Below are 72089 nucleotides of genomic sequence, written 5' to 3' on the forward strand. Positions count from 1 at the left end.
TGGTGAGTGAAATAAGATTATCCAGCGTAGGCGATTCATCATATGACACCAATTCATCTTTCAAAGTCTCAGACAAAGCATTAATGAACACTCCTTGTAATGCCTCGTCATTCCAACCACTCACTGCCGCTAAAGTCCGAAACTCCACTGCCATCTCCGCCACACTGCGAGACCCCTGCCGAAGAGAAAACAACTGTTTAGCAGCCTCCTTGCCCCGTACGGGGTGGTCGAAAACCTTCCTCATCTCAGTGGTGAAGGCAACATAAGAGTTGCAAACGTCCGACTGACTCTCCCAGACCGCTGATCCCCAAGAACGAGCGGAACCGCTAGTAGAGTTGATAAGGTAGGCAATACGGGATCTTTCTGAGGCGTAGGTGAGTGGCTGTTGTTCAAACACTAACGAGCATTGAGTCAAAAAATCACCACAGGTTCCCATGTTCCCGTCATAGCGCTCTGGAGCAGGAACAAAAGGCTCTCTGATCTGGGCTGGAGGAGCAGGAAAAACAGGCGGAGCGGGAGAAGGAGCAGTTTGTATGCCATGAACGAGGGGTGCAGTATTAACTTGGGTAGTAAGGGCAGACACTTGATTGGTGAGTAATTGAACCTGATTAAGCAGCATCTGACTGTTCTCAGAAATAGTCTTAAACAAAGTATCATGTTGGCCAAGTAAAATGCCCTGATTGGCTATGGCAGTCCGAATTTGAGTGAACTCTGGGGTGGTATCTGAGCTACTGTCTGCTGGTGTCATAGGGTGCTGAAGGTGGGTGTGGTGTAGGAATCAGGCGCAGGACGCAGAGGCTCAGTCCAAAGGCTTTAGTGCAAAATCCACACAAAACAAAAGCACAATAAGCCTGAAGGCGAATACAAGGCGCACACAGGCGACAAAATAAACGGCGCACAAAACATGTGCAACGTAACCACTCCAAAACACTGGAGGGAAATAGTAGCTCCAACACGTAACAGAAGCGCAATCACACACAAACACCGACACACACAACGAGAACTAAATAGAACACTAACGAGGACTAACTAGACACAGGTGTACAACATTAAGACCAAACCAAACGAACATGAAACATAGATCGGTGGCAGCTAGTACTCCGGGGACGACGACCGCCGAAGCCTGCCCGAACCAGGAGGAGGAGCAGCCTCGGCCGAAACCGTGACAGTACCCCCCCCTTGACGCGCGGCTCCAGCCGTGCGCCGACCCCGGCCTCGGGGACGACCAGGAGGACGCGGAGTAGGGCGCGCGGGATGGTCCCGGTGGAACTCCGACAGGAGAGATGGGTCTAGGATGTCCCTCCGCGGCACCCAGCACCGCTCCTCCGGGCCGTACCCCTCCCACTCCACGAGATACTGGAGACCCCCCATCCGGCGTCTGGAGTCCAAGATGGACCGAACGGTGTACGCCGGAGCCCCCTCGATGTCCAATGGGGGCGGAGGAGTCTCTCCTATCTCATTGTCCTGGAGTGGACCAGCTACCACCGGCCTGAGAAGAGACACATGGAACGAGGGGTTAATATTCTTATATTCAACAGGTAGATGTAACTTATAACACACCTCGTTCAATCTTCTCAGGACTTTAAAGGGCCCCACAAACCGCCGACCCAGCTTCCGGCAGGGCAGGCGGAGGGGTAGGTTTCTGGTAGAGAGCCAGACTCGATCTCCGGGTGCGTACACCGGCCCCTCACTGCGGTGGAGATCGGCGCTCGCCTTGTGACGACGGACGGCCCGCTGCAGGTGGACGTGGGCAGCGTTCCACGTCTCTTCTGAGCGCCTCATCCAATCATCCACCGCAGGGGCCTCGATCTGGCTCTGCTGCCACGGTGCCAGAACCGGCTGGTAACCTAATACACATTGGAAAGGGGTTAGGTTGGTAGAGGAGTGGCGGAGAGAATTCTGGGCCATCTCGGCCCAGGGAATGTAACGTGCCCACTCCTCAGGCCGGTCCTGGCAATACGACCTCAGAAACCTAGCCACATCCTGGTTGACACGTTCGACCTGCCCGTTACTCTCCGGGTGGTACCCCGAGGTAAGGCTAACCGAGACCCCCAAACGCTCCATAAACGCTCTCCACACCCGGGAGGTAAACTGGGGGCCTCGATCAGACACTCTATCCTCGGGGACCCCGTAATGCCGGAAGACGTGGGTAAATAGGGCCTCAGCAGTCTGTAGGGCAGTAGGAAGACCCGACATAGGGAGAAGACGACAGGCCTTAGAGAACCGGTCCACAACGACCAGGATGGTGGTATTCCCCTGAGAGAGGGGAAGGTCTGTTACAAAATCCACCGAGAGGTGGGACCATGGTCGTTGTGGAACGGGTAGGGGCTGTAACTTACCCCTGGGCAGATGTCGGGGCGCCTTACACTGGGCGCACACCGAGCAGGAGGAGACATAAACCCTCACATCCCTAGCCAAAGTAGGCCACCAGTATTTAGTGCTAAGGCAATGCACTGTCCGGCCAATACCCGGATGTCCAGAGGAGGGTGACGTGTGAGCCCAGTAAATGAGTCGATCCCGAATCTCGAGCGGAACGTACTTCCGACCCTCAGGACACTGTGGAGGGCTGGGGTCGGTACGCAACGCTCGCTCGATTTCGGCATCGACCTCCCACACCACCGGTGCCACAAGGAAAGACTCCGGTAGTATGGGAGTGGGCTCAACGGACCTCTCCTCCGTGTCATACCGCCGGGACAGCGCATCTGCCTTACCATTCTGGGACCCAGGGATGTACGTGATTTTAAATACGAACCTGGTGAGAAACATACTCCATCGAGCCTGGCGAGGGTTCAGTCTCCTCGCTGCCCGGATGTACTCCAGGTTCCGATGGTCAGTCAAAATGAGGAAAGGGTGTTGAGCCCCCTCAAGCCAATGCCTCCACACCTTAAGGGCTTGCACTACAGCTAACAGCTCCCTGTCCCCAACGTCATAGTTACGCTCCTCCGGGCTGAGCTTCTTAGAGTAAAAAGCACAGGGGCGGAATTTAGGTGGCATGCCGGACCGTTGAGAGAGAACGGCCCCTATACCAGCCTCAGACGCGTCTACCTCAACCTGAAAGGGTAATGCGGGATCCGGATGCGCCAGCACCGGAGCCGACGTAAACAGGTCCTTCAGTCTCCTAAAGGCCCTGTCCGCATCGGCTGACCACTGCAGTCGCACCGGACCCCCCTTCAGAAGGGACGTGATGGGAGCTGCCACCTGTCCAAAACCCCGGATAAACCTCCGGTAGTAATTCGCAAAGCCCAGAAACTGCTGCACCTCTTTTACAGTAGTTGGGGTTTGCCAATTACGCACAGCGGACACACGATCCACCTCCATTCTCACCCCTGACGCGGACAACCGATAACCCAAAAAGGAGACCGACTCCTGGAAAAACAGACATTTCTCTGCCTTGACATATAGGTCGTGTTCCAACAGCCTCCTCAATACACGACGCACCAGGGTTATATGCTCGGCTCGGGTAGACGAGTACACCAGAATGTCGTCAATGTACACGACCACCCCTTGTCCCTGCATATCCCGGAAAATGTCATCTACGAAGGATTGGAAGACTGATGGAGCATTCATCAACCCATATGGCATGACGAGATATTCGAAATGACCTGACGTGGTACTAAACGCTGTCTTCCATTCGTCACCCTCCCTAATGCGCACCAAGTTATACGCGCTCCTGAGATCCAGTTTTGTGAAAAACCGCGCTCCATGCAATGACTCCGTCATGGTCGCAATCAGAGGGAGTGGATAACTGTATTTCACAGTAATCTGATTGAGACCACGGTAATCAATGCACGGGCGCAACCCTCCATCTTTCTTTTTCACAAAAAAGAAGCTCGAGGAGGCGGGAGAAATGGAGGGCCGAATGTATCCCTGTCTCAAAGATTCGGCTATGTAAGTCTCCATAGCTTTTCTCTCCTCTTGAGACAAAGGATACACATGGCTCCGTGGGAGCGCTGCTCCTGCCTGGAGATCAATCGCACAATCCCCCTTTCTATGAGGAGGCAACTGCGTCGCCCTAGTTTTGCTAAACACGAGAGCTAAATCCCCATATTCAGGCGGAATGTGCAGTGCGGGCACTTGGTTTGGACTCTCCACCGAAGTCGCCCCCACGGAAACACCCAGACATCGCCCCTCGCACTGAGCAGACCACCCATCGAGAGCCCTCTGTTGCCACGAAATAGCAGGGTTGTGGGTGCTTAACCAGGGAATCCCCAGCACCACTGGGTACGCAGGAGAGTCGATCAGATACAGCTGTATAGTCTCCTCATGACCCCCCTGCGCACACATCCTAAGTGGCGCTGTGATCTCCCTGATCAACCCCGACCCCAACGGGCGGCTATCTAAGGCATGAACGGGAAAAGGCTTGTCAACAGGTAGGAGAGGGATCCCTAACTCAAAACAAAACTGTCATGAGCCTCTCACTCCACCGGGTTACCACCTTAATTTTCTTCCACTCTGCTCACCACTCTCTCTACTCAGCCTAACTAGCTCCACCTGTCCCTGCTCTGCTCTGCTCTAATTACTCTGCCAGCTGCGCTGCATTACCCACTACCTCTCCCAGTATTTAAGGCCCTGTCTTTCAGCTCTCCGGTGTCAGATCGTCTGCAAAGCTCACACCCGGAACCTGTTTGCTCGCGCTTCTGGCTCACCCTGGTTTTGTGACCCCGGACCTGCCTGATTTTTGGATACTCTTCTGCCCCAGGAGATCCAGACCTGCTTCTGCCATAACGACTCCTGACTACTCTGCAATCCCGGTAACTCTGACCAGCCTTCTGCCTTGCTACTACGTATTTTGGATTTCCCTTGAACTGTACTGCTGCCTTGTTTCATTCCGCCCTGTTGTGTCTGTGTCTCCCCCCCCCAGGACTTCTGGACCACCCACCACCGGCTTCATAGGACGCATCGCTGCCACTGGGGGGGGCACAGACCCAGCACATTGGACGGGATCCCTGTTACCCCTGGAGCCTTCATTCACTCCCTACTTCCCTTTTCCCTTAAGTTTTAATAAACTTTCTGGTGTGACGCAATTGTGGTCCTCTGGTCGTCTGTCTGAACCGTGACAGTACGATCTGACCATTATGGACTCAGCGCACACTTTCCCCGACATGGAAACCGATGAGCATGAGCAGCAGTTCCAGCAGCAGCAACAACAACTCGCCATGATCATTCAACTCCTCACCAACCTTACCCCAGCCAGTCTGCCCACCAGCCCTGCCCCCGAGTTACCTGCCCCGGTCATTGCAGCCGCTGCTCCGGAACCCAAGATTGGAAACCCCGAGCGGTTCAACGGCGATTCAACCCAGGTCCGGCCATTCCTGACTAGCTGCCGACTTCAGTTCTCCTTGCAGCCAAGGACCTTCGCCACGGAGGGGGCTAAAGTTGGGTATGCCATCACTCACCTGACGGGCCGAGCTCGACTCTGGGGAACAGCAGAGTTCGAACGTCAAACCCCCGCATGTGCAACCTTCGACCTGTTTGCTGAGGAGATGCTGAAGGTGTTTGACCTGGATTCACCAACCGCAGAGGCGTCTCGTGAACTGTTCAGTATTCGACAAGGCAGACGTACAGTCGCAGACCATTCCATCGACTTCCGAACCCTGGCTAGACGAAGTTCTTGGAACACACCATCGTTGGTGGACGCGTTCTTCCATAGTTTGGCTGACTATATCAAGGACGAGTTGGTCTCCCATGAACTGCCTTCCACTCTTGATGAAGCCATCGCACTGACTGTCAGGATCGACAGAAGGATACAGACCCGTCGTCGTGAGAGGGGGCGCCAAGGTCCACCTACTACCGGCATTCGGAGAGATCCGACTGGGCTCCTGTCATCTACTGCCACTCACCCAGGTCAGCTTGATCAGTCTGAGCCTATGGAGATTGGGCGAGCCTCTCTCACTCCTGCAGAGCGCCAGCGCCGCTTCACCTCAAACCTCTGCCTCTATTGTGGAGGTGATGGACATCGTGTGGTAACCTGCCCTTTAAAGGGCCGGAGCTCACCGGGCATAGAGGGAGTCCGGTTGAGTTCAATGACCATCCAGTCCTCCGACCGCAAACCCCTGCTGCAAGTTCACCTCCGCCTCTCTGACTCAACTCACACCCTGGCTGCTCTGGTGGATTCTGGCGCCGAAGCCAACATAATGGACATCAAGCTGGCACGCCAACTGGGACTGGAGAACCTCCGTTTGACACCTCCTATTCCTGCCCGGGCACTGGACGGACACTTACTCGGATCGGTCACTCATGTCACGGCCCCGGTCTCGATGGGTCTGTCCGGAAACCATCAAGAAACTATCCAGTTTCACCTGCTCCCCTCTCCAGGCCAACCCCTCATCCTGGGTTACCCATGGCTCCGCCGGCACAACCCTCAGCTCGACTGGGTGACCGGGGTGATCAGGGAGTGGGGAGAGGACTGCCACCGAACCTGCCTGCTTGCTGCCGCACTACCCCCTCGGTCAGTACCTACTAACTCCGCTCCTGACCTCTCCAATGTCCCAGAATGCTACCATGGTCTCAGAGAGGTGTTTAACAAAGCAAGAGCCACATCTCTGCCCCCTCACCGACCGTACGACTGTGCCATCGACCTCCTCCCTGGAACAGCCCCTCCAAAGGGTCGTCTTTATTCGTTGTCTGCTCCTGAAAGAAAGTCCATGGAGGACTACATCAATGGCTCTCTGTCCGCAGGATTAATCCGTTCATCTTCATCTCCTGCTGGTGCTGGCTTCTTCTTTGTGGGGAAGAAGGACGGATCCCTTCGCCCCTGCATCGACTACAGGGGACTCAACGACATCACAGTGAAAAACCGTTACCCTCTGCCTCTGCTCACCTCTGCTTTTGAGTTGCTCCAGGGAGCCACTGTTTTTACCAAGTTGGATCTCAGAAACGCTTACCACCTAGTGCGGATCCGGGAGGGAGATGAATGGAAAACCGCATTCAATACACCAACAGGCCACTACGAGTATCTGGTTATGCCTTTTGGCCTCACCAATGCTCCTGCTGTGTTCCAGGCTCTAGTGAATGATGTACTGCGGGACATGTTAAACAAGTTTGTCTTCGTTTACCTGGATGACATCTTAATCTACTCCAGAAACCTGTCTGAACACACCCGCCATGTCCAGCAAGTCCTTCATCGTCTTCTGGAGAATTCCCTCTACGCCAAGGCAGAGAAATGTGAGTTTCACGTCAAGACAGTGGCCTTCCTGGGGTACATAGTGGCAGAGGGAAGTATCCAAATGGATCCTGCCAAAGTATCAGCAGTCACTTCATGGCCAGTTCCGGAGAACAGAAAGAAGCTGCAACAGTTTCTGGGGTTTGCTAACTTCTATAGAAAGTTTATCCGGAACTACAGTACCGTTGCTGCCCCTCTCACTGCTCTAACCAGCACCAAGCAACCCTTCACCTGGACCCCAGCAGCCGACAAAGCCTTCAGTACCCTCAAGGTGAGGTTCACCTCCGCTCCCATCCTCCAGATGCCTGATGTGGACCGGCAATTCATTGTGGAGGTGGACGCCTCAGATGTGGGAGTTGGTGCTGTGATTTCTCAGTGGGCTGCGGAGGATAGGAAGCTCCATCCCTGTGCCTTTTTCTCACGTCGGTTGTCCCCCTCTGAGTGCAATTACGACATAGGGAACCGTGAGCTGCTGGCTGTGAAGCTTGCCTTGGAGGAGTGGCGTCACTGGCTGGAGGGGTCCACCATTCCATTTCTCGTTTGGACCGATCATAAGAACTTGGAGTACATCCGCACGGCCAAACGGTTGAACTCCAGGCAGTCCCGCTGGGCCCTGTTCTTCACCAGGTTTAATTTCACTCTGTCATACCGGCCTGGATCACGCAACACCAAGCCAGACGCCCTCTCCCGTCAATTCCAGAAGGATGACACCCCCTCCAAGGACCCTGTGTCGATTCTGCCAAGTCCCTGCATCGTTGCAGCTCTGACCTGGGCTGTTGAGGAACAGGTGCTGGAGGCTCTCCGTAACCAGCCAGGTCCCAGCACTTGCCCAGCTGACCGCCTTTTTGTCCCCGAAGACCTGAGGTCCCAGGTCGTTCAGTGGGGACATGACTCCCGCCTAGCTTGTCACCCTGGCTCCACCCGCACTTACAACCTGCTCGCCCAGAGGTTCTGGTGGCCCTCTCTGAGAAAGGATGTACGGGAATTCGTCCAAGCCTGCCCCATCTGCAACCAACACAAGTCGTCCTGCCAGCCCCCAGCCGGATTGCTGCAGCCCCTGCCTGTGCCCAGACGTCCCTGGTCTCACATCGCCCTTGACTTTGTCACGGGGCTGCCCCCTTCAAGTGGCATGACCGTCATTCTCACCATAGTTGACCGTTTCAGCAAGATGGCACACTTCATTCCCCTCCCCAAGCTCCCAACCGCCAAGGAGACCGCCCAGGTGGTCCTGGAACACGTCTTCCGGATCCACGGACTGCCAAAGGATGTAGTTTCTGACCGTGGTCCACAATTCTCCTCCGCTTTTTGGAAGGAGTTCTGTCACCTGCTGGGAGCCACAGTCAGTCTGACTTCCGGATTCCATCCCCAATCCAATGGGCAGTCAGAACGGGCTAATCAGGAGCTCGAGAAGGCACTGCGATGCATGACTTCACGCAACCCCCACTCCTGGTCGCAGCAATTGACATGGGTGGAGTACGCACACAATTCTCTGACCTGCTCTGCCATCGGTATGTCCCCTTTCCAATGTGTTTATGGATACCAGCCTCCTCTATTTGCCAGCCAGGAAGAGGAGGTTACTTGCCCATCTGCACTTGCTTTTGCCCGTCGATGTCGCCGCACCTGGTCACAAGCCCGAGCCACACTCCTCAGATCCGTTGCCAGCTACACTACCGGGGCCAACCGTCGGAGAATTCCTGCTCCCACCTACCATGTTGGTCAAAGGGTGTGGTTGTCATCGAAGAACCTGCCACTCAGGGTGGAGTCGCAGAAGCTGGCACCTCGGTTCATTGGCCCATTCCCTATCATAAGAGTGATTAGCCCAACTGCTGTCCGGCTCCAACTGCCTAATTCCCTGAGGGTGCACCCCACTTTCCATGTGTCTAAGATTAAGCCCATCCATGAGAGTCCGCTGGTCCCTGCTGCGCCTTGTCCTCCTCCTCCACGGCTCGTCGATGGTGGTCTGGTTTACACCGTCCGCCGCCTGCTTCGGTCCAGACGGAGGGGTAGGGGTCTCCAGTACCTCATTGACTGGGAGGGCTATGGACCTGAGGAAAGGACCTGGGTGCCAGCTAGTCGGATTGTGGATAGGACTCTCATCACCGCTTTCCACCAACGGCATCCTGATCAACCTGCAATCCGTAGGGGCCGCCCCAGAGGGGTCCCTAACCGTCCTGCCCGCTCGGCTTCCTGTCCTGTGCCTGATCCTGTCTCGGGACCTGTCCCATCTCCCGACCACGGCCCTCCGGCTTCCTCCGAGGATGAGGACGTTCACTCGGACCGTTCGGAGGAGTTCTAGCCCTCCTCCGGCTCCCCTCCTCCCGCCCGGCGTGGTGTTGCTCTTGGGACTTCTGGGGCCGTCCCTTGGGGGGGGGGTTCTGTCATGAGCCTCTCACTCCACCGGGTTACCACCTTAATTTTCTTCCACTCTGCTCACCACTCTCTCTACTCAGCCTAACTAGCTCCACCTGTCCCTGCTCTGCTCTGCTCTAATTACTCTGCCAGCTGCGCTGCATTACCCACTACCTCTCCCAGTATTTAAGGCCCTGTCTTTCAGCTCTCCGGTGTCAGATCGTCTGCAAAGCTCACACCCGGAACCTGTTTGCTCGCGCTTCTGGCTCACCCTGGTTTTGTGACCCCGGACCTGCCTGATTTTTGGATACTCTTCTGCCCCAGGAGATCCAGACCTGCTTCTGCCATAACGACTCCTGACTACTCTGCAATCCCGGTAACTCTGACCAGCCTTCTGCCTTGCTACTACGTATTTTGGATTTCCCTTGAACTGTACTGCTGCCTTGTTTCATTCCGCCCTGTTGTGTCTGTGTCTCCCCCCCCCAGGACTTCTGGACCACCCACCACCGGCTTCATAGGACGCATCGCTGCCACTGGGGGGGGCACAGACCCAGCACATTGGACGGGATCCCTGTTACCCCTGGAGCCTTCATTCACTCCCTACTTCCCTTTTCCCTTAAGTTTTAATAAACTTTCTGGTGTGACGCAATTGTGGTCCTCTGGTCGTCTGTCTGAACCGTGACAAAAACTTCCGATCAACAAAATTCCCAGCTGCGCCTGAATCTACGAGCGCCTTATGCTGGGACTGAGGTGCAACCTGTGGAAAACAAACAGGTATACAAAAGTGCACAACAGAAAGCTCTGGGTAAGTGGGACGTCTACTCACCTGGGAGGCCCCCCCAGTGCGTGGCCTGTTGTCTTCTCCCCCGGAGAACCCTCCCCAGCACCTGGCCGCAGTGTGCCCTCCACGACCGCACTTGGTGCAGGAGACAGGCCCCCTCGGGCTCCTCCTACTCCGTTCTCTAGCGCCGGCACCCCCGAGCTCCATAGGGCTCGGCTCGGAGGCGCCGGAGGGCGGAATGGACGGACTCCCCTCGGGACGTCCACGGGTGGCCAGCAGGGTGTCCAGACGGATGGACATATCGACCAACTGGTCGAAGGTAAGATGGGTATCCCTGCAGGCCAACTCACGTTGAACGTCCTCTCGTAGGCTACATCGAAAATGGTCGATGAGAGCCCGCTCATTCCACCCTGCATCCGCCGCTAGAGTCCGGTACTCTAGAGCGAACGCCTGCGCGCTCCTCCTCCCCTGTCTCAAATGGACTAGACGCTCCCCCGCCGCTTTGCCCTCAGGTGGATGGTCGAACACGGCCTTGAAGCGGCGGGAGAACTCTGCGTAGGTAATGGTGTTGGCGTCCATTCTCCTCCACTCGGCGTTAGCCCACTCCAACGCCTTGCCCGTGAGACAGGAGATGAGGGCGGAAACGCTCTCGTGTCCCGAGGGCACCGGGTGTACAGTGGCCAGGTAGAGCTCCACCTGCAGGAGGAACCCCTGACACCCGGCAGCTGTTCCGTCATACGCCCTCGGGAGCGAGAGCCGAATCCCCCTGGGTTCCGAACCTAGGACTGGTGGACCGACCGATGGGATGGGCAGGGTAGGTGGAGGTGTGGGTACCCGGCTGGCCTCCCATCGGTGCAAGGTGTAGATTACCTCCTGTAGAGCGGTCTCCAGTTGTCTAATCTGGCCATCTTGCCCACGGATATGCTCCTCGAGCGACACAGGCGTCTCTGCCGATCCTGCTGATTCCATTGTGGTGTGTGATTCTGTCATAGGGTGCTGAAGGTGGGTGTGGTGTAGGAATCAGGCGCAGGACGCAGAGGCTCAGTCCAAAGGCTTTAGTGCAAAATCCACACAAAACAAAAGCACAATAAGCCTGAAGGCGAATACAAGGCGCACACAGGCGACAAAATAAACGGCGCACAAAACATGTGCAACGTAACCACTCCAAAACACTGGAGGGAAATAGTAGCTCCAACACGTAACAGAAGCGCAATCACACACAAACACCGACACACACAACGAGAACTAAATAGAACACTAACGAGGACTAACTAGACACAGGTGTACAACATTAAGACCAAACCAAACGAACATGAAACATAGATCGGTGGCAGCTAGTACTCCGGGGACGACGACCGCCGAAGCCTGCCCGAACCAGGAGGAGGAGCAGCCTCGGCCGAAACCGTGACAGCTGGGTTCATGTTTGGTCAGATCATACTGTCACGATTTAAACTGAATATGAACCCAAATGCAGACAACTCCATCGAGCCAGAGAAGGTTTAACAGGTTTATTTCAAAGTTAAATTGTCCAGGTTTCCAAAAATAGGGGAAGAGCAAATCCAGGTCTACAGGGAGGGTAACAGATCCAGGGTTCTGAGCAGGAGTGGTACCGTAACGTCCTAGTGTCCGTGGTGAGTCCAAATGTGAGGTCCAATAGTGGAAAGCAGGATGGTGGTGGCAGGAGTGAAGCGGAGGCAGGAGTCAGGTTCCAATAATCTGTGGCACAGGAGAAATATAAATAGAACAGGCCAAAAACACAAGAGCGAAAACAAGCAGGTTGAGTCAGCAGCGAGACTAACATGGTCGTCTTGACTATGATCTGACGATGAGTGGCAAGTTTGACCGGGTCTTTAAGGCTGAGGTGATTATGGTGAATGAGCTGCAGCTGGAACCCTGACTCCCGCACACCAGACTTCACTCCTGCAATTAAGAACAGACAGAGGGGAGGGGGAGAGCAGAGAGAGAGAGCTACCTAGCAGCAGTAGGCCTAACATCCCTCAGCCAGGGCATTGAAAATGGGTCGTGGATGGGTATTCCAGCATGACAATGACCCAAAACACACGGCCAAGGCAACAAAGGAGTGGCTCAAGAAGAAGCACATTAAGGTCCTGGAGTGGCCTAGCCAGTCTCCAGACCTTAATCCCATAGAAAATCTGTGGAGGGAGCTGAAGGTTGCCAAACGTCAGCCTCGAAACCTTAATGACTTGGAGAAGATTTGCAAAGAGGAGTGGGACAAAATCCCTCCTGAAATGTATGCAAACCTGGTGGCCAACTACAAGAAACGTCTGACCTCTCTGATTGCCAACAAGGGTTTTGCCACCAAGTACTAAATCATGTTTTGCAGAGGGGTCAAATACTTATTTCCCTCATTAAAATGCTAATCAATTTATTGAAAAAAATGTATGCGTTTTTCTGGATTTTGTTGTTGTTATTCTGTCTCTCACTGTTCAAATAAACCTACCATTAAAATTATAGACTGATCATGTCTTTGTCAGTGGGCAAACGTACAAAATCAGCAGGGGATCAAATACTTTTTTCCCTCACTGTATGTATTTCTAATTGTCAAATAAATGAATTCATTCATTGTTCAATTTCAATACAGTTGTACTAATATGATTTAAAGTCACATTCTGCAAAAAAATATGAGTCTCTGGAAATCTTGCAGATTGTGGCTTTGTTGTATAATTTGTGTACATGCAGGTCTCCCTTGCAAAAGAGGCCTTGGTCTCAATGGGACCTTGTTAAAATAAAGGTAAAATACATATTCCCATAACTCTGTTCCTGAGAATGTACACTATATATACAACACTCACTACCGAGTTCCAAACTGCCTCTGGAAGCAACGTCAGCACAACAACTGTTCGTCCGTGGCCAAGCAGCCGCACACAAGCCTAAGATCACCATGTGCAATGCCAAGCGTTGGCTGGAGTTGTGTAAAGCTCGCCACCATTGGACTCTGGAGCAGTGGAAATGTGTTCTCTGGAGTGATGAATCACACTTCACCATCTGGCAGTCCGACGGACAAATCTGGGTTTGGCTGGTGCCAGGAGAACGCTAGCTGCCCCAATGTATAGTGGCAACTGTAAAGTTTGGTGGAGAAGGAATAATGGTCTGGGGCTATTTTTCATGGTTCGTGCTAGGCCCCTTAGTTCCAGTGAAGGGAAATCTTAACGCTACAGCATACAATTACATTCTAGACGATTCTGGTGAGGTCCCTACAGAAATGGTTTGTCTAGATTGGTGTGGAAGAACTTGACTGGCCTGCACAGAGCCCTGACCTCAACCCCATCGAACACCTTTGGGATGAATTGGCACACCGACTGCGAGCCAGGCCTGATCGCCCAACATCAGTGCCCGACTTCACTAATGCTCTTGGGGCTGAATGGAAGCAAGTCCCCGCAGCACTGTTCCAACATCTAGTGGAAAGCCTTCCCAGAAGAGTGGAGGCTGTTATAGCAGCAAAGGGGAGACCAACTCCATATTAATGCCCATGATTTTGGAATGAGATGTTCGACGAGCCGGTGTCCACATACTTTTGGTCATGTAGTGTATGTATTGCGGTCTCTCTTTCTGTAAATCCCCAGCTTTCTTCCTCTGTTTTAATGTTCCTCATAAACATCCTCTATCTAATCTATTTTTATAAACACAATACTCAGCAGGTTGGAATTCTCCCCAGGGGGTGTCGAACATCAGTTCCAGCAAACAGGGAGGAGTGGAACCCACTGTTTCAGGACATCACCCCGCCTTTCCATACTTCGCCCCCATGTTCTCCCCCATTCATATCCTCTTACAGACCCTCTATTGATTCTTTCTTACATTCCCTCCCTCCTTCTCTCTCTCCTTCATCTTGTCTGGCCCTTTACGGCGGTGGCACACAAAGATACGCATCTCTCTCCTTTGAATGAAAAATATGTGGTGAATACTGTTACCGTCTGTGTTGTGGGTTCTACTGAATTCATGTGGGTAGCTGATGTGTATGACACAGGGTCAGTTCTCTGGCCAGTTTGCCGTAGCCTGTGTACGCCGATGACGTCCTCGTTTGGCATCAATTTGGACATACTGTATGAAGGCGTTTGAACTCTTGAATTGATCATCCCCAGATCAGAGGTGGGGTATGGGTTTGATGGGGTGTGGGACAGCCCCTTTTCAGGATGGGGCGTTAGTTTCTGAGCAATATAGAGGACAAACTGTTTGCGTGTCCACCTTCTAAACAAGTGCTCTGCAGAGTCAGAGGAAACAGAAAGTGTGTGTGTGTTTACCAGAATGGAGTGGACGAGAATGAGAACCCAGAAGAAAAATGGTGGGGTGAGGCTGCTGACTATTAGTGCATCCTATTGATCTATACAGTATGTCCATCCATGCGCAGGCCCAGCCTAGTCTCAGGGGACTTAACAAGAGGAAAACACAGACAGAGACTGAGCTCTGCTAAAGAAGCATCTTCAACTATTCTGATGAACTGTTCTCCATCTTGTGCTTTCTCTGCCTACTCAGGAAAAAGGTTGTTTATAGCTATTTATCTATTTGATTCATCAGAGTTTTCCAGAGAGCTGCAAAGGTTTCAGGTTGAGTAGCCCACGAGAAGCCAGCGGTTATGAGACAAGCATTTGACTGCTTAAGTGGTTACACATTCTGTGGAATGAAACGGACATCGTGTGTTGCCCATCTTTACAAGAGGTCGTGGTGAGCAAACGCATTTTCAGGTTAGTTATGTGTTATAATCGTCTGCTGTTGGTGAGCGGAGCAGGGCTTCTTCTAACAATCTCCATCGGGCTGTGTGCCCCAACGGCTGACCAGTACTCTCGTGGAGTGGTAAGTAGGAAACCCTGCACGCTTCTTCCAGTCCAATAATGACGACCAATTGAATAACCTTCATTATGTGCATTTATGACATTCCCTCAGATTCATACGACATTCGAGATGTACAAATTAGATATTACATACGTTTTCATACATAGTATGACAATGTGGATATTGGAACAATGCCTATGTTCAATGCTAGTATTGGGATTCTACTAATGAATTACGCTAGATCCATACTGCCATTTGCACTGAATTATTTGACTGTGGTGTTGCCCGTAAATATTATGTTTCAGTTATGTGTTTTAAACATATAAAAAGATCATGGTAGTTGTGTGTTTTAAACCAAAGAAAAGCTAATTGTACTCAAATCAATGTGGGCTGGCTAATGTTTAACAATAAATTACCTAAAGTGGTGCATGTTTACAATATTGCTTGGAACTGAGGCCAGTTTCACAGTGTGTGTGTACAAAGTGTGTACATGCATGTGTGTGTATGTTGTCATTCTTGAGCTGTCTTTTTGCACAAACATTTGTGGTTCTTCCACATATACACATGCAAACGCACTCAATCACTTCCTTTCAAAAATGCTTTCTTCACATTATTGTGGAAAATATTCTGTAATATATCAATGAATTAGGAATCACTGTGTGTGTGTGTGTGTGTGTGTGGAGGACTGGCTGAGTCGGTATGGGTACCTGCCCCCTCCGGACCCTCGCACGGAGAGGCTCCAGACCAGGGAGGGCATCCAGGAAGCTCTCCGCCAGATGCAGAGGTTCGCTGGGCTAGAGGAGACAGGAACACTGGGTAAACTCTTTAGCATACTTTTGCATCCCTGAGTCTAATTATGTTAGATTGGAGAAATTTTTTTGTATTGCTAAATGGACAAAATGCCTATATTATAAATGTTATTAAACACTGTATATATTTTTTCAACATATATACAGTGGGGAGAACAAGTATTTGATACACTGCCAATTTTGCAGGTTTTCCTACTTACAAAGCATGTAGAGGTCTGTAATTTCTATGATAGGTACCCTTCAACTGTGAGAGACGGAATCTAAAACAAAAATCCAGAAAATCACATTGTATGATTTTTAAGTAATTAATTTGCATGACATTAGTATTTGATCACCTACCAACCAGTAAGAATTCCGGCTCTCACAGACCTGTTATTTTTTCTTTAAGAAGCCCTCCTGTTCTCCACTCATTACCTGTATTAACTGCACCTGTTTGAACTCGTTACCTATATAAAAAGACACCTGTCCACACACTCAATCAAACAGACTCCAACCTCTCCACAATGGCCAAGACCAGAGAGCTGTGTAAGGACATCAGGGATAAAATTGTAGACCTGCACAAGGCTGGGATGGGCTACAGGACAATAGGCAAGCAGCTTGGTGAGAAGGCAACAACAGTTGGCGCAATTATTAGAAAACGCAAGGTCCCCCTGCTCAAGCCAGCGCATGTCCAGGCCCGTCTGAAGTTTGCCAATGAACATCTGGATGATCCAGAGGAGGAATGGGAGAAGGTCATGTGGTCTGATGAGACAAAAATAGAGCTTTTTGGTCTAAACTCCACTCGCCGTGTTTGGAGGAAGAAGAAGGATGAGTACAACCCCAAGAACACCATCCCAACCGTGAAGCATGGAGGTGGAAACATCATTCTTTGGGGATGCTTTTCTGCAAAGGGGACAGGACGACTGCACCGTATTGAGGGGAGGATGGATGGGGCCATGTATCGCGAGATCTTGGCCAACAACCTCCTTCCCTCAGTAAGAGCATTGAAGATGGGTCATGGCTGGGTCTTCCAGCATGGCAACGACCCGAAACACAGAGCCAGGGCAACTAAGGAGTGGCTCCGTAAGAAGCATCTCAAGGTCCTGGAGTGGCCTAGCCAGTCTCCAGACCTGAACCAAATAGAAAATCTTTGGAGGGAGCTGAAAGTCCGTATTGCCCAGCGACAGCCCCGAAACCTGAAGGATCTGGAGAAGGTCTGTATGGAGGAGTGGGCCAAAATCCCTGCTGCAGTGTGTGCAAACCTGGTCAAGACCTACAGGAAACGTATGATCTCTGTAATTGCAAACAAAGGTTTCTGTACCAAATATTAAGTTTTGCTTTTCTGATGTACTTGTTCTCCCCACTGTATATACACTACCGGTCAAAAGTTTTAGAACACCTACTCATTCAAGGGTTTTTCTATATTTTTACTATTTTCTACATTGTATAATAATAGTGAAGACATCAAAACTATTAAATAACACATATGGAATCATGTAGTAACCAAAAAGGTGTTAAACAAATAAAAATATATTTTATATATTTGAGATTCTTCAAATAAACACCCTTTGCTTTGATGACAGCTTTGCACACGCTTGGTATTCTCTCAACCAGCTTCATGAGGTAGTCACCTGGAATGCATTTCAATTAACAGGTGTGCCTTCTTAAAAGTTAATTTGGGGAGGGAGGGTACACTGAAGATAGCCCTATTTGGTAAAAGACCAAGTCCATATTATGGCAAGAACAGCTCAAATAAGCAAAGAGAAACGACAGTCCATCATTACTTTAAGACATGAAGGTCAGTCAATATGGAACATTTTAAGAACTTTGAAAGTGTCTTCAAGTGTAGTCGCAAAAACCATCGAACTGGCTCTAATGAGCACCGCCACAGGAATGGAAGACCCAGAGTTACCTCTGCTGCAGAGGATAAGTTCATTAGAGTTACCAGCCTCAGAAATTGCAGCCCAAATACAGTGAGGGAAAAAAGTATTTGATCCCCTGCTGATTTTGTTCGTTTGCCTACTGACAAAGAAATGATCAGTCTATAATTGTTATGGTAGGTTTATTTGAACAGTCAGAGACAGAATAACAACAACAAAAATCCAGAAAAACGCATGTCAAAAATGTTATAAATTGATTTGCATTTTAATGAGGGAAATAAGTATTTGACCCCCTCTCAATCAGAAAGATTTCTGGCTCCCAGGTGTCTTTTATACAGGTAACGAGCTGAGATTAGGAGCACACTCTTAAAGGGAGTGCTCCTAATCTCAGCTTGTTACCTGTATAAAAGACACCTGTCCACAGAAGCAATCAATCAATCAGATTCCAAACTCTCCACCATGACCATGACCAAAGAGCTCTCCAAGGATGTCAGGGACAAGATTGTATACCTACACAAGGCTGGAATGGGCTACAAGGCAATCGCCAAGCAGCTTGGTGAGAAGGTGACAACAGTTGGTGCGATTATTCGCAAATGGAAGAAACACAAAATAACTGTCAATCTCCCTCAGTCTGGGGCTCCATGCAAGATCTCACCTTGTGGAGTTGCAATGATCATGAGAACGGTGAGCAATCAGCCCAGAAATACACGGGAGGATCTTGTCAATGATCTCAAGGCAGCTGGGACCATAGTCACCAAGAAAACAATTGGTAACACACTACGCCGTGAAGGACTGAAATCCTGCAGCGCCCGCAAGGTCCCCTTGCTCAAGAAAGCACATATACAGGCCCGTCTGAAGTTTGCCAATGAACATCTGAATGATTCAGAGGAGAACTGGTTGAAAGTGTTGTGGTCAGATGAGACCAAAATGGAGCTCTTTGGCATCAACTCAACTCGCCGTGTTTGGAGGAGGAGGAATGCTGCCTCTTACCCCAAGAGCACCATCCCCACCGTCAAACATTGAGGTGGAAACATTATGCTTTGGGGGTGTTTTTCTGCTAAGGGGACAGGACAACTTCACCGCATCAAAGGGACGATGGACGGAGCCATGTACCGTCAAATCTTGGGTGAGAACCTCCTTCCCTCAGCCAGGGCATTGAAAATGGGTCGTGGATGGGTATTCCAGCATGACAATGACCCAAAACACACGGCCAAGGCAACAAAGGAGTGGCTCAAGAAGAAGCACATTAAGGTCCTAGAGTGACCTAGCCAGTCTCCAGACCTTAATCCCATAGGGAATCTGTGGAGGGAGCTGAAGGTTCGAGTTGCCAAACGTCAGCCTCGAAACCTTAATGACTTGGAGAAGATCTGCAAAGAGGAGTGGGACAAAATCCCTCCTGAGATGTGTGCAAACCTGGTGGCCAACCAGGTTTGCACACAAACCTTTGCCAACAAGGGTTTTGCCACCAAGTACTAAGTCATGTTTTGCAGAGGGGTCAAATACTTATTTCCCTAATTAAAATGTAAATCAATTTATAACATTTTTAACATGCGTTTTCTGGATTTTTTTGTTGTTATTCTTTCTCTCACTGTTCAAATAAACCTACCATTAACATTATAGACTGATCATGTCTTTGTCAGTGGGCAAACGTACAAAATCAGCAGGGGATCAAGTACTTTTTTCCCTCACTGTAAATGCTTCACAGAGTTCAAGTAACAGACACATTTCAACATCAACATTTCAGAGGGGACTGTGTGAATCAGGCCTTCATGGTCAAATTGCTGCAAAGTAACCACTACTAAAGGACACCAATAAGAAGAAGAGACTTGCTTGGGCCAAGAAACACAAGCAATGGACATTAGACCGGTGGAAATGTGTCCTTTGGTCTGGAGTCCAAATAGGAGATTTTTGGTTCAAACCGCTGTGTCTTTGTGAGACGCGGTGTGGGTGAACGGATGATCTCCGCATGTGTGTTTTCCACCGTAAAGCATGGAGGAGGAGGTGTTATGGTGTGGGGGTGCTTTGCTGGTGACACTATCAGTGATTTATTTAGAATTCACACTTAACCAGCATGGCTACCACAGCATTCTGCAGAGATACGCCATCCCATCTGGTTTGGGCTAAGTGGGACTATCATTTGTTTTTCAACAGGACAATGACTCAACACACCTCCAGGCTGTGTAAGGGCTATTTGACCAAGGAGAGTGATGGAGTGCTGCATCAGATGACCTGGCCTCCTCTATCCCCCGACCTCAACCCAATTGAGATGGTTTGGGATGAGTCGGACAGCAGAGTGAAGGAAAAGCAGCCAACAAGTGCTCAGCATATGTGGGAACTCCTTCAAGACTGTTGGAAAAGCATTCCAGGTGAAGCTGGTTGAGAGAATGCCAAGAGTGTGCAAAGACACGGCAGTTGGAACCAAAAATCTCAAATTTGGACTCCAGACCGAAGGACAAATTTCCACCGGTCTAATGTCAATTTCTCGTGTTTCTTGGCCCAAGCAGGTCTCTTCTTCTTATTGGTGTCCTTTAGTACTGGTTTCTTTGCAGCAATTCGACCACGAAGGCCTGATTCACACAGTCCCCTCTGAACAGTTGATGTTGAGATGTCTGTTACTTGAACTCTGTGAAGCATTTATTTGGGCTGCAATTTCTGAGGCTGGTAACTCTAATGAACTTATCCTCTGCAGCAGAGGTAACTCTGGGTCTTCCATGCCTGTGGCAGTCCTCATCATAGCCAGTTTCATCATAGCGCTTGATGGTTTTTGCGGCTGCACTTGAAGAAACTTTCAAAGTTCCTGAAATTTCTGTATTGACTGACCTTCATGTCTTAAAGTAATGATGGACTGTCGTTTCTCTTTGCTTATTTGAGCTGTTCTTGCCATAATGTGGACTTGGTCTTTTACCAAATAGGGCAAACTTCTGTATACCCGCCCCTACATTGTCACAACACAACTGATTGGCTCAAACACATTAAGAAGGAAATAAATTCCACAAATTAACTTTTAAGGCACACCTGTTAATTGAAATGCATTCCAGGTGACTACCTCATGAAGCTGGTTGAGAGAATGCCAGGAGTATGCAAAGCTGTCATCAAGGCAAAGGGTGGCTATTTGAAGAATTTGAAATATAAAATATATTTTGATTTGTTTAAACACTTTTTTTGGTTACTACATGATTCCATATGTGTTATTTAATATGTTTGATGTCTTCACTATTACTCTACAATGTACAGAATTGTAAAAATAAAGAAAAACCCTTGAATGAGTAGGTGAGTCCAAACTTTTGACTGGTACTATATATATATATATATATATATATATATATATATATATATATATATATATATATATATATATACAGTGGGGAAAAAAATTATTTAGTCAGCCACCAATTGTGCAAGTTCTCCCACTTAAAAAGATGAGAGAGGCCTGTCACTTTCATCATAGGTACACGTCAACTATGACAGACAAATTGAGGAAAAAAAATCCAGAAAATCACATTGTAGGATTTTTAATGAATTTATTTGCAAATTATGGTGGAAAATAAGTATTTGGTCACCTACAAACAAGCAAGATTTCTGGCTCTCACAGACCTGTAACTTCTTATTTAAGAGGCTCCTCTGTCCTCCACTCGTTACCTGTATTAATGGCACCTGTTTGAACTTGTTATCAGTATAAAAGACACCTGTCCACAACCTCAAACAGTCACACTCCAAACTCCACTGTGGCCAAGACCAAAGAGCTGTCAAAGGACACCAGAAACAAAATTGTAGACCTGCACCAGGCTGGGAAGACTGAATCTGCAATAGGTAAGCAGCTTGGTTTGAAGAAATCAACTGTGGGAGCAATTATTAGGAAATGGAAGACAAACAAGACCACTGATAATCTCCCTCGATCTGGGGCTCCACGCAAGATCTCACCCCGTGGGGTCAAAATGATCACAAGAACGGTGAGCAAAAATCCCAGAACCACACAGGGGGACCTAGTGAATGACCTGCAGAGAGCTGGGACCAAAGTAACAAAGCCTACCATCAGTAACACACTACGCCGCCAGGGACTCAAATCCTGCAGTGCCAGACGTGTCCCCCTGCTTAAGCCAGTACATGTCCAGGCCCGTCTGAAGTTTGCTAGAGTGCATTTGGATGATCCAGAAGAGGATTGGGAGAATGTCTTATGGTCAGATGAAACCAAAATAGAACTTTTTGGTAAAAACTCAACTCGTCGTGTTTGGAGGACAAAGAATGCTGAGTTGCATCCAAAGAACACCATACCTACTGTGAAGCATGGGGGTGGAAACATCATGCTTTGGGGCTGTTTTTCTGCAAAGGGACCAGGACGACTGATCCGTGTAAAGGAAAGAATGACTGGGGCCATGTATCGTGAGATTTTGAGTGAAAACCTCCTTCCATCAGCAAGGGCATTGAAGATGAAACGTGGCTGGGTCTTTCAGCATGACAATGATCCCAAACACACCGCCCGGTCAACGAAGGAGTGGCTTCGTAAGAAGCATTTCAAGGTCCTGGAGTGGCCTAGCCAGTCTCCAGATCTCAACCCCATAGAAAATCTTTGGAGGGAGTTGAAAGTCCGTGTTGCCCAGCTACAGCCCCAAAACATCACTGCTCTAGAGGAGATCTGCATGGAGGAATGGGCCAAAATACCAGCAACAGTGTGTGAAAACCTTGTGAAGACTTACAGAAAACGTTTGACCTGTGTCATTGCCAACAAAGGGTATATAACAAAGTATTGAGAAACTTTTGTTATTGACCAAATACTTATTTTCCACCATAATTTGCAAATAAATTCATTAAAAATCCTACAATGTGATTTTCAGGATTTTTTTTTCTCATTTTGTCTGTCATAGTTGACGTGTACCTATGATGAAAATTACAGGCCTCTCTCATCTTTTTAAGTGGGAGAACTTGCACAATTGGTGGCTGACTAAATACTTTTTTCCCCCACTGTATATATATATATATATATATATATATATATATATATATATATATACACACACTACCGTTCACTACCACTTCGAAATGTCCTTGTTTTCCATGAAAACATACATGAAATGAGTTTGAAAAGGAAATATAGCAAAATGCATAGGAAATGTAGTCATTGACAAGGTTAGAAATAAAGATTTTTAATATAAATAATAATTGTGTGCTTCAAACTTTGCTTTCATCAAATAATCCTCCATTTGCAGCAATTACAGCCTTGCAGACCTTTGGCATTCTAGTTGTCAATTTGTTGAGGTAATCTGAAGAGATTTCACCCCATGCTTCCTGAAGCACCTCCCACAAATTGGATTGGCTTGATGGGGACTTGTTAACGTACCATACAGTCAAGCTGCTCCCACAACAGCTCAATAGGGTTGAGATCCGGTGACTGTGCTGGCCACTCCATTATAGACAGAATACCAGCTAACTGCTTCTTCCCTAAATAGTTATTGCATAGTTTGGAGCTGTGCTTTGTGTCATTGTCCTGTTGTAGGAGGTAATTGGCTCCAATCAAGCGCCGTCCACAGGGTATGGCATGGCGTTGCGAAATGGAGTGATAGCCTTCCTTCTTCAAGATCCCTTTTACCCTGTACAAATCTCCCACATTACCACCACCAAAGCACCCCCAGACCATCACATTGCCTACACCATGCTTGACAGATGTAATCAAGCACTTCTCCAGCATCTTTTCATTTGATCTGCATCTCACTAATGTTCTTCTTTTTGATCTGAACACCTCAAACTTCGATTTGTCTGTCCATAACACTTTTTTCCAATCTTCCTCTGTCCAGTGTCTGTTCTTTTGCCCATCTTCATCTTTTCTTTTTATTGGCCAGTCTGAGATATGGCTTTTTCTTTGCAACTCTGCCTAGAAGGTCAGCATCCCGGAGTCGCCTCTTCACTGTTGACGTTGAGACTTGTGTTTTGCGGGTACTTTTTAATGAAGCTGCCAGTTGAAGACCAGTGAGGCGCCTGTTTCTCAAACTAGACACTCTAATGTATTTGTCCTCTTGCTCAATTGTGCACTGGGGCCTCCCACTCCTCTTTCTATTCTGGTTAGAGCCAGTTTGCGCTGTTCTGTGAAGGGGTAGTACACAGCGTTGTACGAGATCGTTTCTTGGCAATTTCTCGCATGGACTAGCCTTCATTTCTCAGAAAAAGAATAGACTGACGAGTTTCAGAAGAAAGTTATTTGTTTCTGGCCATTTTGAGCCTGTAATCGAACCCACAATTGCTGATGCTCCAGATACTCAACTATTCTCAAGAAGGCCAGTTTTATTGCTTCTTTAATCAGCACAACAGTTTTCAGCTGTGCTAACATAATTACAAAAGGGTTTTCTAATGATCAATTAGCCTTTTAAAATGATAAACTTGGATTAGCAAACACAACGTGCCATTGGAACACAAGACTGATGGTTCCTGATAATGGGCCTCTGTACGCCTATGTAGATATTCCATAAAAAATCAGCCGTTTCCAGCTACAATGTCTACACTGTATTTCTGATCAATTTGATGTTATTTTAATGGACAGAAAAATTGCTTTTCTTTCGAAAACAAGGAAATTTGTAAGTGACCCCAAACTTTTGAATGGTAGTGTATATATACAGTGGGGAAAAAAAGTATTTAGTCAAAAAAGATAAAAAAAGATAAAAAGATGAGAGAGGCCTGTAATTTTCATCATAGGTACACGTCAACTATGACAGACAAAATGAGAAGAACAAAATCCTGAAAATCACATTGTAGGATTTTTAATGAATTTATTTGCAAATTATGGTGGAAAATAAGTGTTTGGTCAATAACAAAAGTTTCTCAATACTTTGTTATATACCCTTTGTTGGCAATGACACAGGTCAAACGTTTTCTGTAAGTCTTCACAAGGTTTTCACACACTGTTGCTGGTATTTTGGCCCATTCCTCCATGCAGATCTCCTCTAGAGCAGTGATGTTTTGGGGCTGTCGCTGGGCAACACAGACTTTCAACTCCCTCCAAAGATTTTCTATGGGGTTGAGATCTGGAGACTGGCTAGGCCACTCCAGGCCCTTGAAATGCTTCTTACGAAGCCACTCCTTCGTTGCCCGGGCGGTGTGTTTGGGATCATTGTCATGCTGAAAGACACAGCCACGTTTCATCTTCAATGCCCTTGCTGATGGAAGGAGGTTTTCACTCAAAATCTCACGATACATGGCCCCATTCATTCTTTTCTTTACACGGATCAGTCGTCCTGGTCCCTTTGCAGAAAAACAGCCCCAAAGCATGATGTTTCCACCCCCATGCTTCACAGTAGGTATGGTGTTCTTTGGATGCAACTCAGCATTCTTTGTCCTCCAAACACGACGAGTTGAGTTTTTACCAAAAAGTTCTATTTTGGTTTCATCTGACCATATGACATTCTCCCAATCCTCTTCTGGATCATCCAAATGCACTCTAGCAAACTTCAGACGGGCCTGGACATGTACTGGCTTAAGCAGGGGGACACGTCTGGCACTGCAAGATTTGAGTCCCTGGCGGCGTAGTGTGTTACTGATGGTAGGCTTTGTTACTTTGGTCCCAGCTCTCTGCAGGTCATTCACTAGGTCCCCCCGTGTGGTTCTGGGATTTTTGCTCACCGTTCTTGTGATCATTTTGACCCCACGGGGTGAGATCTTGCGTGGAGCCCCAGATCGAGGGAGATTATCAGTGGTCTTGTATGTCTTCCATTTCCTAATAATTGCTCCCACAGTTGATTTCTTCAAACCAAGCTGCTTACCTATTGCAGATTCAGTCTTCCCAGCCTGGTGCAGGTCTACAATTTTGTTTCTGGTGTCCTTTGACAGCTCTTTGGTCTTGGCCATAGTGGAGTTTGGAGTGTGACTGTTTGAGGTTGTGGACAGGTGTCTTTTATACTGATAACACGTTCAAACAGGTGCCATTAATACAGGTAACGAGTGGAGGACAGAGGAGCCTCTTAAAGAAGAAGTTACAGGTCTGTGAGAGACAGAAATCTTGCTTGTTTGTAGGTGACCAAATACTTATTTTCCACCATAATTTGCAAATAAATTCATTAAAAATCCTACAATGTGATTTTCTGGATTTTTTTTTCTCAATTTGTCTGTCATTGTTGACGTGTACCTATGATGAAAGTTACAGGCCTCTCTCATCTTTTTAAGTGGGAGAACTTGCACAATTGGTGGCTGACTAAATACTTTTTTCCCCCACTGTATATATATATATATATATATATATACATATATATATATATATATATATATATATATATATATATATATATATATATATATAAAGAGAGTGAGCCTGGATATCGGCATCTTGGTTTCTCCACTAAAATAATCACACACCGTAACTGTTATTGTACACACTGATGAAAGTATAGAATATAATTATAAAAATATGAATGTCCTCTCTATCTCTCCCCCTATCTCTCTCTCTGTCCCCCCACCCTCTCCTCCCTCAGACCATGCTACTCTTTCTCTGATGAAGACCCCTCGCTGTTCCCTGCCTGACATTGTTGGAACAGAAGACCTGAGGAAGAGAAGGAGGAAGAGGAAAAAGAGATATGCTTTGACCGGGCTGAGCTGGAAAAATAATGATATCACCTGGAGGTATGATGTCACTGTCACTCTGAATGCTGATTGGCTGACAGCTGTGGTATATCAGACCGTATACCATGGGTATGACAATAAATTACTGTTTACTGTTCTAATTACGTTGGTAACCAGTTTATAATAGCAATAAGGCACCTCGGGGGTTTGTGGTATATGGCCAATATACCACGGCTAATGGCTGCATCCAAGCACTCCGCGTTGCGCTGTGGATAATAACAGCCCTTAGTCGTGGTATATTGGCAATATACCACACCTCCTCGGGTCTTATTGCTTAATTATACCAGTTACCAGATTCCGAATTAACTTAGTTACCAGATTTCGAAACAACTCAATTACCAGCTGTTTACGTGGCACATACTAGGCCATACTAGTCTCCACTCGATTTAACGTTTAAAAAACATACAGATGCGCTAGTTAAAAAGCTAAGGTTTAAAGTGGGTTTATTTTTTAGAAATAGGTCTTGCCTCTCCCTAAATAGCAGGAAGCAGATTGTACATTCAACTTTCCTGCCAGTTCTTGACTATTGTGACACCATTTACCAGAATGCAGCAGCCACTACTCTTAAACCTTTGGATGCCATCTACCATAGTGCCGTTCGTTTTATCACAGGTGACAGTTTTAATACTCATCACTGTATCCTTTATCAAAAGGTTGGCTGGTCCTCATTAAAGTCCCATAGATCACTTCATTACTCCCTTTTTGTTTAAAAAGCTATACTACTAAGCTTCCGACTTAACTAACTTATTAAAGTATAAAAGAATGAGATACCAAACCCGTTCACAGGATTGGTTAACTCTTGAAGTTCCTCGGGTCTCCACCGAACTAGGATAATCCGCTTTTAGTTTTAATACACCTCATTGCTGGAACCAACTACAAAGCTGTCATCAAGGGAAAGGGTGGCTATTTGAAGAATCTCAACAATAACATATTTTTTAACTATATGCTTAATTTAGAGTTATTAATGTAACTGTAGTTGTTCTACAAACATTGGGCTATACAGTGCCCTCCGCTGATATTGGCACCCTTGGTAAATCTGAGCAAAACAGGCTGTGAAATGTTTTTATTTGCTGTTTATCCTCTTGGTCTTTCATTCAAAATATTCACAAAAATCTAACCTTTAATTGAAGTAAAATGATTGAAAAAAATAAATGTGAAATTTACTCCGAAACATGTGTGCCACAATTATTGGCACCCCTACAAATTATTTTCAGTAAAATCTAACTGAAGTTTATTCCCATTCATATTTTATGTTTTTAAGTTCACCTGAGTGATTAGGTACACTTAAGTGGTAAGCCATGACTTCCTGTTTCACTGGGGTATAAATATGAGGTGACACACAGGCCAAGTTCTCATAGTCATCCATCATTATGGGAAAGACCCAAGAATACAGTAATGATGTGCAACAAAAGGTTGTTGAGCTGCACAAATCAGGAAATGTCTATAAAAAAAATTGCTCAACAGTTGAAAATGCCCATTTCCACTATCAGGGCAATAATTAAGAAGTTTAAGCAACTGGAGATGTTAACAATCGGCCTGGAAGAGGACGTGTGTCTATATTGACCCCACGCACAGTGAGGAGGATGGTTCGAGTGGCCAAAAAATCTCCAAGGATCCCAGCTGGAGAATTGCAGACGTTAGCTGGGTCTTGGGGTCAGAAAGTCTCCAAAACTACGATCAGACATAACCACAAGTTGTTTGGGAGGGTTGCCATAAAAAAGCCTTCATCAAACAACAAACTCAAGCGCCTACAGTTTGCCAAATGTTACTGGAACTTTCAATGGGACTGGGTTCTATAGTCAGATGAGACCAAAATATAGCTTTTTGGAAACAAACACCAGAGGTGGGTTTGGCATAGACAGAAAGATAGCCATGCAGAAATGTACCTCATCCCCACTGAAGTATGGTGGTGGATCTTTGATGTTGTGGGGCTGTTTTGTCTTCCAAAGGCCCTGGACAACTTGTTAGGATACATGGTATCATGGACTCCATCAAGTACCAGCAGATATTACATCAAAACCTGACTGCCTCTGCTAGGAAGCTTAAACTGGGCCGTGGTTGGATCTTCCAGCAGGACAATGATCCAAAGCATACCTCAAAATCAACACAAAAATGGTAAACTGACCACAGAATCAAGGTTTTGCCATGGCCATCCCAGTCCCCTGACCTAAACCCCATAGAAAACCTGTGGGATGAGCTGAAGAAGAGAGTCCACAAGCATGGACCTCGGAATCTGAAGGATCTGGAGAGATTCTGTATGGAGGAATGGTCTCAGATCCCTTGCCATGTGTTCTCCAAACTCATTACGCATTATAGGAGAAGACTCTGAGCTGTTATTTTGGCAAAGGGAGGTTGCACAAAGTATTGAATGAAGGGGTGCCAATAATTGTGGCAAACATATATTTGAGAAAAAATATTTGTTTTATGATAAGAATAATTTTTTTCTTTCAATTATTTTACTTTAATTAAAGGTTAGATTTCTGTGAATATTTTGAATGAAAGACCAAGAGGATAAACAATTTTTTCTTTCAATTCACAGCCCGTTTTGCTCATATTTACCAAGGGTGCCAATATTAGTAGAGGGCACTGTATGTTTTGATTTTTAATACATTGTAAGGCTGCATGATGCGACTCTAATGATGATTTGAAAAATGTCGCTTGAAAGGCATGAGCTCTGCTTAGTTTTTTGCGCAGGCACACACTACATCAGTCACTTATTCACAATTTGACAAGCACTTGATAATGCCTAGAATTTCACGGCGGCATCCCCTTTGTGTGGCCGTAATGCACCCTAAAAAAATGAAAGTGCATGTCTGCGCATGTCCTTATCCATCAAGATGGCGCCGGAGGAGATGGTTGCCGTTTTACGGCCCTCTAACTGTGTGTTTTTTCGCGTTTTTTGGAATTTATTCTGTACATAATGTTTCTGCCACCGTCTCTTATAACCAAAAAGAGGTTCTGGATGTCAGGACAGCGATATCTCACCTCGTATTGGACGAAGGTTTTTTCTTCAACGAGTCAGAAGCAAAGGATATTCTACAGACACCCGACAAGGCCCAAATCCCTGTCATTCGCATGAGAAAGAGACAGAGATATCGTGGACGTAGGTCGGGGTGCCTTGTAAGGATCCGACGGCGAGCGAGTAATCTGCCTCTTCTATCAATCCTATTAGCCAACCTACAATCATTGGAAAACAAAATGGACGACCTAAGATCAAGGATATCTTCTGTTTCACCAAGTCGTGGCTGAACGACGACATGGATAACATACAGCTGGTGGGATATACGCTACATCGGCAGGATAGAACGGCTGACTCCGGTAAGACAAGGGGTGGCGGTCTGTGTATATTTGTAAACAACAGCGGATGCATAAAATCTAATACTAAGGAAGTCTCGAGGTTTTGCTCGCCTGAGGTAGAGGATCTCATGATAAGCTGTAGACCACACTATTTACCAAGAGAGTTTTCTTCTATATTTTTCATAGCTGTCTATTTACCACCACAAACCGATGCTGGCACTAAAATTGCACTCAATGAGCTGTATAAGGCCATAAGCAAACAGGAAAACGCTCATCCAGAGGCAGCGCTCCTAGTGGCCGGGGACTTTAATGCAGGGAAACTTAAATCCGTTCTGCCTAATTTCTATCAGCATGTTAAATGTGCAACCAGAGGACAAAAAAACTCTAGACCACCTTTACTCCACACACAGAGACGCATACAAAGTTGTCCCTTGCCCTCCATTTGGCAAATCTGACCATAATTCTGTCCTCCTGATTCCTGCTTATGAGCAAAAACTAAAGCAGAAAGCACAAGTAACTTGGTTAATAAGGAAGTGGTCAGATGACGCAGATGCTAAGCTACAGGACGGTTTTGCTAGCACAGACTGGAATATGTTCCGGGATTCTTCCGATGGCATTGAGGAGTACACCACATCAGTCACTGGCTTCATCAATAAGTGCATCGATGACGTCGTCCCCACAGTGACCGCACGTACATACCCCAACCAGAAGCCATGGATTACAGGCAACATCCGCACTGAGCTAAAGGGTAGAGCTGCCGCTTTCAAGGAGCGGGACTCTAACCCGGACGCTTATAAGAAATCCTGCTATGCCCTCCGACGAACCATCAAACAGGCAAAGAGTCAATACAGGACTAAGATTGAATCGTACTACACCGGCTCCGACAGGGCTTGCAAACTACATTACAGACTACAAAGGGAAGCACAGCCGCAGGCTGCCCAGTGACACGAGCCTACCAGACGAGCTAAATCACTTCTATGCTTGCTTCGAGACAAGCAACACTGAAGCATGCATGAGAGCATCAGCTGTTCCGGTTGAATATGTGATCACGCTCTCCATAGCCGATGTGAGTAAGACTTTTAAGCAGGGCAACATTCACAAGACCGCAGGGCCAGACGGATTATCAGGACCTGTATTCCGAGCATGTGCTGACCAACTGGCAAGTGTCTTCACTGACATTTTCAACATGTCCCTGACTGAGTCTGTAATACCAACATGTGTCAAGCAGACCACCATAGTCTCTGTGCCCAAGAACACTAAGATAACCTGCATAAATGACTACTGTTATTTTATTTTACTGCTGCTCTTTAATTATTATTATATATATTTCTTTACTTATATATTTTTACCTTATTTTTTTCTTTAAACTGCATTGTTGGTTAAGGGCTTGTAAGTAAGCATTGCACCTGTAATATTAGGTGCATGTGGCAAATAAAATTTGATTTGAATTCCAAGGTGCATATTGAAGATATTGGAAGACCTGTTATCAAGTACTTTTCGTCAGCCAACCAGATGAGTAGGCCTAACAAACAGCAAAAGCACTAGCCCATGTCAATCTACTATCCCCCATAGTACAAAGATCGACCTATTCTGTTCTGTGCAAGAAATAAATATTCCAAACATAGTCTAGGACAGTTGTGGGATGCGATATATCCCAAATTAATACAACCACTAGCATTAAAAAACAATTTTTACACAATGTAGCTGACGCAACAGATCAGAATGTTTAGCTTAAAATGTTGATAAACTATTAGGCTATTTCTTCACATTATAAGCGCAGCAATGCACACATGGTAGTAAGCTATAAGCGCAAATGTTCCATTAGAGGAAAACACCATTATAAAAAGTGACCGCAAATGCAATTATGCATGTCATGCTTTTATTATAAAGGTGCATTTTTATGGTGAAAATTATCTTCCCCAAACTTGAAACTCACGCGCTGCTTATGTATGCGCAAAGCTGTCATCAAAGCAAAGGGTGGCTTTTTGAAGAATCTCAAATATAAAATATATTCTGATTTGTTTAACACTTTTTTGGTTACTACATGATTCCATATGTGTTCTTTCATAGTTTTGATGTCTTCACTATTATTCTACAATGTAGAAAATAGTAAAAATAAAGAAAAACCCTTGATTGAGTAGGTGTTCTAAAACTTTTGACTGGTAGTGTACAGTATTCATTTTTTTTGTATCCGTTTCCATACTGTTTCCCTATCTTTAGTAGATATACCATACGGTTAAAGAGAAAATAGCCTAATTAATGAAAAAAGCATCTAATCAACAATGGTATTATTTTCAATTAACTCTGCAACTCTTCCAACTATTGATGTATTTCACAACTGCCGTCAGTTTGATGCCAAAACATTGACAACAAATACATAGTGACAATGTAAAAAAAATTAATAAAGGATATTTCATGCTAAAACCCTCATATTATTCATTAAGGTGATGGTTTATATTCAGGATAATGTTTTACAGCTTTGTCATTCTATTTTTAATTTTTTTAATCATTTTATTTAATTATTTTATGCATTTTACATATGCTAAGGTCACACAGTGGGCCAGAGATAGTTACAGACAACTGTACAAATCTGAAGTACCCAAAAGGGCCACTAGATATCTTGTGATAGACATAAAATCCTTGAAAGATACCATGATTCTGGTAGTTTACTGGTAAACTTTGAAAGTTTCCAGTAATATACCCTTCTTTGCAACCCTAATCTCCTCTCATGCCCTGCCTCATTCTCCCCCACTCCAGTGTGCACAGCTACCCCTCCCCCTCCCTGTCCCCCTCCCTTCGCCCCGAACTGGTGGACCTCATCCTCACCTACGCCCTCCGTGTGTGGAGCAACCCCACCCCCCTCAACTTCCACCTTCTTCGCCCCTCCCGGGACCACCCCGACCAAGAGGGGGACTTCAGGGTGTCCTTCCTCAGCTCCTACCACGAGGACGGGTACCCCTTCGATGGCAGAGGGGGCACCCTGGCTCACGCCTTCTTCCCTGGGACGGCGGACATGGCGGGGGACACCCACTTTGACAATGGGGAGAGCTGGAGTTACGGGTATGGAGGTGAGGGAGAGGCTTACGGCTTAACACACATACACAGTGTGTACTTCTGTGAATAACATAATGAGATTTGAATTGCTTTCTCTTTCTCTTTCCCTCTCTATCCATCTATCTCATTTCCTCCCCCCATCTCTTACTCTCTCCCTCTCTTTCCTAACCTTGTCTCTCCCTTTTTTTCCCTCCCTCCATTTCTGTCATTCTCTCCCTCTATCGCCAAATTGCCTATACCTACAGTATATGTACATGTCTACCTCAATTACCTTGTACCCCTGCACATCGACTCGGTACTGGTACCCCATGTAGAGTTGAAGTCGGAAGTTTGCATACACTTAGGTTGGAGTCATTAAAACTCATTTTTAAACCACTCCACACATTTCTTGTTAACAAACTATAGTTTTGGCAAGTCAGTAAGGACATACACTAAGTTGACTGTGCCTTTAAACAGCTTGGAAAATTCCAGAAAATGATGTCATGGCTTTTGAAGCTTCTGATAGGCTAATTGACTTCATTTGAGTCAATTGGAGGTGTACCTGTGGATGTATTTCAAGGCCTACCTTCAAACTCAGTGCCTCTTTGCTTGACATCATGGGAAAATCAAAGATGAACGTACTTTGTTGCGAAAAGTGCAATTCAATCCCAGAACAACAGCAAAGGACCTTGTGAAGATGCTGGAGGAAACAGGTACAAAAGTATCTATATCCACAGTAAAACGAGTCCTATTACAACATAACCTGAAAGGCCGCTCAGCAAGGAAGAAGCCAGTGCTCCAAAACCGCCATAAAAAAGCCAGACTATGGTTTGCAACTGCACATGGGGACAAAGATCATGCTTTTTGGAGAAATGTCCTCTGGTCTGATGAAACAAAAATATAACTGTTTGGCCATAATGACCATCGTTATGTTTGGAGGAAAAGGGGGGCAGCTTGCAAGCCGAAGAACACCATCCCAAACGTGAAGCACGGGGGTGGCAGCATCATGCTGTGGGGGTGCTTTACTGCAGGAGGGACTGGTGCACTTCACAAAATAGATGGCATCATGAGGAAGGGAAATTATGTGGATATATTGAAGCAACACCTCAAGACGTCAGTCAGGAAGTTAAAGCTTGGTCGCAAATGGGTCTTCCAAATGGACAATGACCCCAAGCATACTTCCAAAGTTGTGGCAAAATGGCTTAAGGACAACAAAGTCAAGGTATTGGAGTGGCCATCACAAAGCCCTGACCTCAATCCTATAGAAAATGTGTGGGCAGTACTGAAAAAGCGTGTGCGAGCAAGGAGGCCAACAAACCTGACTCAGTTACACCAGCTCTGTCAGGAGGAATGGGATAAAAATTCACCCAACTTATTGTGGGAAGCTTGTGGAAGGCTCCCCGAAACGTTTGACCCAAGTTAAACAATTTAAAGGCAATGCTACCAAATACTACTTGAGTGTATGTAAACTTCTGACCCACTGGGAATGTGATGAAAGAAATAAAAGCTGAAATAAATCATTCTCTCTACGATTATTCTGACATTTCATATTCTTAAAATAAAGTGGTGATCCTAACTGACCTAAGACAGGGAATTTTTACTAGGATTAAATGTCAGGAATTGTGAAAAACTGAGTTTAAATGTATTTGGCTAAGGTGTATGTAAACTTCCGACTTCAACTGTATATAGCAAAGTTATCGTTACTCATTGTGTATTTATTCCTTGTGTTATTATTTTTCTATTATTTCAAAATTTTTCTCTTTGCATTGTTGGGCCCGTGAGTAAGCATTTCACTGTTAGTCTACACCTATTGTTTACCAAGCATGGGATAAATACAATTTGATTTGAGATCTATTGTGTCTCTTTTTCTCTCCTCTCCATCTCTCTCTCAGATGACATTGGCACCACTGATCTCTTCACGGTGGCGGTGCATGAGTTTGGCCACGCCCTGGGCCTCTCACATTCCTCTTCCAATCCCTCCATCATGAGGCCATACTACCAGGGGACTGTGGGGGACATCCAGAGCTATACACTACCTACCGATGACAGGCTGGGAATACAGGCTATTTATGGTACACACCATCACACTCACACACAGTGCACACACACACATTTGAAGTCTTTATTTGGGTCCTCAACAAAGGGAATTGTCATAAAGACCCATATGCAGTACATACGCACGCATGCACAACACAAACAGACACAGGAACACAAATGCTCAAAAAACACTGAAATGGTATTTCATAGGAAAGAGAAGAAAGTCTGCAACGCATCCCACTCCGGCCCCCACCACTCCCAAGCTACCTTTACTGCCCAGTCCTCCATCCCCAAGACTAACACCACAGTGAGTGTATAACTGGGCAAATACTGCACTACTACTATTGTTACAGTTAAGATACTATATCACAATATCATGAAAATATCATAAAGATACAGTACCCTCTCTCTACCGCCACTTACAAAACACAGCCCAGACCCTGCTCTGCCAGATCGCTGTGAGGGGAAATATGATGCCATTGCCAACATCAGAGGAGAAGTCTTCTTCTTCAAGGGTAAGAAGAACAACCATTTTTCATGTAAACCCCAGAAACATGTATGGGCTTGGGAATGTTAGTGTCTGTGTGGCGCCATTTTCTCACGAGCCAAAAGTGGTCCCCGAAAATTGCATACTACAGTGAGATCCAAAAGTATTTGGACAGTGACACATTTTGTGTTGTTTTGCTCTGCACTTCAGCACTTTCGATACAAATAAAGGGTAAATAATGTATTGTGTCATTTCGGAGTCACTTTTATTGTAAATAACAGTAGAATATGTTTCTAAACACTTCTACATTACCATGATTATGGATAATCCTGAATGAATTGTGAATAATGGTGAGTGAGAAAGTTACAGAGGTACAAAGATAATATCCCCAAGACCTGCTGACCTCTCACCATTACCAATAACAGGGGAGGTTAACATTTGGGGGGGTATGACGCTTATGCCTCTGTAACTTTCTCACTCATCATTATTCACTCATCATTCATGATTATATATTCTTATTTACAATAAAAGTGACTCCAAAATGACATTATTTACCATTCATTTGTATCCAAAGTGCTGAAGTACAGAGCCAAAACAACACAAAATGTGTCACTGTCCAAATACTTTTGGATCTCACTGTAGTATACAATTTTCGGGGACCACTTTTGGCTCGTGAGCGCTACTTTCAGAACTACTGGCTAAAAAGTATACAAAGTACTGGTGTCTCTCTTTAAAGGGAAGATTGCAGAATTAGGTTGCCGTTAAACATTCTGATTGGTTTCATCCTTCCAACTAAAAGTCCCAATACGACATATCACTTTAGAATTGTATTTTGGGCAACATTTTTATTTTTATCTGAATTTAACCAAGGTGATGTCGTTCAGAAAAGTGACGTCAAGAGAAGAACACACGTGTGAATACACAGCAGGAGTGAAGTCACTGTCCACATAAGACAGGAAAGACCCACATCATTGTTTATTTTATTTTATATTTTGGCACTTATCATCTTTCCATATCCTGTGATTTCTTTATTCTGTATCAGCTAAAAAAAAAAAAAACACTTATACAGCAGGCAGGCTTTTAGCATAGCGCATTTTACACCACTGCTGGTTTACCCCTACTAGCTAACCCCTAGCAGCCTTGAAACACATCTCTTATTAGCAGCTCAGCACATCAGCATTTCTCATACTGTTACACAAAATCAAGATAAACCTTTATCATCATAGTAGACATTGAACGTCTATAACCAAACTGGCTAAAACTGTTGTTGGCCGATGGTAGCTATAGCTCTCCACATGCTAACCTGAGTACTAACATTACTAACGTTACTAGCAGCAGTAACAGTAAATCCAGGTATAATGGCTAACACACACATTGGCTACCATGATATCCTGCAACTTAAATCGGCCAATAAAGATCAGACAGTTCAGCAAAAATAAAGACATACCTTGAAATAAACAATGACATTAATCCAAACAATGACATTAATATTTGACCATTTATTTCTGCAAAACGTGCAGTGTTGATGGAGTTGTTGTAGCTTGCTTGTTAGCTAGCTAGCTTATTCCATCCCCAAACACCATGCTAGATCCGAGTGGGCCAGTTCATTTTGAATGGCCCGGTGCACTTAGATAGCTGGCTATTGTTTAGTTGCGTCAATTCAAATCTGGTATTAGGAACAAAAGAGGTCAATACACGTCTTCTAAAATAGACTAGTATTTTAATTAATGCAAACCACTTCAATAGTAAATATGATGTTCGTATATACGGGTCCACTGAAATACCACGCAGGGCACTCAGAGAACTGATCCATTGTTCTGAGTTCTTCTTCAAATACTCTGACAGAGATAGTTCCCGCTCCCTGCTGAGCCTATCAGGGTAGAGACTGAGCGTGGTTTAGACTTACTCAGCCTCTCCGTTGGCGCACAGGCTGGTCCCAGACCCTTGGCGCTTTACCGTTGCACACTGTTGCCAGGCATAAGTTGTTATCATCACAACCTGTAGAGTCAGCACCCATAGACACTGTTCCCCTGTACCTACGTCCTTGGACGGTTCACAGATCACAAAGAGGCAGTGTTCGTGTCTGTGAGAAATACAAGTCTTATCTCATCCTATCCCCTAACGTTCCTCACATGAATCACAGCTTGTTATGTGAAACAATTTATATCAGTACAGTACAAACCCATTATGTTTAATCATTAATGCATTCCTTCTAAGCTAGTCATCACATCTAGATCCCCACACTATCTTTGTTTTTTGATCATCTACTAGCAACATAACATGACAAAACTCTTTGGGCACTTTAGTACCTACTTACCCAATTCGCCTCCATCACCGAAGCCACCAGCCGTCTGTTCCTTTCTTGACGTCAAAGCCCAATGGTATAGGAGTTTTTGATAAATGTCAATCAAATTGCGAAAATAGAAGTGTATATCATTTTTTTTGCATAAAGACGTTTAGATGGAATACAATCCATTTACGTTGTTAGATTTGTGAAATATACTGTGTATCGTGTAACCTTTCCTTTAACACTTATCCGAAGTGTACTTATTAAAAGTCAACTGTAACCCGTACATTGTACACAAATACGTATGCATAGTGCCATGTTGTATATTGTACACCCAAAACACACACTTTCCCATTCTCTCTCCCCCCAACCTGTGCCTCTCCCTTTATTTTCTCTCTCCCTCCCTCTCTCAGGTGCTTTCTTCTGGCGTGCTCGGCAGTGGGGTTCTCTGGTGTCTTTCATCCCAGCACTGATCCACAACTTCTGGGTTGGGCTCCCCCTATGGCTGGACCGGATCGACACAGTCTATGAGAGGAGCGACGGACACATCGTCTTCTTCATCGGTGAGAGAGGCAAAAAATATTCCAAAATATATAATACTGCATAATATTATATGTTATACCGTAAATATATAATATTCTGAATTGTATATTGTTTACTGTTATGTGCTTGTATGAGTAGTATATGAATGCCCAAATGAGCGTCTACTATCTGTTTATGTCTGATAAATGATATATTTCAATTTGATTCATCTCTCTCTGGTTGTCCTCTGTCCTCTCTACTCTCTGTGCAGGAGCCCAGTACTGGGTGTTCAAAGACAGGGCCTCTCTGCCTGGGTACCCACGCTCCCTGGAGGAATGGGGCGTGCGTACCATGGACGGTCGGGCACTGGAGAGGGTGGAGGCGGTGTTCGTGTGGGCACACAACGGGAAAACATACGTGTTCAGCGGAGGGGAGTTCTGGAGATTTGACGAAGGGGGGCGGATCAGGAAACTGGAGGGGGGGTACCCCAAAAGGGCCTCCCTCTGGACAGGGGTGCCCTCTGACCCCGATGACATCATCAGCTGGGGAGACGGTAAGAGAGGTGCTCGAGTTAGTGGTTGTCCCTAATTACAGATCCAGGATCAGATTAGCCTTTACCCAATCCAACCATTTTACCCAGGGATGGGCAACTGACAGCCCCCCATTTTGTAGACCCGCGGATAATAAAAAAAAAAATAGGAACTCAGTCGGGGTGTCAACTTACTGTTGAGAGTTAGAACAATAGAATACACAAGGTGCAATTTCAAAATGTGGTTGTGCATCAGCAGTTTTTCTATTATGTCAGTCACTGACAGTCACTCAATTAGCCCATGTCTGCTAAACATTTTTTGATTGGTAAGTTAGTCTAGCGGCCAGCTATCTAAACTGGTAGTAAGCATGGTCGAATTACCGACCTATGGCAAAATTAGCTGTACAACTGCAGGAAATTAGCTGTAAAACTGCAAATTCTTCTCTCCGCCCCTTGGCAAAATGAGTAGAATTGCATGAAATGAGTTATAAAATTGCAAAATCTTCTCTCTGCCCCATAGCAAAATGTGTAGAATTGCAGCAAATTTACTTAAAACTGCAACATTTTCTCTCCGCCCCATGGCAAAATGTGTAGAATTGCAGGGAATTAACTCTAAAACTATAAATGTTTCTCTTCGCTGTCAAGAAGGGGGCCGCTAAAATGTTTTGCTCACAACAAAATGTTGCTTAGGGCCCCCAAAAGGCTAGGGCCGGCTCTGTGGGTATGGATTTACTGTGGGTATGGATGTGGGTACGCAGACCCATGAGCCACTCATGATGAGTTCAGATCTAAGGTGACATATGGAATTGTTTTAAGATGATCATACTATGGATCATTTAGCTACAGTGGGGAGAACAAGTATTTGATACACTGCCGATTTTGCAGGTTTTCCTACTTACAAAGCATGTAGAGGTCTGTAATTTTTATCATAGGTACACTTCAACTGTGAGAGACGGAATCTAAAACAAAAATCCAGAAAATCACATTGTATGATTTTTAAGTTAATTAATTTGCATTTTATTGCATGACATAAGTATTTGATACATCAGAAAAGCAGAACTTAATATTTCGAACAGAAACCTTTGTTTGCAATTACAGAGATCATACGTTTCCTGTAGGTCTTGACCAGGTTTGCACACACTGCAGCAGGGATTTTGGCCCACTCCTCCATACAGACCTTCTCCAGATCCTTCAGGTTTCGGGGCTGTCGCTGGGCAATACGGACTTTCAGCTCCCTCCAAAGATTTTCTATTGGGTTCAGGTCTGGAGACTGGCTAGGCCACTCAGGACCTTGAGATGCTTCTTACGGAGCCACTCCTTAGTTGCCCTAGCTGTGTGTTTCGGTTCGTTGTCATGCTGGAAGACCCAGCCACGACCCATCTTCAATGCTCTTAATGAGGGAAGGAGGTTGTTGGCCATCCTCCCCTCAATACGGTGCAGTCGTCCTGTCTCCTTTGCAGAAAAGCATCCCCAAGGAATGATGTTTCCACCTCCATGCTGGTGTTGTGTTCTTGGGGTTGTACTCATCCTTCTTCTTCTTCCAAACACGGCGAGTGGAGTTTAGACCAAAAAGCTCTATTTTTGTCTCATCAGACCACATGACCTTCTCCCATTCCTCCTCTGGATCATCCAGATGGTCATTGGCAAACTTCAGACGGGCCTGGACATGCGCTGGCTTGAGCAGGGGGACCTTGCATGCGCTGCAGGATTTTAATCCATGACGGCGTAGTGTGTTACTAATGGTTTTCTTTGAGACTGTGGTCCCAGCTCTCTTCAGGTCATTGACCAGGTCCTGCCGTGTAGTTCTGGGCTGATCCCTCACCTTCCTCATGATCATTGATGCCCCACGAGGTGAGATCTTGCATGGAGCCCCAGACTGAGGGTGATTGACCGTCATCTTGAACTTCTTCCATTTTCTAATAATTGTGCCAACAGTTGTTGCCTTCTCACCAAGCTGCTTGCCTATTGTCCTGTAGCCCATCCCAGCCTTGTGCAGGTCTACAATTTTATCCCTGATGTCCTTACACAGCTCTCTGGTCTTGGCCATTGTGGAGAGGTTGGAGTCTGTTTGATTGAGTGTGTGGACAGGTGTCTTTTATACAGGTAACGAGTTCAAACAGGTGCAGTTAATACAGGTAATGAGTGGAGAACAGGAGGGCTTCTTAAAGAAAAACTAACAGGTCTGTGAGAGCCGGAATTCTTACTGGTTGGTAGGTGATCAAATACTTATGTCATGCAATAAAATGCAAATTAATTACTTAAAAATCATACAATGTGATTTTCAGGATTTTTGTTTTAGATTCCGTCTCTCACAGTTGAAGTGTACCTATGATAAAAATTACAGACCTCTACATGCTTTGTATGTAGGAAAACCTGCAAAATCGGCAGTGTATCAAATACTTGTTCTCCCCACTGTATTTGATTTATACAAATATTTGATAAAATATCGTATTTGGCCTTTACTACTATAGCCCATAGAAACGCATTGAATAACACATTCATAAATGGCAAAACAGACGACAGTCATTAGTTTGTAGCCCAAATGTATGGACGCTACAAACAGAAGTTGGCACATCGACGGTACCTACTTCAGACGAGTCCCCTGACACTTGTGGGGGTCATAGAGCAAAATAGAGATCACCATCGTGTTCGTGAGAGTCATAATAGTTTGTAGTTCATACCGTTCGGACGCTACAGACGTTTTCAGTGAGAAGAACAATTTTTGGGATGTCTCATGGTCTGAGAAACATCGCTTTTAAATTGACACTATGGAATGCAATGACATCCCTTTTAACCTTTTTAAATGCCTTAATGAATTATCACTATTAACTATCCTATTATCACTATTAACTATCCTATTATCACTATTAACTATCCTATTATCACTATTAACTGTACATACCGTTTCTATCTTTATACCATATTTATCAATTCTAATCCCTACATAAACTCACTCAGACATACACACACACACACACACACACACACACACACACACACACACACACACACACACACACACACAGGAGCTGCATGTGGTCTCTCTCGCACTCACAGCTGCACTGGGCACTCTCTGACCACGCCAACATCTTGTGAGCTGGTGAGTAGCCTCCTAGAAAGCTAGCGAGCAAGACGGCTAACGGCTAATTGCTAGACATTCAAAGAGCACATTTATAACATCACTCAAACACATTTACTTACGATTAAACAACATACACTAACTTCTGTAACATTCTGACATGAACAAATACGTTTTAAATCGAATTCGGTCCTGAAAGGGGGGAAATATAGAAATGAATCACACAGAGAAGTTGTTTCAGCTTCAAGTCAGTGTAATGAGTGAGCTGGGAAGCTCCATGAGCCTTTTATAGGAATTCTTAGGCATAACCAATAAAACTCAGCTCAAACAGAAAACACAGATCATATTATCAACATTCAGACAAATGATAGCATATCACTTGCTTGTACACATTATGATTCTGTATTATTTCGTTATGGCATTAAGGCACATTTCATTCTATCACACATACATTTTTCATATGGGTGTCCTCGGAAATCAAACCCACAATCCTGGTGTTGCTAGCACCATGCTCTACCAACTGATGCACCATGCTCCACATTTTGTTCAGTTACAGCCTTATTCTAAAATTGATTAAATCAATGTTTTTCCTCATCAATCTACACACAATACCCCATGATGACAAAGTGAAAACAGGTTTTTAGAAATGTTTGCAAATGTATAAAAAATAAAAAACAGAAATAGCTTATTTACATATTTCCGAGACAGGATTGTGTCGAGGCACGGATCTGGAGAAGGGTACCAAATAATTTCTGTAGCATTGATGGTACGCAAGAACACAGTGGCCTCCATCATTCTTAAATGGAAGAAGTTTGGAACCACCAAGACTCTTCCTAGAGCTGGCCGCCCGGCCAAACTGAAAAATCGGGGGAGAAGGGCCTTGGTCAGGGAGGTGACCAAGAACCTGTTGGTCACTCTGACAGAGCTCCAGAGTTCCTCTGTGGAGATGAGAGAACCTTCCAGAAGGACAACCATCTCTGCAGCACTCCACCAATCAGGCTTTTACGGTAGAATGGCCAGACGGAAGCCATTCCTCAGTAAAAGGCAGCTCGCTTGGAGTTTGCCAAAAGGCACCCAAAGGACTCAACATTGAACTCTTTGGCCTGAATGCCAAGCGTCACGTCTGGAGGAAACCTGGTACCATCCCTACGGTAAAGCATGGTGGTGGCAGCGTCATGCTGTGGGGATGTTTTTCAGCGGCAGGGACTGGGAGACTAGTCAGGATCGAGGATGAAAACCTGCTCCAGAGTACTCAGGACCTCAAACTGGGGCAAAGGTTCACCTTCCAACAGGACAACAACCCTAAGCACACAGCCAAGACAATGCAGGAGTGGCTTCAGGACAAGTCTCTGAATGTCCTTGAGTGGCCCAGCCAGCACACAGACTTGAACCCAATCGAACATCTCTGGAGAAACCTGAAAATAGCTGTACAGCGACTCGCCCAATCCAACCAGACAGAGCTTGAGAGGATCTTCAGAGAAGAATGGGAGAAAATCCCCAAATACAGGTACACCAAGCTTGTAGCATCATACACAAGAAGACTCAAGGCTGCAATCGCTGCCAAAGGTGCTTCAACAAAGTACTAAGGAAAGGGTCTGAATACTTATGTAAATGTAATATTTCTAAAAATCTGTTTTTGCTTTGTCATTATGGGGTATTGTGTGTAGATTGATGAGGGGATATTTATTTTATTTTATACATTTTAGAATAAGGCTGTAACGTAACAAAATGTAGAAAAAGTCAAGGGGCCTGAATACTTTCCGAATGCACTGTACAAGTGGGAAACCTGCATATTTTTTGTTACCCGAGTTGCCGAGTTGTGATGTTTCACCACTGACCTTTGACCTTTTCAACCAAAAGATGACAACAAATCAATTTGACAATTACAAACTTATCAATGTGAATATAGCCAGTTTGGCCATATTGTCAATGTTAAGCAAGCTAGCTAACTTTATTATTAGTAACGTTAGCTAGCTTGTATAGCTACCTAAATATTTTTGGTTGAAGAATTGTTCCGACTTCAAAAGCACTTGAACACAATCATGTTGGTCTTATAACTTCCCACTTTCCCACTTCCCACGAGCACATGAATGCCCCATTCGTCACATGAATATAAATATATTGTATGCAACTTTACTGAGAGTGTGATATTGGGAGATTATCAATTGTGGAAAAGTCTGTCCTCTCCACGACCCCTCCATCCTCCTCTCCTCTGTGACACGGAAACCGATGAGTGGTCGAGGAGAGTGTCAATATGTTAGTAATCGAAAGGAGGAGTATGCTCTCCTCCTCGAATACCTACTTTGGCAGAGGATGCACAAGAGTTTCCTCCCGGCAGCTAGCGCGGAAGTGTTTTAAAATCTGCCACACCCCCTCGAAGGAGAAAAGCATGCTCACATTTAAAAACTATACGCTACTTACAGTTCAAGTCGGAAGTTTACATACACTTAGGTTGGAGCCATTAAAACTTGTTTTTCAACCACTCCACAAATTTGTTAACAAACTATAGTTTTGGCAAGTCGGTTAGGACATCTACTTTGTGCATGACACAAGTAATTTTTCCAACAATTGTTTACAGACAGATTATTTCACTTATAAATCACTGTATCACAATTCCAGTGGGTCAGAAGTTGACTGTGCCTTTAAAGAACTTGGAAAATTCCAGAAAATGATGTCATGGCTTTAGAAGCTTCTGATAGGCTAATTGACATACTTTGAGTCAATTGGAGGTGTACCTGTGGATGTATTTCAAGGCCTACCTTCAAACTCAGTGCCTCTTTGCTTGACATCATGGGAAAATCAAAAGAAATAAGCCAAGACCTCAGAAAAAATTTTTTGACCTCCACAAGTCTGGTTCATCCTTGGGAGCAATTTCCAAATGCCTGAAGGTACCACGTTCATCTGTACAAACAATAGTATGCAAGTGTAAACACCATGGGACCACACAGCTGTCATACCGCTCAGGAAGGAGACGCGTTCTGTCTCCTAGAGATGAACGTACTTTGGTGTGAAGAGTGCAAATCAATCCCAGAACAACAGCAAAGGACCTTGTGAAGATGCTGGAGGAAACGGGGACAAAAGTATCTACAGTGCCTTGCAAAAGTTTTCATGGTGGTGGCAGCATCATGCTGTGGGGATGTTTTTAATCGGCAGGGACTGGGAAACTGGTCTGAATTGAAGGAATGATGGATGGCGCTAAATACAGGGAAATGCTTGAGGGAAACCTGTTTCAGTCTTCCAGAGATTTGAGACTGGGACGGAGGTTCCACCTTCCAGCAGGACAATGACCCTAAGCATACTGCTAAAGCAACACTTGAGTGGTTTAAGGGAAAACATTTAAATGTCTTGGAATGGCCTAGTCAAATCCCAGACCTCAATCCAATTGAGAATCTGTGGAATGACTTAAAGATTGCTGTACACCAGCGGAACCCATCCAACTTGAAGGAGCTGGAGCAGTTTTGCCTTGAAGAATGGGCAAAAATCCCAGTTGCTAGATGTGCCAAGCTTATAGCGACATACCCCAAGAGACTTGCAGCTGTAATTGGGGGGGGGGGGGGGGATAACCTGAAAGGCCACTCAGCAAGGAAGAAGCCACTGCTCCAAAACCGCCATAAAAAAGCCAGACTACGGTTTGCAACTGCACATGGATTGTACTTTTTGTAGAAATGTCCTCTGATCTGATTAAACATAAATAGAACTGTTTGGTCATAATGACCATTGTTATGTTTGGAGGAAAAAGGGGGGGCTTGCAAGCCGAAGAACACCATCCCAACCGTGAAGTACGGGGGTGGCAGCATCATGCTGTGGGGGTGCTTTGCTGCAGGAGGGACTGGTGCACTTCACAAAATACATTGCATCATGAGGAAGGAAAATTATGTGGATATATTGAAGCAACATCTCAAGACATCAGTCAGGAAGTTAAAGCTTGGTCGCAAATGGGTCTTTCAAATGGACAATGACCCCAAGCATACTTCCAAAGTTGTGGCAAAATGGCTTAAGGACAACAAAGTCAAGGTACTGGAGTGGCCATCACAAAGCCCTGACCTCAATCCTATAGAAAATGTGTAGGCAGAACTGAAAAAGCATTTTGCGAGCAAGGAGGCCTATAAACCTGACTCAGTTACACCAGCTCTGTCAGGAGGAATGGGCCAAAATTCACCCAACTTATTGTGGGAAGCTTGTGGTTTGACCCAAATTAAACAATTTAAAGGCTACCAAATACTAATTGAGTGTATGTAAACGTCTGACCCACTGGGAATGTGATGAAAGAAATAAAAGCTGAAATAAATCATTCTCTACTATTATTCTGACATTTCACATTCTTAAAATAAAGTGGTGATCCTAACTGACATAAGTCAGGGAATTTTTACTTGGATTAAATGTCATGAATTGTGAAAAAACTGAGTGTAAATGTATTTGGCTAAGGTGTATGTAAACTCCCGACTTCAACTGTATATAACCTTTTATCACTTTACACATTTATTTTGGGATTCCACTCCTGTGAATTTGCCTGATGACGTGCGAGTGGAGAAGGAGAGTCTAATTTCATACAAGCGCATTTCTTTCAATGTTTCCTCTCCTCACCTCCGCTCTTCGATTACCTTTGACCTTTTTCAAAAGGAGGCGAGGGGAGGACGGAGGAGAGGAAGCGAAGTGTCGAGCAAAACCAATTGAGAATCTCCCAATGTGTTTAGTTGACCACATCTCTCCTTCAACTACACAAACCATACTATAATCACTCTCTTCCCTATGCCCCTCAGGAGATGCTTATTTTTTCAAGGACACCTCCTACTGGGTGCTAAAGAGAGGGGGATTGGACCAGGGAAGTATCACTCCAAAATCCACATCAGTGGATTGGATGAAATGTAAGGTTGCTGGACCAACTCCCACCCACTTACCCAAGATACCTCACCCTACAGGCAGAGACTGTGCCCAGAGTAGAACTGTGACAATAGAAGCATCTTATTGGCTAATCATACTGTCTGTTTTCGTTTTGTTGTTATTTTCTGTTTCTGTATGTTAGTGTTTTCTTTTTCAATGTTTTTTTCTCTGTCAACAATAATGATTACAATGATTTGGTGAAAATGAAATTAAATAGGTAAAATGACACACAGCAAGCAAGGTTCATGAGTTGTGATGATTTCAGTGCTCTGAGGAATTATAAGACATTAACAGTGTAGTTATGTATGTCCGTTTGGTCATTATGTCTTGTGTTGTATGTTATCTGTACGCCAAGTATGCCTGTCCTTTGTTGCAAAGACAATTTCCATATGGGATATTAAATTATACTATTCTATCCTATCCAGTGTAATGTCATGATTGGTTCAATTATAATTTAGTCGTTCTGAACTTAGTTTAGGAGCACGTTCAGTTGATTGAATGTTTTGCTATGTTTGCAAACAAGGATACAGAGACGTTGGTAAAGACAGATTTCTATCAAAATGATGTAAATCAAATCAACATGTATTTGTCGTATGCAATACATACATACATACAGTGGGGAGAACAAGTATTTGATACACTGCCGATTTTGCAGGTTTCCCTACTTACAAAGCATGTAGAGGTCTGTAATTTTTATCATAGGTACACTTCAACTTTGAGAGACGGAATCTAAAACAAAAATCCAGAAAATCACATTGTATGAATTTTAAGTAATTAATTTGCATTTTATTGCATGACATAAGTATTTGATACATCAGAAAAGCAGAACTTAATTTTGGTACAGAAACCTTTGTTTGCAATTACAGAGATCATACGTTTCCTGTAGGTCTTGACCAGGTTTGCACACACTGCAGCAGGGATTTTGGCCCACTCCTCCATACAGACCTTCTCCAGATCCTTCAGGTTTCGGGGCTGTCGCTGGGCAACATGGACTTTCAGCTCCCTCCAAAGATTTTATATTGGGTTCAGGTCTGGAGACTGGCTAGGCCACTCCAGGACCTTGAGATGCTTCTTAGGGAGCCACTCCTTAGTTGCCCTGGCTGTGTGTTTCGGGTCGTTGTCATACTGAAAGACCCAGCCACGACACATCTTCAATGCTCTTACTGAGGGAAGGAGGTTGTTGGCCAAGATCTCGCGATACATGGCCCCATCCATCCTCCCCTCAATACGGTGCCGTCGTCCTGTCCCCTTTGCAGAAAAGCATCTTCAAATAATTATGTTTCCACCTCCATGCTTCACGGTTGGGATGGTGTTCTTGGGGTTGTACTCATCCTTCTTCTTCCTCCAAACACGGCGAGTGGAGTTTAGATCAAAAAGCTACATTTTTGTCTCATCAGACCACATGACCTTCTCCCATTCCTCCTCTGGATCATCCAGATGGTCATTGCCAAACTTCAGACGGGCCTGGACATGCGCTGGCTTGAGCAGGGGGACCTTGCGTGCGCTGCAGGATTTTTATCCATGACGGCGTAGTGTGTTACTAATGGTTTTCTTTGAGACTGTGGTCCCAGCACTCTTCAGGTCATTGACCAGGTCCTGCCTTGTAGTTCTGGGCTGATCCCTCACCTTCCTCATGATCATTGATGCCCCACGAGGTGATATCTTGCATGGAGCCCCAGACCGAGGGTGATTGGCCGTCATCTTGAACTTCTTCCATTTTCTAATAATAGTGCCAACAGTTGTTGCCTTCTCACCAAGCTCCTTGCCTATTGTCCTGTAGCCCATCCTAGCCTTGTGCAGGTCTACAATTTTATCCCTGATGTCCTTACACAGCTCTCTGGTCTTGGCCATTGTGGAGAGGTTGGAGTCTGTTTGATTGAGTGTGTGGACAGGTGTATTTTATACAGGTAACAAGTTCAAACAGGTGCAGTTAATACAGGTAATGAGTGGAGAACAGGAGGGCTTCTTAAAGAAAAACGAACAGGTCTGTGAGAGCCGGAATTCTTACTGGTTGGTAGGTGATCAAATACTTATGTCATGCAATAAAATGCAAATTAATTACTTAAAAATCATACAATGTGATTTTCTGGATTTTTGTTTTTTCCGTCTCCCACAGTTGAAGTGTACCTATGATAAAAATTACAGACCTCTACATGCTTTGTAAGTAGGAAAACCTGCAAAATCGGCAGTGTATCAAATACTTGTTCTCCCCACTGTACATACATGGTGTACAAAGTACAATTAAATGCTTACTTGCAGGTTCACCTCGTAAGATTGAAAAAAACATATGAACATAGAGTCCCAAACTAAAGATGTGTTGTGAAAATACTGAATGCAATGTGTGTAAATGTGCCCATATAGTTTTTCAAACATATTTCATGATCCAAAAGCAAATGAGTCATCATTAACCAAAACTAATGATGATTTGCAACAGTACACGTTACAGTAATAATATAACTTTTTGCGGTAACTAGTTATAAAACGGAGTACTGTTCCAATTTGAGTAATAATCTTACAGTTACTGATCAAAGATAGGTTGTCGTTACTTCATTACTTTCGTTATCATTCCCTTCCTATTCAAGTTATTGAGGCAAATAAATATTTATGATGATAATTATTCCCTCTCTGTTGGCGCAATGTAAAAAATCCCCCCGCCCCAGATTCAAATTGTTTTCGTCATGACCTCACTAAGTTCCTGTTTACGGACGTACACACTACTAACTTCTTTAGTGAGGGAAATTAAAAATGGCTAAAACATTGAGTTTCTCAGCGTGGAAGTACTCGCATTACTTCCCGGAAACACCTCTCCACTGCTAGAAACACAACTTCCAATCTCTTGAAGCACCAGCAAAAGAAACAAGCCAAGACAAAACTTGTAGCAAAAGACCACTGAGACCTGACTACTGCTGCTGAAGATGACTGTAGGCCCACTTCATCCAAACAACCAAGGCTTGATTTTAATCGGGAGGACAGGCTGTAACCCAGGTCATGGATGACAAGACGCAACAAGAGACACTGAGATGCAAATATTAGGGCTCATCCTCCAATTTACAAAAACAGATAAACCAAAAAGTGTGTTAAAATAGACATACAAACTGAATTGAAGTGGAAAAACTGTCCTAAAGCTTCAAAAATAAAAAAGATGAAGTCAAAAACTGCAGAACAGAACGTAACATACATTAAATCAACTCATAAATCAACTCATAAATCAAAACTGACAAGAGGGAGCTTTACATTGAGAATATATTGGGAGTGGCCAGTTGCATTCTCAGGAAGAAGTGCAAAACATTCCTTTTCAATAAACATTAAGTTTCAGGGTACTGATAAGATTTTAACAGTACACAGTATCAATGTATGAAAGATACTTTGCTATTTCAAAACGTGAAGGAAAAAAGTGTTCCCCTGCAGTGAACAGAGGGGTGGCACTTTCCAACACCCCTTCGGAATCATACTTTAAACCAGGGTTTCCCAAACTCAGTCCCCTCTGGGTGCACATTTTGTTTTACACAGCTGATTCAAATAATCAAAGCTTGATGATGAGTTGGTTATTTGAATCAGCTATGTAGTGCTAGGGTAAAAACCAAAATGTGCACCCAGGGCAGGCCCCAAGACCGAATTTGGGAAACCCTGCTTTAAACAACAGAATTCTGGTCGGACCTCCTTTACCAGAACACAGCTGGCTTCCATGCTGCATACATTGGGCCGGTAACTGCGGACACACTGAAGTAAACCGAATACATTACCTAGAACTTTGACTGTTTGTAGATAAGGATATGAGTTATTATAACGGTAGATGACACCAATGACTGTTACAACATAAACTATGCTGCATCGACTCAACATAGAGAAACGATAATAACAAATGTGCGGTTTTTACTGTGCGGTCGTCACATCCAGGGAGAACTGAACAAGCTTGTATCTGGGTATGGGGTATGTAGTCGAGGAAATGCTGCCCTTATCCACAGTAGAATCCTCCTCTTTCAGACAGACTTAGCTAAATACAGATGACAGGCAACGAAGGGCCACCAGATAGGAAAACATTTGCAAGCTATCTGGATAAAGAATGCACTGAGATGGAATTCGAGCTTAATAAAATGTTTGAGGGCTATTTACTCTCCCTCCACACCAGAGATGCTCATGTGACGCACACAAATATGTATGGTCACATTTTTTATGTTTTATTTAGTTTGTTATTTTATGGAGCCATCCCTTGTATCATTTTCTAGGCCTCCCAGGTATTTGCATTGAATATAATATATATGATTACTGCCGCTAGGGGGAGCTGCTACTGCTGGGATCATGAGGTCTTGTTGCTTCTTCAATCTTGGAGAATGCCTAATACTAAACGCTAGTAACATTTCTCCATCTCATCATTCCACCCTGTTAATTCAGGTATGTAATGCGCAAAAGTGCAAAATGACTCACGAAATGTTGAGATAACGTGGTTAACTACATAGTCCATGAGTTGGATGATGTTTGAAGGCAATTGAAGGGAGTTTTAAACGAGTTAAAAATTGGTTGGTGTTTTCCCCCATTATGAGTAATGGAGGTTTGCTAGGTTGCTAATGTTTCATATGTAAGAAAAGGGAATAAGATGGCATCCAAACTTTTTTCAACATTGTTTTTAGCTCCTATTTGCTTTATTTTCTATGAAGAAAGGCTCAGTTTACTTCAGGTAATATATGTAAATATGTGACGTGATGTTAAAATGTGTTGAAAGTGTTTATATTTGTAAGAAAATAGCATTTAACAATTCACTAGCTTTATGCTAACTGAATTTAGCTTTGCTAAGCTCTAGCTAACTCTAGGCTATTGGGTTTCAGCTATTGTTAGCTCACATGTTGATGGTTTAAAATGTAATGGTTGTAGCATTGTTTAGCACAGGCCTCCAGTCATTGGTAGCTTCATGGGAATTAACACTGCTAATACAGTGAGTTCTATATAATGTTATATAGCCTCTTATGGTACAATTTGATGGTTTTACATGCCAAATAGCTTATGTTGCTATTTGCTTAATACTACTGATTTGAATAGCCTCACATTATATTCAGTATCCATATATTTTTTTAAATAATGTAATTTAGCAGACTTACAGAAGCAATTAGGGTTAAGTGCCTTGCTCAAGGGCACATCAACAGATTTCACCTAGTCAGCTTGGGGATTCAAACCAACAACCTTTTGATTACTGGCCCAACTTCTTAACCACTAGGCTACTACCCAGCCCACAATTAGTGAATGGTAGTAGGTGAATATGTTTCAATGTGAACGTGTAGCTGTATGGAGATAGCTTTTCGAACTTGAGACCTTTATTTTTTATACTCAATATGGAATGTGAAGACTTAATACTACAATGCAGTTGTAATGTGTAATTGATTTTGACAACAAGAAAAAAGAAAATAACTATATTTGAATACATCTTGGAGAATGCCTAATACTGAACACTACTAACTTTTCTCAGTCTCATCATTCCACCCTGTTAATTCAGGTCTATTATCTCCTGACCACGTCTCAATCTGAAGTGTGTAACACTCATCCCACACACTAAACCTAATATCAAGCAAGGATGTGGATAAGTGGCTGACAATGAACACCGATTCCAGCGTAGTCTACAGAAGCGCTCGGCCCTCTGGACTAAGGCGAGCCGTTTGACCGTTGCTTCAGAGCTTGTGGAGGACGTGTGTAGCAGAAAACTCCTGGTGCCCACAATGAAACTCGTTCCTTGATGCCCTGTCCCGAATTACCAAGGTTCCCATCGCAGAGTTGAAAAAAAAAAAGTACAGCTTTTTTCGTAGCAGGGCGCCTATCAAGGGGGTTATTTCTGGGGTGGCACAAGAAATAAAGGCAAAGGATATAACTGAAGACATCGATGGAGTGGTTGGTGCACGTCGACTGACCTGTATGTTGGACGGAGAAAATAAATTCACTTCATCCATGCTACAGTTCTTTGATGAAGAGTCTCTCACTTCTCATATAAAGTTAGGATTTATGAGATACCCTGTAAGAGCTTTTGTGCACAAGCCCCTTCAGTGTCATAAATGTAAAATATTTGGTCACGTGTCAAGAGTGTGCAGAAGGGAAGAATATCGTATGCCAGATCAAGGGAAATGCTGCAACTGTGGAGGTGAACATGCGCCTGAATTCTTGGAGTGCCCTGTTAGGGTGAAGGAGAATGAGGTGGCAAGGGTAAGGAGTGTCCAGCGTGTCTCCTATCTGGAGGCGGTGAGAAAATTGGAAGGAACGAGTGGCAGGGGAAGAAGCAATGGTAGTAGAGCCACCACGACCAGGGAAGGTTGCTCATCAACCGAGGGATAGTGAAAAGCTACATTTAAAAAAGGTGGACTTTGTGTTATTTATTGCAATGGTCATAAACTGTACAGCAAAAGTGGAGAAAAAGTCTAAGAAAATTGGAATAATTGTGAATGCCGCTGAATGTTTTTTGGGTCTTCGTGATTTCACAGCCGAGGTGGTGCAAGAAATCCTGTCGGTGAATGTACCTCCATCACAGGCTCCTGAGCCTGTGTAGGGATGTATTTTGGAGTGGACTGTGATTGAAGAAGTGTGATGGGTTTTCTTAGTTTCCGTGTTTAATTTTGTATGATGTTGTTTTCCCCCTTTCCCTAAATGTTTTTTTCTTTTTTTCTTATTCATTACCCCGTCCAGCTGGTGGCGGTAATGCAACATTAACATTGGATAACAACTGCCGTTAAACCCCATCAAAGAAGATGAAGAAGAAGAACCAGTGGTGGCAGTAATACACTAACTATGCGTCCATCTGCCTGAGAAAGAAAAAAGAAGAAAAAAAGAGCCGGGGCATTTTGAAAATTCTGTTGCTTTGAACATGTTTGTTACGAGGAGGACACGCAAAATTAGGGCATGGAAAGGGTACTACAACACTCAATGTCCAGGTATATTATTCATGTCTATCTAGAGAACACAGGCACTGCTCCCATAGCTACCAGAGTTAGTTGGCTAGCTAGCTAAGTTAGCTACGCTAGCCTGCTGTAGCACATAGCTAGCTAGCTATATTGCTGTGTAACAACCAACAGAAAAAACACATTTTTAAATTCAAAGTTACTAACTAGCTAGCTACAAATGTATTTAACTGTAATAAACTGGGAATTTTTATATAAATTGCAGGTTAGCTAGACATTTTGACTAGTTAGCTAGCTAGCTAGCTTGCAAACTAGTTTGTTTTTGCTAACAAAGATTCTAGGGTTAACGTTAAAAAGCTAGGCTAGCAGTAGCTACAATACATTTTTTCTTTTTTGTATTTTCTAGTATTCAAATATAGTGTTCAAATATTTTAACTAATATTAAAATCATGTTATTGTGCTAATGATGCTTTTCTGTTTTCATAACGGGCAGTTGATCAGCTGAATCAAATAAAATAAAATAAAATAAAATGTATTGGTCACCTACACATTGGTAGCAAAATGCTTGTGCTTCTAGTTCCGACAGTGCAGCAATATCTAGCAAGTAATATCTAACAGTTCCACAACAAATACCTAATACACACAAATCTAAGTAAAGGAATGGAATAAGAATATATGAATATATGGATGAGCAATGTCATTGTCAGAGCGGTATAGGCTAAGATGCAATAGATAGTATAGAATACAGTATATACATATGAGATGGGTATTGAAAGATATGTAAACATTATTAAGATAGTATAGAATACAGTATATACATACAGTGAGGGAAAAAAGTATTTGATCCCCTGCTGATTTTGTACGTTTGCCCACTGACAAAGAAATTATCAGTCTATAATTTTAATGGTAGGTCTATTTCAACAGTGAGAGACAGAATAACAACAAACAAATCCAGAAAAACGCATGTCAAAAATGTTATAAATTGATTTGCATTTTAATGAGGGAAATAAGTATTTGACCCCCTCTCAATCAGAAAGATTTCTGGCTCCCAGGTGTCTTTTATACAGGTAACGAGCTGAGATTAGGAGCACACTCTTAAAGGACGTGCTCCTAATCTCAGCTTGTTACCTGTATAAAAGACACCTGTCCACAGAAGCAATCAATCAATCAGATTCCAAACTCTCCACCATGGCCAAGACCAAAGAGCTCTCCAAGGATGTCAGGGACAAGATTGTAGACCTACGCAAGGCTGGAATGGGCTACAAGACCATCGCCAAGCAGCTTGGTGAGAAGGTGACAACAGTTGGTGCGATTATTTGCAAATGGAAGAAACACAAAAGAACTGTCAATCTCCCTCGGCCTGGGGCTCCATGCAAGATCTCCCCTCGTGGAGTTGCAATGATCATGAGAACGGTGAGGAATCAGCACAGAACTACACGGGAAGATCTTGTTAATGATCTCAAGGCAGCTGGGACCATAGTCACCAAGAAAACAATTGGTAACACACTACACTGTGAAGGACTGAAATCCCTGCTCAAGAAAGCACATATACATGCCCGACTGAAGTTTGCCAATGAACATCTGAATGATTCAGAGGAGAACTGGGTGAAAGTGTTGTGGTCAGATGAGACCAAAATGGAGCTCTTTGTCATCAACTCAACTCGCCGTGTTTGGAGGAGGAGGAATGCTGACTATGACCCCAAGAACACCATACCCACTGTCAAACATGGAGGTGGAAACATTATGCTTTGGGGGTGTTTTTCTGCTAAGGGGACAGTACAACTTCACCGCATCAAAGGGACGATGGACGGGGCCATGTACCGTCAAATCTTTGGTGAGAACCTCCTTCCCTCAGCCAGGGCATTGAAAATTGGTTGTGGATGGGTATTCCAGCATGACAGTGACCCAAAACACACAGCGAAGGCACCAAAGGAGTGGCTCAAGAAGAAGCACATTAAGGTCCTGGAGTGGCCTAGCCAGTCTCCAGACCTTAATCCCATAGAAAATCCGTGGAGGGAGCTGAAGGTTCGAGTTGCCAAACGTCAGGCTCGAAACCTTAATGACTTGGAGAAGATCTGCAAAGAGGAGTGGGACAAAATCCCTCCTGAGATGTGTGCAAACCTGGTGGCCAACTACAAGAAACGTCTGACCTCGGTGATTGCCAACAAGGGTTTTGCCACCAAGTACTAAGTAATGTTTTGCAGAGGGGTCAAATACTTATTTCCCTCATTAAAAATGCAAATCAATTTATAACATTTTTGACATGCGTTCTTCTGGATTTTTTTGTTGTTCTTCTGTCTCTCACTGTTCAAATAAACATACCATTAAAATTATAGACTGATCAGTTCTTTGTCAGTGGGCAAACATACAAAATCAGCAGGGGATCAAATACTTTTTTCCTTCACTGTATGAGATGGGGAATGCAAGATATGTAAACATTATTAAAGTGACTAGTGTTCCATTTATTAAAGTGGCCAGTGATTTTCAAGTCTGTATGTAGCAGCAGCTTCTCTGTGCTAGTGATGGCTGTTTAACAGTCTGATGGCCTTGAGATTGAAGCTGTTTTTCAGTCTCTCGGTCCAAGCTTTGATGCACCTGTACTGACCTCGCCTTCTGGATGATAGCGGGGTGAACAGGCAGTGGCTCGGGTGGTAGTTGTCCTTGATTATCTTTTTGGCCTTCCTGTGACATCGGGTGCTGTAGGTGTCCTGGAGGGCAGGTAGTTTGCCACCGGTGATGCGTTGTGCAGACCGCACCACCCTCTGGAGAGCCCTGTGGTTGTGGGTGGTGCAGTTGCCGTACCAGGCGGTGATACAGGCCGACAGGATGCTCTCAATTGTGCATCTGTAAAAGTTTGTGAGGATTTTAGGTGACAGGCCAAATTTCTTCAGCTTCCTGAGGTTGAAGAGACGCTGTTGCGCCTTCTTCACCACACTGTCTGTGTGGGTGTACCATTTCAGTTTGTCAGTGATATGTACGCTGATGAACTTAAAACTTTCCACCTTCTCCACTGTCCCGTCAATGTGGATAGGGGGGTACTCCCTCTGCTGTTTCCTGAAGTCCACGATCTCCTTTGTTTTGTTGACGTTGAGTGAGAGGTTATTTTCCTGACACCACACTCCGAGAGCCCTCACCTCCTCCGTGTAGGCTGTCTCATTGTTGTTGTTAATCAAGCCTACTACTGTTGTGTTGTCTGCAAACGTGATGATTGAGTTGGAGGCTTGCATGGCTCTGCAGTCATCGGTGAACAGGGAGTACAGGAGGGGGCTGAGCACACACCCTTGTGGGTTCCCGGTGTTGAGGATCAGCGAAGTGGAGATGTTGTTTCCTATCTTCACCACCTGGAGCCGGCCCATCAGGAAGTCCATGACCCAATTGCACAGGGCGGGGTTGAGACCCAGGGCCTCAAGCTTAATGATGAGCTTGGAGGGTACTATGGTGTTGAATGCTGAGCTATAGTCAATGAACAGCATTCTTACATAGGTATTCCTCTTGTCCAGAAGGGCTAGGGCAGTGTGCAGTGTGATGGCGATTGCATCGTCTGTGGACCTATTGGGGCGGTAAGCAAATTGAAGTTGGTCTAGGGTGACAGGTAAGGTGGAGGTGGTATGATCCTTGACTAGTTTCTCAAAGCACTTCATGATGGCAGCAGTGAGTGCTACGGGGCGATAGTAATTTAGTTCAGTTACCTTTTGCATTCTTGGGTACAGGAACAATGGTGACCATCTTGAAGCATGTGGGGACAGCAGACTGGGATAGGGAGAGATTTAATATGTCCGTAAACACACCAGCCAGCTGGTCTGCGCATGCTCTGTGGACGCAGCTAGGAATGCCATCTGGGCCGGCAGCCTTGCGAGGGTTAACACGTTTAAATGTCTTACTCACGTCGGCCACGGAGAAGGAGAGCCCACAGTCCTTGGTAGCTGGCCGCGTCTGTGGCACTATGTTATCCTCAAAGCAGTCAAAGAACTTGTTTAGCTTGTCTGGCAGCAAGACGTCGGTGTCCACGTCGTGGCTGATTTTCCTATTGTAGTCCTTGATTGTCTGTAAACCCTGTCACATACGTCTCGTGTCTGAGCCGTTGAATTGCGACTCCACTTTGTCTCGATATTGACGTTTTGCCTGTTTGATTGCCTTGCGGAGGGAACGACCACTCTGTTTGTATTCTGCCATATTCCTCGTCACCTTGCCATGGTTAAATGCGGTGGTTCATGCTTTCAGTTTTTCGCGAATGCTGCAATCTATCCACGGTTTCTGTGTCGTATCGGGTGAATGGTGGCAATTATTGCTGATAAACAAAGGAGTCCGCTCATACTGAACTTTGATCATAAGGTTTATTCAGATCACAAGCTTCAGCATAAGTGACAGATGTCATGACATCCGGAGAGCGACGCCTCAGAATGGCCGCTCTGCCCTTCTTCTTCGTTTAACCCCTACTTATAAACAATGCAAAAAGATGGGCTCCCTCTTCTGGCCAATCACCAGTCTCCCCTGTCTACAACACACTTCCTGTCTGTTGTATGTGGCGTTACACTAAAACATTCCCTCTTGATACTAAAATTAACGTCCTCTCTGGTTCCACTTAAAACATTAACAACGTCATAATCTCAATACACGACATTTCCCCCCTTCGAGACGAACTAAAAGTCTCGAAAACAAACAGAATAGGATTATGACAAGTAACAATTTATCTTATTGAGTATCTTTAACATTAAACCAAAAACATTCTTCTCTAGAGTGTAACTACCTTTCTATGAAATATGAATAACTGTTTATGAAGTGTGAATACATTACTATGAAATATGAACAAATCTTTATGGAGTGTAAGAGCGAAAAACTGTCCGGCAACCTTCGTTCCAAATCCATCCATCAATCAAGACAGTAAAATTCTCTCACGGTCCCTCTGCCCCAGGCAACCACCTCGGTACTCCAGCTAAACTCATAAACAATGTAAATGCATTTGATGCAATTAAATACACATGTAAGCCCCTGCAAACAAAATCCTATCCAAAAAATATCCACTCTAAGGCTGGTCAACCCATTGGACCCTACAGTGGACCTCTCCCTGCCTAGACTCCCTGTCCCTAAGCATCACCGAAATAAACAAAAACATCTAAGATCCCCACATGTATCCAATAACATCAAACATCATTCTACAAAAGTTAATACCTACGAATATGACACAATTATGTATTATACATGCAAATATGTCTATATTTCATTGCAGACACTGGAATGTAGTCCACTACACTTCATCTCCTCCGTAGTCTCGACTTCCAATGGATTGTTGATGATGGAATCGGAATCTTTCCACACCCTCCTTGTTTCATCTCCTCCAGTCATATTGTCCCTTCATATTGTCCTTGTTTGAGTATTTCAATCTCCATATGTTCCCCAAATGCTTCTGGAAGAAAAGGAAAAACCAAACAGTGTCTTTTGCAAAACAACACTTTCAAATTAAACATCAATATCAACTAAGAATATAAAAATGATATATAAATGATGTATGAATCACATTAACCCTTTCCCCCCTTTGATTCATAAAATCATACCAAAATCACCCTAATATTGAATTTTTTTTTTTTAAATAATCAAATTATCAAAAATGATATTTATCCATTCAGTTCCACTTGTCCATCTTCATCCAGATCAGGAACAGTCAACACCGGCATCTGAGTGTTGTCTCCAGGCATCACTCTCCAACCTATCTCAATATCATAGCTTTCTCAAAGGTCAGTAACAAATTACAAACCTCTCACACAGTGCTATCAAAGCTGCAACTACACTCTGAACCATCACTGCCCCTACTGGCCTACCTGATCTTGCAACCAAGTCTTCGCTGACTTCCAGCTCCTTCAGATATACCAAATGCATCCCTTATATTCTTTAATGCATATATAACCCTAGTGATAATATCTGAACTATCTGGACTCAAAATATAACTAACATTATCAATAGGATCTTCCCAAATGTTACACCATACCATGGAAAAAATCCCCCCTTCTCCCTTAGATTTATCCTTCAATGATAGGCTTGAAGACTATGACATGTAGCCATGTCTCTTTCCATCCATTTCCAAACCTAGCTTCAGATTTATCTGTGTCCGGTGGTACCCCTCTTTTAATGGTAGAAACCTCATATGGAAGCTTCAACGTTGACATGTAAGAATATCCTATCCATTCATAGGGTAAGAATATATACGCTTTATCACCACAAACCCTCTAAATATCTCTAAAATTCCCCATAGTCACATTGTCAGGCAAAAGCTAATCTTTCACCATCAAAGTCTTGCTGTTCTTACTACCTGGAACATAAAAAGTAACATATTTCTCATTACTACCCTTAAGGTCATGCATACCCAAAGTTATCATATAATCATCACAATCTGATATTCCCATGAACATTCCCTTTACATCATATGTTTTATTAGAACAAAAACAATTTTTAGCCCTCAAATGGTTTCATCTCAATACTGTTACCTGATTTTACTTCCCATCTAACAAATTCCCATAGGGTAATTCATTTAACCAAGAACACCTAAACCTAGGCTTAAACAAATGTTTTGACAACGACATTATTTTATCTGTTACTGACTGTTGCTGATACCACAGTCATGACAACGCATAAGACTGACACACACTTGATAGAGGTCGAACCCCACGTGTCTGGTGCTGGAATTCTCAACAGACATGGACCCTCAAGATTCCTCACTGATCTTACAGAATGAGCTGCTGGAACCAAAGATTCCTACCTGCTATCTTTAATTTTTCACAACAGAAGAATCAAACCACATGCATATAGTTTCTCTCTTCCCTAACGAGCGGTACTGATCAGATACCTCTCCTTGTCTGTCATTAAAATCAAAGACCTCATCCTGTACCTCCATGATGAATCTATATTCTCTCTACTACTATCTGTTCTCCTATTTTAACCCTATTCGTACTATCATTGACAGCACTCTCCATCCGTAACATAACCCCTGAGTCTCTCTTGCTGCCTCCTTTAATTTCAGAAAAGTTGTTGTCGGTGTCGTACTTCCTACATTTGCTATTGCCATCGTATCATTAATCCCTTCCAAAGTTACCATTAAAGTAGTTGACTTAGTTGATGTATTAACCTTAATTATTTCTAGTGGCAAAGTTACCAATATCCTATGTGCATTATTTACTGTTGGAGTGACTACTGTAACATATTCTTCCTGAACTCCTTTGGTGACTGTGAAACTTCAACAGATTTCAAATCTTCCATCATAAGCGTTACTTTATGAATTACATAGCCTTTTACCCAATAATTCTTAACCGGAACAAATTTTAATGCTTGCACTAGATAAGTACACATATTCTCCCTAATCTTCTCTTATCATTACGCAAAATAAGTGAACAGTCACTCATAACCCTCTTCCACTTCATATCGTTGTACAAACTATACCTCCTTTGACTAGGGGACACCGCTTCTACATCTGGTCCTGATAACAATACTTATTCTCCATAATTATCTCTCCATGTGGGAGGAACGTCCCCATCCTAACCTCAAAAACAGTATTTTCCTCTAAAATTGGTGCTGGAGCTATTGGTTCCCTTATAATCAAATGCGATATATTTATGGCTTTAATAACTATCAATGTTGAAAGAGTTAAATTGCTTCTCACTGTTCTTTTAATAGACTGACGTGTTAATGTCCTTATTGTTACTTCATCCATTTTCCCCAAAGATTTGAACTCTTTGCTTGTACTTCCATCTATCACCACTAGTGTCACTTTTTCCCAACTCTCAGTCCTAGCTCTAATCCCTGACTTTCAAACTTTTGATTATAAAAAATACACCTATAGTTACCTTGATCTCCCTGCTCTAAAGTGTCCTTCACCACTGTTCTCTCTCTCTTACTACTAACTTTGAAACTTAGCTTACTGTCTTAGAGTTCCTTCAACCTAGTTCTCCTAACTTTTTAATCTAATCTTTTCTCCTAACCTTTAAAACCTTTTCCCACTGATTTATTCACAAAATCCCTTTACCACCAAATTTTAGAATATGTGATTGGGAAAGTCCCCACCTGCTTCTGACTTCTTTACACACAGACTTGGCAAACGACTAAACACCTTTTAGCCTAGCCTGAAATCTCTTGGTGTAAGAATGTAACCCAGAATAACAGTCACCCCTTTTAACTTTATTTTTCAGACAGATTGTCTAATAGGCAGTCTAATAGATTATCATCCTTCCTATGATATTATCTTTTTAAGCAAATATGATTCCCAAAAACCCTACTTTTTAACATCTTCTACCAGACATCCGTTTAGTGTACATCTTATTGTACAATTCAATTTAAACAATGCATCTCTTCCCAACACTGCAATAACAGTATCTTCTAATATTAGTATGTCTATTTTAATTTCTCCTTGATTTTTTATAGCATAGCTCAATTGGTTCCCTAAGAGTAATTAACTGTTTTACTACCTCAAATCCCTATCCTAATTAGTTCATTTTACATAGTGAGATGTTTAACCTCTTTAGGCTGAACACAGATAAGTTTTTCCACTATTCACCATCACTTCTCATAGTCCTCTGGTTTTACTTCAACTGTTAGATATTTTCTCTTCTTCTCTAAATCGGTGCTATCAGCTGACACCCCCCTTCGTATCTTCTAGGCACTCTAGAATCCTTAGGGTTCACCTGGAGAACAGGTGATCTTGACTGGCCCCTGTATCTTCCTTAAAAATGTTCTCTGTTGTTTCCTCCTGACTTGTTGCACTCACAGGTAAAGTGACCAATCTGTCCACAATTATAACAGTCTTCTGAAAGTTGCTGGAAGTGTAGCTGAAATCTTCCTCCTCCTTCTAAGCCTTCTCGTCCTCTTCCTCTCCAATTCTGTGTCTGTCCAGAAACTGGCTGTGGATATGAAACACCTGGTACCCCCCTTGGCTGGTACAATTGCATTTGATATTGTTCAGTTGAAGCTGTAACAGTGATTGTTGATTTGGTTCACTCTGATTCTTCCTAACCAAAGCTTCTCTTCTCCACCAGTTGTATGATTGAGTTTTCTGAGAATTTCTTGATCCTGTTCTTTCTTGCTGTTGACATATCAGGATTCTTCAACAGCTTATATTCTAAGTTCTGTCCTCGAAATATCATCTTCCATCATCTTCTTACTATTGGCCTTTCCTTGACCTCAATGTATTATTCTTCTCCTCCAATTCTTGGGATTATTTTCTCAGCAGGTTTTCTCCATCTGTATCTTCATCCTCATCTTTCCGAACCTCATTCTTCTCTTAGTTTCCAGACATCTCGGTTTTTCTTCCTTCTGGAGTTTTGGATTCATCTTTCTGGTCGTTTCTGCTTGTCCTCTATCTATTATTCATCTTCATCTCTGATGCAACAATCACCCTCCTGGATGATCCCTGGAAGCTGAGGATAAACATCCCTAAGCTCTACTTCCTTCTCATAAGGTGGGTGTCTTTTTGCTGAATCCGTATGTGAGAAAGGTGTACTAACTTCTCTATACCTTTGTTTATCTTATCGCTGGAATCTTTTATCAGTTTTTGTTTGAGAATGAAGGGCAACTTTTGTTTCATTTACCGGATAACCTAGCACTACTTTAGTTAAAGGATTACCATTTTGTATTATATCAACCGGTGTAATGACTTTTTATAGCCTTGATGTCGTTTTTCCCCATTGTAACAACCCTTTTATATTCCTTTATCGTGAATAATTTTATTTTAGACTATATAGCCTATGGCTTCCCCCCTTTAATTATTAATATAACCTAAACAAACCAAATTTTTTTTTTTTTTTTTTAATTAATCAATTAAAAATCATGAATAATTAAAACCAATTTTTATTCCTATATCCTATGTCACCAATTTATCAATTAGTGGTGGCTATCTTACCACAACCCATCAAATGCAAGTAGTCAACTTCAGACTACAATACCCATAAACAAAGCCTGTAACCCCTTGCTCTATAACCCCTTGCTCTATAAGCACCTAATTATCTTAAATTTACAGAATAATGTCAGTCCTTGATTCCCAACACAACTCCAATCAAACCCCAGTGATGCACAGAGCCTCCCAAATGCCATTTTTAATGAATTTGCCAAGCCTATGTGAAATTGTAGGGGAAGATTTTGTGAACTAGCCTGATATCTGATCCTCTGCCTGCGTCACACCTTGTCACGTGACGCACGTCAGCCCCCCTTCTCTTTCTCTCCCTCTCTCCTGTCGTATCGTCCTATTGCTCCTCTCATATGACAGAAGAACAGAGACACAGGAAAAGATTTTAGTAGTTAATGCAATCACTGAGTATTTCCAACCATTCAATATTCGTTCGTTCTACATTCGCTCTAAGAATTAACTCAGGAATAATTATCGATCGCTCAAAAACATTTTATTTTATTTTAATCCGTCATTTAATTTAATTCATTATACTCCGTCAACATATATTTAATGTATAAATTCACTACATCTCAAAAAATAGTTTCATGTTCAAACACCAGCCGCTTTAAAACTATAAGATTCGTGTTAAAATCTCTCCTTTGTTCCCTCGTCTGTGTCTCTCTGTCTCCCCCTGCAGTGTAACAGATGTGTTGTTTAGTAAAATCCCACGCATGCGCGATACATTCAAAAATACTTTTTCACCGTGGAAGGGAGATTCTTAGATCTCTCCCCAACCCCAAATAGACGGTTAACAGTCCTGCTGTACCCCCGTTTCCCCCTCATAGTCAAACAACATTTAACAGCGCTCACAAAACATAGAACCGAAATTCCACATACAAACATAATTTAAGAGGCTTTATTCCCATCGCAGTGGACCTCTATGGTCACATGTTAGCATGCAGCATATTAGCATTTAGCCTTAGCCTGTATGCACCATGTAGCATGAAAACAATGTACCCGACATTGCGTCTTTAATTACTTTTTCCTTTGTCCTAACTTTAGGCTGCCGTGAGTTCTGGATATTTTAAGAGAGGCTACTCCAGACAAATGCTTCGTCAACCACCAGCTGAGATGTAACATCAATAGAATTTATATTCCAAAACTCGTGTCACCAGAACACACCTAATCACACCGACTGCGTTTTCAGGATTTTATGGCCCACCCTATGGGTCGCCCCGTTTGCTCCGAGGGCTTATCAAATCCTGCAATGTCCTAACTTGTATACATATCTTGGCCCCGATTGTCACGAACGTCTACTAAGTGAGTGGACCAAGGCGCAGCGTGCGATACGAACATGACTTTATTAAATTAAAGTACTCAATACAAAACAACAAACAATGACGAATCGTGAAGTCCTCAGTTACAATGACTGATACGGAACAAAAACCCACAACACTAAGGTGAACACTGACAGTTTAAATATGGCTCCCAATCAGAGATAACGAGCCGACAGCTGACACTCGTTACCACTGATTGGGAGTCACACGACCAAACAAGGAAACACAACCAAATACAACACAACCAATACCAAACACAACCAAATGAACACACCCTGGCTCAAAATACACAGTCCCGGAGCCAGAGCGTGACAGTACCCCCCCCTAAAGGCGCGGACTCCGACCGCGCCTACACCCCAAATAGGGGAGGGCTGGGTGGGTGTTGCTCCTCGGAGGCGGCTCCGGCTCCGGGCTTGACCACCACCCTTCTTCAATCCCCCCGTAGCGCCCCCGGTCCGATCTGACCCAGCTGGTAGGATCTGGACTGACGACGCGCACCCCTGGCTTGGCGCGTGAGGCAGGAACGGACCGGACCTGGCTGACGATACGCACCCTAGGCTTGATGCGTGGAGCCGGAACGGGCCTCACCAGGCTGACGACTCGCATCCCTGGCTTGGTGCGAGTAGCAGGAATGGGCTGGATCAGGCTGACAGCTCGCACCCTTGGCTTGGTGCGAGTAGCAGGGACGAGCTGAACCAGGCTGACGACTCGCACCCTTGGCTTGGTGCGAGTAGCAGGAACGGGCTGGACCAGGCCGACGACTCGTACCCCTGGCTTGGTGCGAGTAGCAGGAACGGGCTGGACCATGCTGACGACTCGCACCCTTGGCTTGGTGCGAGTAGCAGGAACGGGCTGGACCAGGCCGACGACGCACACCGTAGGCTTTGTGCGTAGAGCAGGGACAGGCCGGGCTGGGCTGGCGACGCACACCGTAGGCTTTGTGCGTGGAGCAGGAACAGGCCGGGTCGGGCTGGCGACGCACACCGTAGGCTTTGTGCGTGGAGCAGGGACAGGCCGGGCTGGGCTGGCGACGCACACCGTAGGCTTTGTGCGTGGAGCAGGAACAGGCCGGGCTGGGCTGGCGACGCACACCGTAGGCTTTGTGCGTGGAGCAGGAACAGGCCGGGCTGGGCTGGCGACGCACACCGTAGGCTTTGTGCATGGAGCAGGAACCGGCCGGGCTGGACTGGCGACGCACACCGTAAACCTAGTGCGTGGAGCAGGAACCGGCCGGGCAGGGCTGGCGACGCACACCGTAGGCTTTGTGCGTGGAGCAGGAACAGGCCGGGCTGGGCTGGCGACGCACACCGTAGGCTTTGTGCGTGGAGCAGGAACAGGCCGGGCTGGGCTGGCGACGCACACCGCAGGCTTAGTGCGTGGAACAGGAACCGGCCGGGCTGGACTGGCGACGCACACCGTAAACCTAGTGCGTGGAGCAGGAACCGGCCGGACAGGGCTGGCGACGCACACCGCAGGCTTAGTGCGTGGAACAGGAACCGGCCGGGCTGGACTGGCGACGCACACCGTGGGCTTGGTGCGTGGAGTAGGAACAGGCCGGTCCGTACTGGGAACACACACCACTGGCCTTAACCGGGGATCAGGAACGGGCCGGACCGGACTGGTAACACACCTCAGTCTCTCACACCGTGCCTCAACTACTTCCCTCCCTCTACTCGCCAATGGCTCCCGTAATCCGGTAGCCTTCTCTCCACGTCTCCCTGTGGCAGCCTCCTGCTGCCCAGCCGCCCAAGCCATGTGCCCCCCCCAAAAAACTTTTTGGGGTTGCCTCTCGTCCTTCCGACGATGGCCCTGCTGACGCCGTTGCTCCTCTCTCAGTCGCCTCTCCACTGTTTTACTCCATGGCCGGCGATCCATCCCATCCAGGATTTCCTCCCAAGTCCAAGACCCTTTACCATCCAAAATCTCCTCCCATGTCCAGACCCTTGGCTCCTGAACACGCTGCTTGGTCCTGGTACGGTGGGTTTTTGTTCCGTATCAGTCATTGTAACTGAGGACTTCACGATTCGTCATTGTTTGTTGTTTTCGTATTGAGTACTTTAAGTAAATAAAGTCATCTTCGTATCGCACGCTGCGCCTTGGTCCACTCACTTAGTAGACGTTCGTGACACCGATTGTTCTTGACTTACTATTCAAGCAACACATCTCTATAAACAATCCATAAACTCTAACCACTTTTGCGCTGTTTTTAAAATTTTATAATGATTAGCCAGACCCCCAGTCATCAGCAATAACGCCACCCGAGGCACGGTCGTATGGTACATTTCTCCAGTGTACAATCACATAGCATCCAACCTAACAATCTCCAAAGCTGTGAGGAAAACTCACCCTTTTCTGGCACTTCAGACCGAGTTAGCTTGGCGGCTACGAATGCAACAAAGAAGATTTGCAGACCAGCCCCACGTTGGGCGCCATTTGTCGTATCGGGTGAATGGTGGCAATTATTGCTGATAAACAAAGGAGTCCGCTCATACTGAACTTTGATCATAAGGTTTATTCAGATCACAAGCTTCAGCATAAGTGACAGATGTCATGACATCCGGAGAGCGACGCCTCAGAATGGCCGCTCTGCCCTTCTTCTTCGTTTAACCCCTACTTATAAACAATGCAAAAAGATGGGCTCCCTCTTCTGGCCAATCACCAGTCTCCCCTGTCTACAACACACTTCCTGTCTGTTGTATGTGGCGTTACACTAAAACATTCCCTCTTGATACTAAAATTAACGTCCTCTCTGGTTCCACTTAAAACATTAACAACGTCATAATCTCAATACACGACATCTGGTTAGGGTAGGTTTTAATAGTCACAGTGGGTACAACATCTCCTATACACGTCCTTATAAACCCACTCACCGAATCAGCATATACGTCTATATTATTCTCAGAGGCTACCCGGAACATATCCCAGTCCGCGTGATCAAAACAATCTTGAAGCGTGGATTCCGATTGGTCAGACCAGCATTGAATAGTCCTTAGCATGGGTGCTTCCTGTTTGAGTTTCTACCTATAGGAAGGGAGGAGCAAAATGGAGTCGCGGTCAGATTTGCCGAAAGGAGGGCGGGGGAGGGCCTTGATTGCATCGCGGAAGTTAGTGTAACAATGGTCTAGTGTTTTTCCAGCGCGAGTGCTACAGTCAATATACTGATAGGATTTAGGTAGCCTTTTTCTCAAATTTGCTACAATAAATGCAGCCTCAGGATCTATGGTTTCCTGTTTGCATAAAGCCCAGTGAAGTTCCTTGAGGGCCGTCGTGGTATCGGCTTGAGGTGGGATATACACGGCTGTAACAATAACCGAAGAGAATTATCTTGGGAGATAATACGGTCGGCATTTGATTGAATGCCAAGTATTGGAGATTGGAGTAAGAGAGACAAAAGGTGAGTTATTCCCATTAAGACTTGCACAGTCCAGTTCCCTATCCTAAAATGTTCACAAGGATTTTGATGCATTTTCCTTCTGTCAAGCCATTTTTAGCATTGTTATCAAATTGGTAATGTCACAGTTCTCAAAATAAATATTAATTCTTAAAGTGATTGGTACTCACATGCCAACCATAACAAGCAATAGACTGGCAGTTCTCTATAGCTTGTTACAAAATTTGGTAGGCGCACGGCGATGCGGTACGGTACTCAATTTGGCCTCTGCATGCCTCCAGAGGCTCCACAATTGCATCACACCCTCCATACGGAGCCTCCGACCACATTTTAGGATCAAGCATAAATTGCCTTTTACATATTAGGCCTGTGAGTAGACTGCGTTTTAGTTTTGTGAATATGCCTTCAGAAAGTATTAATACCCCTTAACTTATTTCGTATTTTGTTATGTTACAGCCTGGATTTGAAAAATATTTTTTGTCTACACACAATACCCCAGAATGACTAAGTGAAGACATGTTTTTAGAAATCTTTGTAGATTTATTGAAAATGAAATACAGAAATATCTAACTTACATAATTATTCACACCCCTGAGTCAATACATGTTAGAATCACCGTTGGCAGCTTTCTGGTTAAGGCTTTGCACACCTGGATTGTACAATATTTGCACATTACTCTTTTAAAAACTCTTCAAGCTCTGCCAAGTTGGCTGTTGATCATTGCTAGACAGCCGTTTTCAAGTCTTGCCATAGATTTTCAAGACGATTTAAGTCAAATCTGTAACGAGGCCACTCTGGAACATTCAATGTTGTCTTGGTAAGCAACTCCCGTGTATATTTGGCCTTGTGTTTCAGGTTATTGTCCTGCTGAAAGGTAAATTTGTCTCCCAGTGTCTGTTGGAAAGCAGACTGAACCAGGTTATCCTCTAGGAAGTTGCCTGTGCTTAGCTCTATTCCGTTAAGCATACCCATAACATGATGCAGCCACCTGTCACGACTTCCTCTGAAGCTGTCTCCTCTCCTTGTTCGGGCAGGCTTCGGCGTTCGTCGTCACCGGCCTTCTAGCCACTGCCGCTCCTCATATCTTCATTCCATTTGTTTTGTCTTGTTTATTACACACACCTGGTTCATATCCCCTCATCAGTACCTGTATATGTGTTCCCTCTGCCCCCATTGTCTTTGTGTGTGATTGTTTATTGTAGAGGAGATTATAGCTCGGTGGAGCTCGATTCTATTGTGTATCGCTGGGTTATTCACCCGTGTGCCTTTATTTCTCCAGTGCGCCGTTTGTCCGCACTGGTGTGTATTACGCATTGCTGCGTACCTCTGTTCATTGATTAAACCATTTATTCTGTGATATCCTCTCCACCCGAATACATGGAGTCAGCAGGAACCGGGAATATGTCTGGAGTTGTGGACCGGGTCTGGGAGCATTCGAATATGCTAGCCAGCTTAGGCGAAGCGATGGATCGGGTTCTCCAGGTCGTCCAATGCCTGGAGGGGAGAGGATCCGATCCTTCGGGACCAGCTGCGCTACCGGATCCAGCCACCCACACCCCAGCACCCAAAGGGATACACCTGTTCCGACCGAGGGAGTACGACGGGACAGCGGCCCGCTGCCAGGGTTTCCTCCTGCAGCTGGACCTCTATTTCACCACCATCAGACCGGCTCCCTCGGAGCGGGAGAAGGTGTCCGCCATCGTCTCCTGCATCTCGGGCAAAGCCCTGGAGTGGGCCAACGCGGTCTGGAGTGAAGTAGGAGCCGCGATGGACAACTGCGGAGAGTTTGCTCGCCTCTTCCGGGCCGTCTTCGATCACCCTCCCAAAGGGAGAGAGGCAGGCGAGCGGCTGGTCCATTTGAGGCAAGGGACGAGTACCGCGCAGGACTTTGCCATGGAGTTCAGGACTCTAGCGGTCTGGAGGCGGCAGGCAGGGCACTCTCGCGTCACCCCAGGTATCGAACACCCACACTCGTTCAGAGCTCTCTGCTGCGCACTGTACCCTACACATCCACTTCCCTGATTACACGGTAGTTCCCCAGTGTAAGGCGCTGGTCGATTCAGGCGCAGCTGGAACCTTTATGGACAGGTCGTTAGCACATAGTCTAGGTATTACTTTGGTTCCCCTATCCATTCCACTGCCCATCCAAGCACTTGACAGTCGACCATTAGGGTCAGGGTTCGTTAGGGAGGTTACAGCACCAGTCACGATGGTTACACTAGAGACCCATAGAGAGCAAGTCACTTTTTGTTATTATTGAGTCTCCTGATATCCCTGTTGTGTTGGGTCTTCCCTGGTTAGCACTACACAACCCCACTTTTCATGGCCGCAGAGGGTTCTCACGGGGTGGTCGTGAGAGTGTCAGGGTAGGTGTCTGGATGTTTCCGTTGGTGCAACCACGGTGGAAAGTCCAGACACTACCTCCACCGTGCACATTCCCCCCGAATACCTCGATTTGCCGCACACGTTTTCCAAAACGCAGTCGACCAAATTACCACCTCATCGGGCAGGGGATTGTACGATAAACCTCCGGGTAGACGCTGTGCCTCCCAGGAGTCATGTATATCCCCTGTCGCAGGCTGAAACGGAGGCGATGGCGACATACAGTGGGGAGAACAGGTATTTGATACACTGCCGATTTTGCAGGTTTTCCTACTTACGAAGCATGTAGAGGTCTGTAATTTTTATCATAGGTACACTTCAACTGTGAGAGACGGAATCTAAAACAAAAATCCATAAAATCACATTGTATGATTTTTAGGTAATTAATTTGCATTTTATTGCATGACATAAGTATTTGATCACCTACCAACCAGTAAGAATTCCGGCTCTCACAGACCTGTTAGTTTTTCTTTAAGAAGCCCTCCTGTTCTCCACTCATTACCTGTATTAACTAGACCTGTTTGAACTCGTTACCTGTATAAAAGACACCTGTCCACACACTCAATCAAACAGACTCCAACCTCTCCACAATGGCCAAGACCAGAGAGCTGTGTAAGGACATCAGGGATAAAATTGTAGACCTGCACAAGGCTGGGATGTGCTACAGGACAATAGGCAAGCAGCTTGGTGAGAAGGCAACAACTGTTGGCGCAATTATTAGAAAATGGAAGTAGTTCAAGATGACGGTCAATCACCCTCGGTCTGGGGCTCCATGCAAGATCTCACCTCGTGGGGCATCAATGATCATGAGGAAGGTGAGGGATCAGCCCAGAACTAAATGGCAGGACCTGGTCAATGACCTGAAGAGAGCTGGGACCACAGTCTCAAAGAAAACCATTAGTAACACACTACGCCGTCATGGATTAAAATCCTGCAGCGCACGCAAGGTCCCCCTGCTCAAGCCAGCGCATGTCCAGGCCCGTCTGAAGTTTGCCAATGACCATCTGGATGATCCAGAGGAGGAATGGGAGAAGGTCATGTGGTCTGATGAGACAAAAATAGAGCTTTTTGGTCTAAACTCCACTCGCCGTGTTTGGAGGAAGAAGAAGGATGAGTACGACCCCAAGAACACCATCCCAACCGTGAAGCATGGAGGTGGAAACATCATTCTTTGGGGATGCTTTTCTGCAAAGGGGACAGGACGACTGCACCGTATTGAGGGGAGGATGGATGGGGCCATGTATCGCGAGATCTTGGCCAACAACCTCCTTCCCTCAGTAAGAGCATTGAAGATGGGTCGTGGCTGGGTCTTCCAGCATGACAATGACCCGAAACACACAGCCAGGGCAACTAAGGAGTGGCTCCGTAAGAAGCATCTCAAGGTCCTGGAGTGGCCTAGCCAGTCTCCAGACCTGAACCCAATAGAAAATCTTTGGAGGGAGCCCAGCGACAGCCCCGAAACCTGAAGGATCTGGAAAAGGTCTGTATGGAGGAGTGGGCCAAAATCCCTGCTGCAGTGTGTGCAAACCTGGTCAAGACCTACAGGAAACGTATGATCTCTATAATTGCAAACAAAGGTTTCTGTACCAAATATTAAGTTCTGCTTTTCTGATGTATCAAATACTTATGTCATGCAATAAAATGCAAATTAATTACTTAAAAATCATACAATGTGATTTTCTGGATTTTTGTTTTAGATTCCGTCTCTCACAGTTGAAGTGTACATATGATAAAAATTACAGAC

The 72089-nt window shown here is 44.8% G+C and overlaps 1 protein-coding gene across 1 annotated transcript; it reads left to right on the forward strand.

The window, feature by feature from the left end:
• Nucleotides 1-14999: 14999 nt before the first annotated feature.
• On the forward strand, nt 15000-46640 carry LOC311143399 (matrix metalloproteinase-25-like; the record flags this gene model as incomplete). The annotated part of the gene is made up of 10 exons (XM_084179229.1): nt 15000-15101; nt 15764-15896; nt 26199-26346; nt 32401-32711; nt 34569-34748; nt 34924-35020; nt 35146-35228; nt 37901-38050; nt 38281-38562; nt 46378-46640. 10 exons carry the CDS (start codon nt 15000-15002, stop codon nt 46638-46640), a joined length of 1749 nt encoding a protein of 582 aa, XP_084035355.1.
• Nucleotides 46641-72089: the final 25449 nt, after the last annotated feature.

Source organism: Coregonus lavaretus, assembly GCF_964263955.1.
Source record: "Coregonus lavaretus genome assembly, chromosome: 2".
Classification (NCBI taxonomy): Eukaryota; Metazoa; Chordata; class Actinopteri; order Salmoniformes; family Salmonidae; genus Coregonus; species Coregonus lavaretus.